Here is a 70955-nt window from a genome sequence, read left to right on the forward strand (position 1 = left end):
AAAACGAAGCCCTCGGCTCCGCCTCCTATATAAAGGGGGAGTCGAGGGACGAAGAGATCATCGAATCATTGTTACAAACCCTAGTTTTCATAATCGTCGAGTACTTTTCGGCTGAAACCTTCGAGATCTACTTGCCCTCTACTTCTAACTAAACCCTAGCCTACAATCCATAGGCATTGACAAGTCGATACCTTGTCACCGGAACAGAGACTTATGTCCCCCGAATTGGAGTTTCGCGATGGCGGCGGCTCTGGGAGGTTTTCTCCGGTTTCGTCAATCGGTCCCGAGGATTTAGGTCAGGAGGCTTCAAATAGGCGAAGAGGCGGAGTCGGAGGGGCCACGGGGGACCCACACACTAGGGGGGCGCGCCCCCCCCTTGGCCGCACCACCCTGTGGGGTGGGGCCCCCTGGCTCCCCTCTGGCCCCTCTTCGGTGCTCTGGAAGCTTCCGGGCAAAATAAGATATTGGGCGTTGATTTCGTCCGATTCCGAGAATATTTCCTTTGTAGGATTTCTGAAACCAAAAACAGCAGAAAACAGCAACTGTCCCTTCGGCATCTCGTCAATAGGTTAGTTCCGGAAAACGCATAAAAATGATATAAAGTGTGAACAAAACATGTAGGTATTGTCATAAAACAAGCATGGAACATCAGAAATTATAGATACGTTGGAGACGTATGAGTGACGATCATAGGGCCAACGGTCATGTGCCAGTCCCCAATGTCAACCCTCTTGTCCCATCGTTGTAATCACGGAAGAATCTCATTATCATGTTAGGGCTCGTCGCTACTATAGAAGCGTTGTATGAGCTCATCATGGGCTCGCCATTGTGACAGAGGGAACAGTGGTCAGCGTGGCCACAGAGTCAAGTACAAAATGGCAAGTTCTGTCGAAGATGTCCTGGGCGACAAGATGGAGCTCCTGGCATGGCCCAGGTGAAGACTTTGGCACCATGGAAACTGGCTTTATCCCATGCTAGGGTTTCTGACATGTAACCTGCCCCCTCGTATATAAGGAGGTGCAGGATCTCTTTAGCTAATGATCGATCCTTCATTATTCCGTCTCGTACGCATAGAGCCTCATAGCTTCTTCCTCCTCTTGCTACACAACTCAAGGAGCACCATTGTTGTCGGGTTTCCACCTCGAAATATATACATCTAGATAAGAAGGAGTAGGGGTTTTACCTCCTCACGAGGGCCCTGAACGGCTGAACCTAGTTAGATCATTGTGTTCCATGTGTGCTTGTCAGTGCATCTTCCCTCCCCGGATCCTTCGGCGTACATCCGGCCCAACTTAAGCCTACCCAAGGCATTTGCTGTGACACCGCCACAACAGTTGGTGCCTACCATGGGGCCAGCAGCGACATAGCCTGGAGTACTTGATGGCTGCGAAATACGCCATTTTTCTGTTGGGTCTCGCACCAGAAAATAAAAAATTCTAACTATACGCAAACCCTAATGCACCCAAGATCTATCCATGTAGTAATGCAGCAACGGATGTGATATCGGAAATGTACCCTCGTAGACAGATAGCGGTTAAACCGCTAGAACATAGACGATGTAGTTGAATAGGCGACGCCGACCTCAGGGTCGTGAAGAACTCCTCTCCCCGACGTCAAGTACCACATGTGCAGTATCTCGTAGTTTCGCACACGTACGGTGCTCAACGACACTCCCGACTCCGTTCCAGCGAAGTTGCAGGAGTAGATCTTCTGGATTCGGATCTCGGCAGTGCTCTCGTGTACCAGTTGGAGTTGTCGCCGCCCTATGCAGTTCTTCGGGGAACTGCACCGAGTCGGAAACTAGAGAAAGATATTTTTGTAATTAATTGTGTATTTAATTGACCCCAACTAGCCACTATATATAGGGGCAAGGGGGTACTAGGTTTCATAAGGGGGCAAGGTGGGACTAAAAATGAGGTAAACATGAGGGAGGAGGGCCAGCCGGCTGCCACGCCCGCGCGCGCCAGCGCCTCCCCCGCCCTGGCTCGGTCAGCCGCACGGGTGGGCAGGCCCACTTGGCCAGGCTGGTCACCCCCACCCTTTTTATTTTTATTTTCCCTTTCCTTTTTTTTATTTGGCTCCTTCCAGAATGGGGATGCCCTTTTAATTAAAATAAAACATATTTTTGTATAATTAAATATATTTCAATATATTGATTAATCCAATCAAATATTAAACATATCCTTAATTTTCTATTAGTCCAAGACACCTCCTGAACTTCTGTGAACCTCTTTTGGATTTCATCGGAACCCTATTCCAGATATATCTCTCCACTCTGATGAATCCAAAACCATCCGTAGTTTAGTTGAACCCTTAAGTGTGTTACCATACGGTTCGTGAATAACATAGCAATGAACCGGCGACTAGGTCACCGACCATATGATCACTAGGGGGTCCGGAGAACCATTATAATCACTATGAAATCCACGAAGAAATGATCATAGTTTGAATCTATGCAAAATAGTCTTACTCCTTTGTTCATTCGATACTGGCACTTGCCCGAGATATCATCATCGGTATCACAATACCTAGTTCAGTCTCGTTACCGACAAGACTATTTCACTCGTTCACATGCGATTATATCCACATGACCTAGTCATTAGCTTCGCAGCTTTCATGGATACAATCTCACTGAGTGAGCCCTTATAAATTGTCTTCCCATCATGTGGACGGAACATTTTTTAACCTCCATACCGTATGATCGTGTTACAATACTACAAAGGAGACTAATGTTTTGTTTTCTGAGATCCTTGACCCCAAGGCCTCCTTTAATTTTGGATCGACAAATTCTCGACCACTTGACCATGTGATACTTCCTTTTCTTTTTCTTACCAGCCCAGAAGAAGCTTCTTCTATGTTTATCCAACTTTTCTATAAAGGTTTTGTTTAAAAGGAACATAGACATATAGAAATATGGAATCCCCGAGACTGGAATCCAGAAGGATTAAGCGACCTCCCGAGGTTGCGGAGTCCCCAATCCAGGAATCAAGTTTTTTAAGCATCTTAGCATCGAGGACATCCCAATCATTTTTTTTAACTTTGCAAAGGTTACCGGCATACCCAAATATTTCATAGGTAACTGGCCAACTTGACAGTTAAAGAGGTCAGAATAAAATCTCGTGGTCTCATTGTCAGCATTGATGGTAAAAATCTCACTTTTCAAAAAAAATATTTTGAGTCCAGACATGAGTTCAAACAAGTAAAGCAATAGTTTCCGTTCACAGCTTTTTCAGGATCATGAGTTAAGCATAGCACCGTATCATCCGCGTATTGAAGGATACCGACCCCTTTATCCACCAAATCAGGAGCCAAACCACAGATCAGGTCGTTATGTTGTGCTTGTAACACCATCTTAGTCAGGGACTCACCCACCATATTAAACAAGAAAGGAGCCAACGGATCTCCCTGTCTAACCCCCTTAGCACTTTGGAAATATGGACCCATCTTATCGTTGATTTTGACACTTACCGTCCCATTATGAAGCGACTGTCGAATCCACGAACACCAAAGGGGACAGAAACCTCTAGCTTCATGAAAACTTAAAAGAAAATCCCAATTCACTTTGTCGTAGGCTTTTTCAAAATCAAGTTTCAAAATCACGCCAACTTGCTTTTTAATATGGACATGATGCATAACTTCATGCAAATAAAACACACCATCCATCAGGTGTCTATTTTTATGAAAGCATTCTGTTGAATACTAAAAAGCTTGGATGCATATGGATCAAGCCTGATGGTTAAAGTTTTTGTAATCAACTTATAAATGCATCTAAGTAAGCAAATGGGCCTATATTGCTGAATTTTATTCGCATCCGCCATCTTTGGCAGTAAGGTTATAACCCCGTAATTGAACCGCTGCAAGTTCAGGCTACCATTGTGAAAATTATGAAAAAGGTTCATCACATCATTTTTTACTACTTCCCAACAATGTTGATAGAACTCAGTGGGAATCTCATCCGATCCAGGAGCACGGTTACTTTTCATAGAAAAGAGAGCATTTCTAACCTCCTCTGTAGTAAATGGTCTGGTTAGATTTATATTATCATTCTCGTTCAGAATTTCATCATCACTCCATAGGTTCTACGAAAGACTAAACATATTAGCAGGAGCAGGTCCAAAGAGCTCTTTATAATAAGATGTGGCATGTTTCAACAAATTATCAGTACCCTCCACCAGAACCCCATTATCATCAAGGGAATGGACAACATTTTTTCTTTTTCTCCCATTCGCAATTCTGTGGAAATAGGATGTGTTTTGTCACCATGTAAGAGCCATCTCGCATGAGATCTTTGGTGCCAATACGATTCCTCTTCCGCATATACATTATACAACTCTACCAAAATAGCCGTTCTCCTCACAACCTCATCAGGTAAAATGGTATTGTTCTCCTCTTTACCTTCTAACATCCCGAGCTCATTTAATACCTCCACTTTTCTTTTTTTCATATGGCCGAAGACATTTGAACCCCAGCCTTTAAAATATTTTTTAAACCTTTTCAACTTGATATTCAACACATCAATAGGATCAGAGCTGTTAACCTGTTGCTTCCAAATCGATTCAACTTTAGGAAGAAACTCATCATTTTTTAACCAGATAGTATCAAATTTGAAACTCCTTTTCTTTACAGGGAGAATCGTATCACCAGTATCTAACACAAGGGGATTATGATCAGATTGGTCTCTCACCAATCTTTTCACCGAGACCAAGGGGAACAACAACTCCCAATCAGGAGACATCAAAATCCTATCAAGTTTCTCCAAGGTAGGATTCTTTTGTTTATTCGACCAAGTATACAACCCTCCCGTCATGTGAATCTCCCTCAAGCAAAGCGTATGAATAATGGAATTGAAAGTATCGGAGTAATGTGATAACACAAAAGGTTTATTTTTCTCCGCAAACGTACGCAAAATATTAAAATCCCCTCCAACAAAATAAGGGCAATCAACAGAATTACAGAAAAGAGATAACTCAGCAAGGAACTCATCCTTCTTATTATCATGAGCAGGTCCATATACCACAATAGCCGCCCATCTACATTTTTTTTATTTTATCCCAAAGGAACATCAAAATCATAAACTCCCCCAGCTTTACTGTTTGTACCTCAAGCACCTCATATCTCACACCACAAAGGATACCTCCAGATTTTCCAATAGAAGGAATCCACTTCCAAAAAAAATTATTACCATATTTGGCTGTTAGCTGATGAAAACAAGAATTCAACATTGATGAACACTCAGTAGGCCAACTTCGAAGTAACTTACTATAGTTAGTTGTTCGTTATTGTAATGCTCTGACAATTTTTTGATGACCAGGGAATGGTTTCCGCAGTTTGACCATGATATCTCTATTACGACCATACCAGTCGCAGATTCTACTTCTATTTTGTTCCCCTATAGTGCTTAGATCTGAACTTCATAGCTAGGCAATGTTCACAGTTACCACTGCTGATATCTGCATCATCGAATACAGGTTTTTCCAGATGACATGCTAGATTTTCCAGATGCAAATGTTCGTTACATTTGTGAGTTTCTGAGCTTTTAGAATTCTTTTGTTTCGGATAAAAATTATAGAGGACAATATATGCAGAAATTGTATTGATACTTTTTTTAGCCTGCACAACAAGAACGAAATCAGACCCTATCCCTTTTAATAGGCAATGAAATTGGATTAAGGTCCCTGCCTATCTGAAGTGACGGGATCCAGTTCATGTCTAACCACTATCCATGACTCTCGGGAGATAAATCTTTTTTTTTTTGAAATAACTCGGGAGATAAATCAATTCATTGTAGGCATAGATTAAGTCTGCTTTAATCCAGCAACTCCCGCAACTTGGAGAGTTACTTTCTGTCTTGCGCCTGCATCATTCAAGACTTGTTGAAGAAAAGTTATCTTGCATGAAATGCCCTTCTATGAATGCAGAGTCTCAGGTTTGCTATAACTTCAACACCAAGACTCCCTAGATTTATTTCTCCTAGCAGGTAACTTATTTTTTGAAGGATCCCAGCAGGCAACTTGTACTGTTATGGGCTCAGTATACCCGAGTTTTCGAGTCCACTTACCAGAAACATATTTCTCACATATGCGAAGGTACAAATTTAACTAATGATGAGCTTGCTCTTTTGGATCCCTGTTGTTTGTTCAACATGGGAACCGGAAACTGAAGAAAAATCCATTTTCCTGCCACTACAGAAAGTAAAGACAAACAGGAGGACGTCTAAGGAGATATTCAGAGGCCAAGAAGTTCCTGAAGTGGTTCCGAAGAGAAGATAACTATTTCTTCGCTCACGGCATCTTAAAGTTACGGAATATCTTCGCTAAATGTTTTGAAAAAAAAACATTTATCATGTGCTGCCTGCCTCATCATATCTCTGTCCTGAAGACTCATGTTGAATCTCCCACGTGTTTGGAAAACATTGAGAAGTTGTGCCTTCTTTTTTTTTTGCTTCAATGTCATTAATTCCTATTCATAAGCCAATAAATTCTAGAATTTACATTGCTGTGAATAAATAATTAAATTCCTCCTCATGCGTGTTTGCCAACTTCCATGGAAAGTGTAGGAAGCATTATTGACTTCTCATGGGAGGCTGATATTACCTTTTGACGTAATATGGACCGTGTCGTTTGTTTTATAAAATTTGGTTATAATTAACAAGACGTACTTGAAAAGTATGGTAATACATTTCATCTCCAAGAACACATGAGCACTCAATATTTCTATAGTTATTAGCATACTTATTATACTGTATATGGACACATTTTTTCTTGGCTCACTTTTTAAAGTAAACATTTATCTGGACACACTGTTGCGTGCATGCTGTGGACTTCACCTGCAGCTCTTCTCCTGCCCAACTATTCATATTATTAGTTTGTAATTGCATGATCACTTTCTGTTAACCTGAATACCCAACAATATCATAGGGAATAAACTTATAACCAGCATACAAAGGTATCAAAATTAGACGATTTAATATGCGGAGCAAACATGATTTCTTTTTTTGTCTAAGAAAATTTACGCTCTGACTATTGTTTTGTTAAATTTCGCCTCCTAGATTTGCTGCAAAGTGTACTGGGCATAGAAATTTCCATGAAAACATATGGGCACATCACAATATTTTTGGTTGTTCATTGAAGGAAAAATTGCATAAAAAGAGCACCAAGACAAAGTAGCATGAAACGGTGTCCATATTGGCAGATCTTAACTTCTACAAGCTTCATACTTAGTGCAGAATAGATTTGACCCAAGTCAAGATGAACAAGACATAAACAGTGACATCTAAGTTTCTCATGGCATCAGAGCTGGTGCAAGATTTCGGTTCCTATCAGTTTTCCAAGAGGACAACAGGAAGTGTCCAAAATGTGTATCATCTTTCAAAATGTACAGTACCATCAAGTTTAATTATTTGGATCATGGTTGCAATTTTCGAAATGCAAGTGTGTTTTTCTAAGTAATCAAATGCGCAGACCTTTTTTTTGTCTCTGTTGTGTGGATGATTAATCACAACAATTACACTTTATGTTTACATTGACATATGTTCGTAAACTTTTTGTTTCTTTTGTTCACTTGGAGTAGTTTTTGGCAAATCTTATGGATTGCTGATGAAAAAAAAAAGGAAAATTCCAAACTGAACACCCGCACTATCATATATGTATGTGTATTTAAAAACAATTGTATTTATTTATAGAGATGTGTGTTGCAGGTGCACACTAACTATGATATCCCATGCATGAAGAGGTGAACCATTTTCAGAGAACTAGATAATGTTGTTCAATACCACGTCTTTTCATTGTTAATTCAAAGTAGGATTGCATTGCAATTTCCTTTTCAATCAACTAGCAATGTGGCCCTCGCAAATGCTAGGGCATTATCTTTATTAATTTTAGAAAGTTTGGCATTGTATTTATTGTATTGTAGGAAATGTATTAATTTATTCTGGATAAATAATCTTTGATTTTTTTCCCCTTCCTTCACACCTTATGCCATTGTAATAATAAATGTGAAGAAACATGTTATATGTTAGTATTGCAGTCTTCTAGGCTTAACCTGTCGACACAGCTATCTTAACAAAATAATCGTCCAGAACATAGATTTAGAATATCCATGTGGGGTGCTACTTTCAGTCCATATTTCACGTAAGCTTTAAGAAGTCGCTCCGATGCACATGATCAATTATGGTGAAATGTACTTTATGTAGATGTGATGCATTCTTGCTATTGAAATTTGTGTTCTTTGAATTTTAACGTTGTAATGTATAATCATGTGGTTTGTTATTATTCCTGTGGCATATGCTTATATTTCCTAGGGATTTTTATTTCACTTTTTATAAGCATATTTTAGCTACCTAGAAGTTGAAAATAAGCATATTTTAACGATTTTTTCACAGCGTCTTCGTTATCTGTTTTTGTAGGATTTGAGTAGGTTTTTGCCTACCAATTTATCTTGCACTAATTTTTGAAATTAAGTTCTCATCACACTCTAATCTATCAAAAATAATATTTTATTGGTACTAATTAATTTCAGGAGAATTCGAGTATGCATGACACTAAAATCTCCTATATACATTTTAATTTTGAGAATAAAAAATACTGATAAAAGTTAATTGTGCTAGACAAAGTAAATTCTATAGATACTGAACTCAGACCAGTTGATGTGTTGCTAGAATTTATGGAATTCTTCAAATGGATGTGCTGCACTTTTTGTAGGACCCAGCCTGACACGGCAGGCAGAACAAGATTTACATGTAACATCTGGACATAACCAATGAATCGATGAGCGACCGGCACTCCATCAAGCGATTCTCCCGGTGTGATGTTGGTCATTGCCGATCTCTTTGTACACGAGTAATTTTAAACGTTATAATTGAAATCATTGATTTGTATTTTTTTGTTTGTGTTGATTAACTTGGCGCCTCAAAAAACACTTTTTTATATTGTTTTTAGTATATAGCAATGCATCATTTAAATTTAGACAAATTTGAAACATCCATTATTCAATGGAGGGTAATAGATTTGACTGTGCACACATGCATATATCTATACACTTATATACGTTTAAACTTCACTATATTATAAGATCAAGCTATAGAAAACATAATTCTACTAAATCACGCTTTCAACTTCTAGCTAGCTATAAGCCTGTACGTGTACATCTTTTTTTTATGGTAATCTATACTTGTATCCCTTCTTATTCTGTTAATTTTTTTGTTTCCTAAACAGACCCGCGTAGCTAGCGTGAGCGTACTTTCCTTTTTGTGATTGGAGTCTTGTATCTGAACAGATATGCTCCGGCAAAAAATCAATTAGGAGATTCCACCTTGTTTAAAAGACTACTATGGACCAGAGGAAAAAAAAAGCTATAGATATGGTTTTATTTTTATATTGAATGTGTCAAACGAAGATACAGCCGATTACGTAATTAATAATCATTCCTTAAATCACAACCATTTAATTTATATCTAACTGCTAATATAATTTAGATGATGTGGCTTAACTTGGTAGCTCTATTAATCATCCATATTTTGCTTTTAATATATAATAGATAGATTGTACTATATTTTTGTGCTTTCTGGATTTTAACAGACGCGTAGTGTATGTAAATCTTAAGTTGCACGCTTACATTGGTGGGCCATGAGGCCTATCTCGGTGGCTCGGTGAAAAAATATATATACATAAACATCAACTCGGTTGAAAGTAAATAAAATTTCAAAGGTATATGCTATTATATTTTAGAGACGTGCGTTGCACGCGCACGCTTACAGTTATAGAAAGACCAGAAATATGAAAATGGAAATCTAGCAAGGGACAAATGGGTCGTGATAGTTGCCTTTATCCAGTCCTTTCCGATCGTGCAACCCAATACGATATATATTGTGTAATATTTCATCCGTCTAAAAAAAATATGTCTCAACTTTGAATAAATTTGGATATATCTAGATACTAAAATGCATCTAGATACATCTAAGTTTTTAAAAGTTGAGACATTCTTTTATGGACGGAGGGAGTATGTTCGATAAGTTAGGTGCCAAAACCACATGATATCCAATATTTAAGCATTGGCTTGTTTGTCAATGCTCAACTCCAGTACGAATCTGTTTCTAGGAAAATTGTTGTGATGTAAACTTGGGATTGGCTTGTATATATGGGTGATCTGAAAGATTGCAGACAAGTTTCTGCGTTAACCCCATGGTGATCACGACGTGCCAACGCTCCACAGGAACATCAATCATTCACCTTCACGGGCCAATCAATGAAGGCGTACGCTATCTCTATTTCTCTACATACGTGTGCGTGTATATATCCAAATGTCCCTGGCGCACCATTGTCTTCTCCAAAAGGGCAAACAACAATGGCGTCCCTTGACCCCTCTCTGGAACTCAAGCATGTCCTCCTATTCTCAGTACCACTACTCATAGCTCCTCTGGTAATATTGTTGTACTTCCAAGCTGTTCGCAACAAGAAGAACGCCATCCGTCTGCCCCCGAGCCCCCTGAGGCTACCCATCATAGGGCATCTACACCTGATGGTGAAAGAGCCCCACCGGTCACTGCAGAAGTTGGCCCGCAGCCTGGGCCCAGTCGTCTACCTGCAGCTCGGCGACATCGCCGCCGTCGTGGTTTCCTCGCCGGAGGCGGCTACGGAGGTGCTCAAGACACATGATGTCCATTGCTGCAGCCGACCCTCCTCCCCAGGCAAGTTCTATTACCCCGAGTGTAGAGTATGTGTAGATAACACACTACATCGGTTCTTATTAGAAATAATTTTAAGTGAAAACAAAAAATTCGAAATGTTTGTGAAATATAATTTGAACCAGGAAAATTATGTACTCCAGGTGCAAATTTAATTACCTACGGGCAACAAGACATCGCATTCTCGCCATACAACGAAAGCTGGCGTGAGAGGCGCAAGTTGTTCGTTTCAGAACTCGTAAGCAGCAAACGCGTCCAGTCCTTCTCGCACGCGCTAGAAGCTCAAGTTGGCAACCTTATCCAATCACTCTCGCAGTCTCCACCGTCCAAACCCATCAACCTGAACGAGACCCTCTTCACGCTCATCGACGGCTTCATCGGCACCGTGGCTTTCGGTCGCATGAGCGGTGCCAAGCTCATGAAATACGCCAAGTTCCAGCAGGTTTTCAGCGAAGCCATGGTCGCCCTCTCCGCCTTCTCCGCGCAAGACTTCTTCCCTGCGTCGCCGATGAGCCGGTGGTTCGATAAGCTAGTCGGGTTAGAGGCGCGGTACCGGAGGATATTCCTAGAGCTGGATGCATACTTCGAGATGGTGATCAGCCAACATATGGACCCGGGAAGGGTGAAGCCTGAGACGGATGACCTTGTGGATGTGCTGATCAATCTCTGGAAGGGACAAGCACTCACAAAAGACCCCCTCAAGGCTCTCATCATGGTACTAAAACAAATTGTTTTATGTGATATACTGGCTGCATAGAGCTTCAAAATAACAATAACATGGTTATATAATATATATGCTTTTATGTAGGATGCGTTTATAGGTGGCACAACCACAAGCTCGGTGACATTGTTGTGGGCGATGTCTGAGCTAATCAAGAACCCGGCAGTGATGAAGAAGGCCCAGACAGAGATAAGGAATATGGTTGCCGACAAACAAACACTGCAGGTCGACAACCTCTCTAAGCTCAAGTACCTGAAAATGGTCGTCAAGGAAACGCTGCGATTACATCCACCAGCCCCGCTGCTCGTTCCAAGGGAGACGATGGACCATGTAAAAGTCCTCGGCTATGATATCCCACCCAAGACAAGGATCTTCGTCAACGTGTGGGCTATAGGGAGGGACCCTGTCCGTTGGGAAAAACCTGAGGAGTTTTACCCCGAGAGGTTTGACGACATTTCCATTGATTTTCATGGATCACACTATGAGCTCCTGCCTTTTGGTGCGGGGCGGCGGATCTGCCCAGCTATCCACATGGGCACGACAATCGTAGAGTTCACGCTTGCTAGTTTGCTGCATTCATTTGATTGGGAATTACCTCAAGGCATGACAAGCCAAGATGTGAGCATGGAAGGGACCGGAAGACAAGTTTATTGCAGGAAGACTCCTCTTTACCTTGTTCCATCCTGCAAGAAGCAGACCCACTTTCCATAGGAGGTGTCTACTGGCTAGATTGGTGACGGCGCGCGTAGAAAAACTCAGCCAAAAAAGTGTTCAGATGGACGGCTAGAATCGACTCGGCAGCGAGATCAGATGGCTGGAACCACATATGGCCAGATAAAGCTCAGTATCCCCTAGCTATATATCTTTTAGATTAGTCTTCCCAATTATGTTTTTTTTTTTACTTTAGCAAGTAACTAAGTGGAAGTTTTCTACGATGGCGACAACTGCGCATCGTAGATACAGATTGATTCTTCAACACTTTAAGCTATTACTATCTTTGAGTTATGTTAAAAGTGATATGTTTGTATTAGTATGTGTGGGCTAGGTGTGTCGTTGTTGTACATAGACCGGGTGTCAACTCGATTCCTTGTATCAGGTTAATGCAACATCTAAGTCAATAAATACTACTCGCAATGTTGTGTGAGGGGTTCACGACCTACCTACCCATAACTGACACAAAATTTCATATATGGCATGTTGTGCCACTCTCTTAAGACTGGCATGCAAATCCTCGACAAATGTTTCACCAGAGGAACCGATAGGAGGAGAAAGGAAAAGTGGTTGGTTGGACCGACCTCACGTACGTAGAACACAAGAACATTGGACTCTGGATTCCAAAACTCAAGAAACGAGCAGGACACTAGCCATGAAAAGAACCTCAGCACAGAGGACTCCGGAAGACGTGGGTCCACTCATGTGAGCCTCACAAGGCAAAATGCCCCAAGCTAAGCCCGCCATATGGATGGCAAGCACTCAACATGCTAATTTTTGTAAAGGAGGTAAGAACCAAAAACGTAACATGTGGGACCTATAACTTCTCACATTTTTCTTTCAAATAAATAGAACATCATCTGCTCAAGGAGAGAAAAGGTGGATTCATTTATACTCTCCCACTTTCCTTCTCGGGAACTCTCTCTCAATTTTGATGTACCTTTTGAATAAGTTATTTGTAGTAGTATGCCAATAGTTTTTTTTTAACTCATGGATGTACAAACAATTTTTCTCACGTGAAAATGTTTTCAATTTTATGACCTTTTTTACGTTTTAATATGTTTCGCAGAAAATTATTTTTAATAGTATATATATTTTGTGGAAAAATTTGCTACCCGTTAATGGTTATGCTATATGAGGCCCATCCCTAAAATCATCAGGGACGCAACATGAACAGCCCTAACTTGGATTAGGTAGCAAAGCCCTTTTTATTCAGCCCACTAGTCCACACGTGCAGACTGCCACCGAGGAGCAGTACCAGCCCATCGGGGGAGGTGCTATACACCGATCGGGTCGGTGCGGAGGGGGGTGATATACACCGACCTGGTCGGTGCGGTGCACCCACCGCACACCCTCCCCAGCCTGTGGGCCGGCCCAGTAAAGTTTTGTTTTTCATTTATGTTTTTTTTTTTGCGTTCGATTTTAAATTCGTTCAAAATTTGGAAACCGTCCATAGTTCAAAAATTGTTCAGAATTAAAAATTTGTTCAAATTTCGAAATTCGTTCAAATTTTAAAAATCGTTCGAAATTTTAAATTTGTTCAAATTTCAAAATTCTTCCAAAATTTGAAAATTCGTTCAAGATGAAAAATTTGTTCAAATTTAAAAATCGTTCAAAATTTAAAATTTGTTCAAATTTCAAAATTCGTTCAAGATTAAAAATTCGTTCAAATTTTATCATACTTGAACATTTTTTAAATTTGATAATTTTCGAAAAAAAAAATTTAACAGAAAAAAACGAGAGAACAAAAAAGAAACACTGAAAAAGAAAACAAAAAACAAAAAAAAAACCAAAAAGAAAAAAAACAGAAAACAGAAAAGGAAAGGAAAAGAAAAATAAGAAAAAACAGTAAAAATCGCCTTAATCAAGCGGCCCACACACCGCACGGGGGTGTGCTGGCCTTGATGCGAGCACCGACCTGGTCGGCATATAGGAATTCCCCGGTGCGGATGGGGTGCCGCACACCCCCCCGACCCGGCGGTTGTATAGTGGGCCGCGGCCCATCAGGTAATTTTCTTACTCTTTTTCGTTTCTATTTATATATTTTCGTTTTTAAAAAAGCAGAAATATTTTTAAAATCCTTTTGTTTTGAAATCCGAATGTTTTAATTTTTATGAATTTTTTTAAAAATATTGTTTTCAAAAAATATATTTTTTGAAAAATTCAGAAATTAAACATTTTTAAAATTTGAACATTTTTTGAATTTTCTTTAAAATTTAAATTTTTTACGAACATGAACATATTTTAAATTTGAACATTTTTAGAATATGAACATTTTTCGAAGATGAACATTTTTCGAATGTGAACAATTTTTTAACTTTGAACAATTTTTAGATTTGAACATTTTTCAAATTTAAACATTTTTTATTTTGAACAATTTTAAAGTTTGAACAGTTTTTAGAATTGAACATTTTTAAAATTTCAACGTTTTAGAAATTTGCAAAAAAATGAAAATGAAAAAGAAACAAAAAACAGGAAAAAGAAACAAAAACGAAAGCGAAAGCGAAAAAATAAACAAAAAACGAAAAAAGAAGAAAAAGGCCGAAATGGGCCGGCCCTATACCCGACCAGGGGTGTGCGGCACAGCGTACACACCGACCTGGTCGGAGTATAGGATTTGCCGCCCATCGGGGTGCCTCTATTCCGCGCTCGATGTGGGACAGAAAATCGATCCGCCCGCGTCAACGCTTTTGTTGGGCTGATCCATTTATCTCGTTCGCCTCCTGGCTGCTTCAGGTTTTTTCTCTAGATTTTTCTTGGGTTACAGCTTTGTAAAATATTTAAATTGAAAAAATCATATTTGAAAAATTCAAATCTATTTTTTATATTTAAAAAGTTCAGATTCAAAAGTTATTCAAAACCAAAAAATTCAAAACTTGAATAAAAACAAATTTGAAAGAAAAAAATAAGAAAAACGAAATGCCCACTAAACCGAAAGAAACCATAAGAAAAATCGAAAAAGTTGGAGAACCTAAAGAAAAACCGGAAATAAAAATGACTAGACCTACCGTTGTATGGATCGGCCTACATATCATCCTGCTTCAGGGCGGGACCAAATCACTCTCGCACTCGCACTGAGCGGAAAACGGGGATTGCCAACCCATCGATAGGCCTCCTGCCTGGCACACTACGATATGTTGTTGTTGCTGATGTCGTTTCGTAGGCGCATGGCATAAACCCCCACCGGAGTCGAGCGGAGCGCCGCACCACACCTCTTTTGTTCTGCCCTTTTACAGCCTGACCCAAAGTCCGAACACCGCAACTGCAGCACATGACATAGTCGGCTGCTTGCTGATCATATCATCCTCGTGAGTTTTGAAGTTTTCTTCTTTGGAATAACTCATTTCCCAACAATTGAGAATAGATGGTGTTTTGTGTGCTAACTCATTTATTAGAGCACACCTTGAAAAAGAGGATCATAGAGTTAAATAAATACTCCCTCCAACCCATAATATGTGTTGCTCATAGGAGTGAATAGACTTATGGATCGGAGGTACCTAAATTCTAATTTTCTCAACGTTCTCGATATATTGGTGCGCCTACTACTCAAACAAATAATTGTACTTTCGTGCCTATATTTTTGTAGTGCAAAAAAGGAGGAAAAACTCAGCATACCATGTGGGAAATCCTGGCTCTGGTATTGCATCGCCGTCGCGTTCAAACAGTGCAATGCAACGGCAAATCGATCTAAGTAGTCCCCCATTTATCACTAGCAGCTTTGAGGCGTTGTAGTTGGACCGCGGTGGCGGATTCATTAGTACCCGGTACGAAAGCTCTGCGTCAGCAACCGAATCATCTGCATTCAATCGTCGGCAACTTGGTATACTAGTAGTATTAATGAACTTCATGTATGTGTGTCTTCTGGAATCGAAGTTTGCCCGTAGATTCACAATGTACAACCATCGGTATTCTTGCTCGGTAGGTTCACAATTTACAACATCAGCAATCTTCGTCACAATGGATCCATAGGTTTGCATTCCACAATTGAACACTAACTCCGTCCACGGCTATAATTGTACATTTAGAGCATCCAGTCGCGTCCCTAAACCATCCCCAAGTAACGTCGCATTGAGCGTTCCAAGGACGTGTTTCGTTCGTGCCGCGTTTAGGGACGACGCTCCACAGTCGCGTCTCCAAACACCACCCCCAAACATTAATTTTTTATTTATTTTCTTGCATTTTTATTTCAATAAAGAGAAGAAGTATTCTATAAACTAATACATAATTTGGAAGTGGTTTACATGAAGATATAGTTTGGAACATGGCATTGTTTAAACCATGGTTGAGACAAATATAAAACATTGCAAAAAAGCTAAACCTAACTAGGCTGGGCATCGAAGGTTTCGTGTGTTCCCTGCTAAGAAAGAACACTCGAGAGCACACCCAGTCACCCAAACTAGAAACTCCAGCTGGTGAGGGTGCCCCTATTGGTTCTTCCGAGGAAGAACAACCAGAAACCTTTGTGCATTTTTTCGCTGCGAAGAAACAACACTCTTCAGTCGTCATCCTCCTCGGCGCTGTCGTCGTGGTAGTTCTGGCGGCAACGCGTCTCGTCGAACACTTTGACGCTCATGTCCCTATCGCCGAAGTAGGAGAACACGAGCACGAAGCCGGCTTCGAGGCGGTGTTAGCGCGCGAACTTCTACCAGCCGACGTGCAGGTACATCTTGCCACGCGCGTCGTAGATCACGTCGACGATCCACAGGCAGCAGCGGCAGCCATCCTCCCGCAGATGCAGCGAGCCCGGGCGCTCGTCGTCGGCGACGAAGTCGGTGAAGTCGTTCGGCAGCCTCTGGATGCCGTGTGGGTCGCCCTTGAGGATGACGATGAACTCGAATAGCACGGGCCCCTCCTCGTCCTGCCTGTCCGACGATGAGGACGACGACGACGCCGCAGGCGACTGCGAGCGTGTAGCTCTGCCGCGACCACGACCACGACCACGGCCGCGAGCTCGGCCTCCGCCTCTACCAGCCGTGGCGTCGACTCTTGAGATGGTGGCGGCTGGGGTTGGGAAGATAGGCGCTAGGATTTGTGTGTGAGAGGGACAATGAGAGGCAGCCCTTTTTTATAGGCCGGAGGGAGGCGGGGGAGCGGTGGCGCTCATTAACGCCGGCACGCAGAGCTAGGCGCGATGAGACCTTCGCTACGCCTCTGCGGGAACTGCACCGTTGCAGCGCGCCAATAACTTTCGTCGCGAGGTAGACGACGGTTAGGTTAAAATTCAATGTGCCGCTGACGGGTCGGCCCCGCCACTCCCCGCCTGCCTTTTCGGTGCGTCCGGCGTCCCCGGTGCGTCCCTTGTGGGGCGGGGACGGGCTCGGGGCGCCGGACACCGTATCGGGCGCGCCGGACAAAAAGCAGCTTTGGGAGACGCGAATGGGTACATTTTTTTGTCCGGCGCCCCAAATCGCTTTACGGGATGGTTTGGGAACGCGACTGGAGATGCTCTTAGCTTTTGTTTTACGTCAGATTTTTTGAAATGTGAACAACATCATAAAAAAGAGTAGCAACATTCACAACACTAAATTAGTATCACTAAATTTATTTTGAGTATTAATTTAATGCGATATGTTTTGCTATTTTTAAATAATTTTATCATTTATTATTTTTATTTAAGATAAAAGTTAGACGTACATGTATTCAGGCATAGACACTACAATAACGTATGGCTGTACCTGGTGGATATTTTTGGATGGCATAAGATAAAAATTACTGGAATTATTTTTTACCTACTAGATAGGATTTCTAGGCAAATTAAACAATGTGATGTCAAGAGCTAGTGAAACATTACATATGAACACATCCAAATTATTAGGAATAAAAGCAAGAATAAATAATTAAAGAACATGCATGACCCCGCCAGTGCTTTTACCTTTACATTATTGAGCTAATAATACCACGAGAACCACTCCATCTAATGCACACCATCCCTTACAATCATATCCTTTGGATTGATGAAGTCTAGCATCAAGATTGGAGTAACAATATGCATCTAAAATTATATTATAGACAATTATAGAAAAGGATTGCACTGTATAAATTATCTCATAAAACAAGGGTCCACCATCAAAGATATAAATAAATGAAAATAATCAAGTAGGGTATCTCATATGATCTAATCTCTACTACTTAAAAAGACTAAACTGGTTCCTTATTCTGCCATCCACCGATACGTCAAACTTTGGTCGTTCCCCCTTCGATGGTTCCGCCCCGCACGGGCCAACTAGACCAGGCCCATCACAACGCAATACACATCCCGTCGCCTCCTTCCCGAGAAATCCTCATCCCGTCGCCTCCCTCTCGTCGCCCTCCGCTCCGCCGCGCCCTCGCCGCCGTCGTCCGTCGACAGCCACCACGTCCTCGCTCCACCACGTCCTCGCTCGCGTCGCCTGCTCCGACGCTCGCTCACCAGCCTACTTCCTTCCCCTCGCCTCTCCGCCTTCCATCATCCGCACAATCATAACCCAACGAGGAGGAAAGGGATCCCCTTTTCTGCAAAGCGCTCAAATTTGCCGGCTCGGGCGGCGGTGCTCCGCCGCTCCTCTTCCTTTCATATGACTACGGCCTGTGTCGCCGCGCCGCTCTCCCGTGGGCACCAGAGTCGCCGCTTGGAGGAGGGTCGGGCCGTCCTAGGTCCCCAGATGTGGTCGCCGGGGAGGAAAAGCGGCGCACCTCCCGACGCCCGCGACACCACAAGTCTGTGATGGCACAGCGCGCCCACGGCTGGGTGTTCGACATCGACGAGACGCTGCTCTCGAACCTCGCCTATTACGTGCAGCACGGATAAGGGTAATTTCAAACCCTCGATTTTGGAAATTACAGCGAGGAACCTTGATTCGTGAATTAAGGTTGGCCGCGCGTGTGTGTCGTTCGAGTCAGATGGCCACTGTGAGTTTAAGAATGGAGTAAGAGAAGGGAAGCGCTCCACTTCTCATCAGAACGACCCATCTGGGCTATTCCGTTTCGTGGATTGCATAGGGCATGCAGTCGTTTTCTTTTTTTTTCAATTACTCAGTTCTATTGCTGCTATTTTTGAGTCTACTATTTTTTTGTTCTTTGTGTAGACTCCTAGACGGTGATTCAGGCATCGACCTTCATCTCACCGGAAAAGAAGTGGTGGCAGCCAATTGACACGCTAAAACAATGATCATCCACTTGACCCGTTTTTTGTATTTTGAGTGGCTGCAAATAGTCTATATTTCTTTTCCTTGCAACGTTTTGTATTCATATATCGGTTCATAGAGTGGTGCATTCGTTCATGTTAGTTTAGACTAATTGATGTAGCTCATCTTATCTGCAGGCAATATATTCGTGAGAGAAGCTGGAATTCCTTTGTGATGATGAAACGAACTTCTCAGATTCAGTTTCTCTAGCTTTATTCACCAACATAAAAAGCCTTAAGCATTGTGAATTGCGATTATAGTTTGCTGTACATGGGATTGCGGGGTTTTTCTAGACATTATATCTTCTTAATTTATACCAATTTGATAATGGAGAGGGATTACTTCTTGCTGGTAAATTGGATTGGCTGTTTTTGGATAGATCTAATCTTGACAGCACTTCCTGTGATGAATCTAGGTAATTATTCTTCAAGTTGTTCATTTTCTTCCCGGTCATGTATGAATCAAGCTTTTCTTGTGTGTTCACAGTAGTTTTGTGGGGTGGAAGAAAATAATGTATACTTATTCTCAGTTACCTCTTGAACACATGCTTACTTAACATTTGCTTACTTACTATGTCATGAGTTCTATTTCCAATAACATGAATGAGACATGCATTTTTTTACACCTGTCAGAGGTTGACCAATTCCTGTGTATCCTTTTTCTCTTGCAAGTAACAAAAGCTTGTTTGATAGGACTGTGCATTCCTGAGAAAGAACTTCCGGTTTAGGGACCTATCGATTTAGTGTTCGCTCCATTCTTATTTCTATAGACCATCCTTGCCGTTGTCTTGTCCTTTACGCCCAGATGTACCGCCGTCCCCGTCAATTTGCATTCATCTGGGCCAGGAGGACGTGGACTGCCCTTCCCAATGCTGATGTCGTCCGCTCCCCAGCCTACAGGAAGCGCTATTGAATTGCGACTCAATCCGGGCGACTTTCCATGCTGATCCATAGAGGTTAATTTCATGTTCATAATCTTGCATGTCCTCAATTACTTCTCTCTTTTTTGTGCGCATTGTCCTCAATTACTTCTCAATCACGTGAATCACATGCAGACCGTTTTCATATATTTCTACACACATCTCCAACCTACATTTGAGGAGAACATACAGATGGTCATATTATTTTGTTCAACTATGATACAAGTTTCTTCACTTGTCAATTTTTTTCTTTGAATAATGTTGATTTCCAGAAAGCATAGTTGTCTATGGCTCGCTCCTACAACTGTACATTTGGTAGGATTTTCTTTGCCTACATGACGTGTGATGATTTGTTGTGTCAATTTTTTGCAGATAGGGAGATGATGTGGGTTGCCGTTTTGGAACCAGAGCCTAAGCAAGAGCATTGCAAGGCGATATGGGAGCTCAGAAAGTCGCCATAAAACTACCGTTTAAGACCAGGTTGAAAGTTTGTTTGTGTAAGGCGTGTTCGTTGTCATGTGTACGTGGAGTGGTTGAGTGGGGAGCGTGGTTATAAGTCGAGAGAGTTGTAGCTGATCTTTTTATCGCTGATGGATGAACTAAACTGAAATCATCTGATCAGGTTTACTGCAACTCGCATGATGCAGCGTGGCGGTGGCGCGGAGGACCAAGCGGGAAGTGAACCATCAGCCTTTGAGTTACCTGTCACCCTTGGCATCGAGAAGATGATACCCAAGCCGTCTTACACCACAGGTATACCAATGCTCTTATGGTGGCTAGATTTTGACATGTGTATGATTTTTGATGGGCCTATTTATGGTTCAGCACAATGTTTTGAGAAGGTTGCAGTTTTCAAACTAAGAGTTTAGTCAGCGATTCTAAGTAGTGAGGTTTTGGTGATTCTTCAAACATACTTGCCATCTCCAGTTTCTAGGTGGCTGACTAAAATTAGTGCATTTAAAGGTCAATGCAAGAATATGTTCGCCATATACAAACGAGGCAGCTATGTGGCAGTCTAAATACACTGGGTTCTAGACGAAAACCATGTAACTTTTCTGCTGTAATAGTATGAGAGCATATGCATATCTACTGAAAAAAGCAAAAGCTACCTTTCTGTAATATCAAATTTGACCAAAATAAGATAAAATACCAGCAACAGATTTTAGTTCATAAACCGGGACGATAACACCTTCCCTAGCAAAACATTGGACACAGTTGATGATATAATCGATGCCAGTAAGCTTGTAATTTAGTTCATACGTCGCGACAATAATTTAGTTCGGGTGTTGAGAGCCAGAGACCTTCGCTAGGCTGGGGAAGAAAAACACCTGTGATGTCCCTTTCAGTGTTGGGACACCATGCTGCAGGTTGGTGCAGAATGCAACAGTTTGTTGTCAAACCCTTTGTATGTTGTCAAACCCTTTGTACCATACCGTACATGATTAGTTGATTTAAACATAGCTTTGCAATGTATAAGCTCCATGTGATAACTGATATATATGTGCTTATTTGATCAGGTATTCAACACAAGTTGCATGCTTCATGATACACACTTAATAGTTTGTAGCCTGGAGGCTCTTGTGAGGAAGTACAACAACACCCGAGCAAGATCTCGACCTACTTCATGTCAACAATGGTGAAGATGGGAAACTTGTGGCTGTCGTCCGCGATGCACATACAGATCAGGTTGATAGGTAGGAAGCTATATCCGTTGTGATTACCACTAACATTGTTAATAAAGTGGAACCAATCTTTGTTATTATTTCTCAGAATGCTTTCTCCTGAAACACCTTGCAGATAACGAATTGTGTGAATATACATACAAAAAATATCGTTGCTTGATCCTGATAAAGTCACACTTAATATACAATGCTGCTGGCGCTGGCGCATGTGCAGGAGCTATGAGGCTGACTCTCCGACTACTTCCGCCCGTGGAGCTGCTGGGTGCAGTTATTTCTCGACCGCCTGATTGACATCTACGGCAGCTAAGACCTACAAGGTAAGCCTCAGCTTTTCCACCGGCGCTTGCGCAAGGTGTTCAGTGATATGCCTTTGAGCTCACAGTGGACAGTCTCTTCACCTTTTCTTGAGCAGGCAGCTAGAATTCTGGGAAGGCCCCATTTCGCGCCGTGGTTTCGTTACTTTAGTAGACCTTAAAAAGGTTGGTTAGATTTCAAATATTGATCTGACATTGAAGCTTCCAGGTTTATGGTGTATGCCATAACAAGGTGTCTCGTGCTTTAGTAGGGCTCCACAAGTTCAGACTCTTAATGATCTTTGCATATCATGTATTTAGAATAGCATTCTGTCCCGGGCTTTGGTTGTTTATTTGTTTCCTCTAAAACTGTAGAGTTTCAGTTCATAATCCTGAAATTCGCATGCCCTGCGTTTATCACTACGCAATCTGGTTAATATTTTAAAGAACCTCAAATTTCAGAAATATGGCACGGAAGTTCACATGTGATTAATTAGGAACGGTTAGCTCCTAGGGGTAGCTACTGTTTGTGAGTAACTTTTTTTTCTTTTATAAACTGCATGCTTCTTGTGAAAAAATATGTTCAAATTGTGGATGGTTGTCTGTAGCAGAGCATAGCACATGCACATAAGTAAAGCCCAATAGGATAGATATATATCATTTATTTGTCGTTTACATGACTGAAGGTTAGATATAGGAAAGCTCCTACTTCCTAAGTAAAATCCAAAGTTATTTTAGAAAAGACAGAATATGTGGTGTTGACATAATGCAAAATGTAAATAATTCATAGTCATAGTAAGAACAACTTTCCTGTCAGGTGACAACAAAACCTAAACCGAGACTATGCGCGTGCCAGAAGGTTTTCAGCTAGAGAGTTTGGTGAGACATGGAATGGGAGCAGCAGAAGTCGATGGACGAAAGATAAAGGATGGCAAAGACGCTCAGAGGACAATTGTCGAGGCACAACCGGTATTGAAGGGGCAAGTAGCAGGTGCAATCATTTGTCCTAGGACATCTTGTTTTTTCTTGTAGGAAGGTTAATAATAGCCTTTTAATTTAGTTGTTGGAATCATAATCCTCTTCCAGATAGTTTGTTCCACAATTTAAGCATGGGATATGGTTATTTAAATAACTAGCTACATCAAGCATCTAAACATGAATCTGCAGTTACACACTTACAGTTTATTATCTTCTATAAAAATTGTCTTTGCTCTTATCACTTTATGATCACATGGATTGGCATGTGAGATTTGTTTCTACATTACATCAATTTTTAGAATTTTATACATATGTTCGTCTAACATCACTAGGTTTTGTGAAGTAGCTGACTGTAGTCCAGTAAGATATATATATTCATATGTACAAGAATTGAGGGTATTACTTTACTAGCTAAATTTTGGAGCTCCTTTGTTGTTTATTCTAGCAACTGAATGATAAAATGATCTATTTATATATTTGGAGTGATGTCGAGGAGCTCCTTAGTCGGCATGGCTTGATTTTCTCTGTTTTTGCACATATGGTACCTTGATGTGAAATTGTTTGCTTCATGAATCTTTTGATCTGAAGTGGTAGCGTTATTATATAGAGTTTGTTATATTGCAGGGATTGAGTTATTTAAAATTAGTATTATATCAAGGTATACAGCCGCTGAACATGTGGGGTGTGCTTTTACCATGTAGCTTCATAAATTGTAGGCATATCGTGGTTCTGCTGAAATGATCATACCTTTGTATCATATTCCAAATTGTAACTTACTATTACGCTGGATGATGGTTCAAATTGGAACTTGCAGTCTTACTGTGGGGATCTTCAAAATGCGTTGTCACAGTAATTCTATCAGATCCTTATGTTAAGTCAACCTAAGAAAGTCCACCGAATAGCTTCATGAATTTTCCCTTGCATCTTCTAGGCATAACATGGGTTCTATAGAAATAATCGTAGCTTTGTCGAATATTTTAAGTTTTCCTTGTTATTATGGTGGATGGTTGTTTAAATTCTCCCGCGGGTGTTTTTCCAAGTGCATTGTTTCGATATTTATATCTGATCCATCTGTTAAGTCATTCTGGGAATCGGCAAGCCATCAATAGGTTCTCTGCCCTATATTTTTCAGATGAAATTTGTATGCTGCATATTTTTCTTGGTAATTGCTATTGGATGGGTAGGTATCTTGCTAGCTTAGGTTAAATCATATTCATTACTGATATTTTTGGAAATTTTAGGATAGCTGCAATTCACTCATATGTGTTGGCTCTCCTCTCACACTTACTTTGTCACAAGAATGATTTAAGTAATCAACATTCAAAGTTTAAGATTCTTCTTTTTTGTCTCATCGATTTGTTTTCTTGTTAATTCCAAGTCATGATTACCTTTTAATTTCACATATGTTGTCCATAAAATAAACTGCTATCTCATATATGTTGTTTGCTAGCAAAACTTATCAGGTTCTGGTTACCATGGTGGCTTGGTGTAGATATTGGAAGCTAGAACGTAATTTGCAATGTCAGACAAAGCTAGAGACCAATGAAGCGTGTATCAAAAGATGAACATGACACAAAAGAGAGCCTTGATCGATGTTGGTTAGCCTGATCAATCTATAAGTGTTATGAAAATATACAATCACCGATCTTATATATTCTTTGTTCCATCATATAATACTAGCATCAGATTGCTTGTGCGCTGATGCCAGAGTTATCACAATCTAGAATGGAAGAAATCACAACGATTTTTCTGTTTATTTTCTCAAGCAATAGCCTCATGTGTACATTTGTTTCGAGTTAGTGTCACTAAGTTGTTTCTTTATTTTATTTTTTCTTACAGGTAAGTGCAAGTTTTGGGACCTTCTTAGCTAAACCCAACTCCGGGTTGTGCATTCAAGAGCAACTTAGGTTCTTGGAGCTTCCGTACAATACTTGTCCATTTATTATTTGCTGACTTAGGATCATGTTATGTAATTTGTGATTTCCAAGCTTCAATATTCATCTTGTTTTATTTTTACTTATTATTGCGCAGTTTATAAAGTTAAATTTGGCTTCCGAATTCTATTTCCAGAAATTTAGTTAGGACATGAATGGGAGAATTTTCCAAGAGGGAGAGAGATCTGAATATGCAGTGGTGTAGCAAAATGGGTGAAGGTTGTTGCTCATTTAGTGGATGACAGTTAAAAAATTGAAGTTTGGGGAAGGGTTCTCCACACCGGCAGCCTGCTCTCTACAAATCGAAACTGTGATGTCAAAAGAGTTTTATATATTTATGTAGTTATTTAAATTGTTGACTCTAATAGTTGAATTTATATTATCACAGTGTGTTGCATGAAATTTTAGGAGTTGGCAACGATATTATCCTCCAGTTTTCTTGGTTTCCATGGTCATCCTCTTTTTAAGCTACACGGAGGTTTTACCCAAGCCATTATTGAAGATTTGTTAAGCCCCATTTTATATGGTTGACATAGAAGGCTACGATCTAGAGTTGTCTTCGGATATTTACTAAAGTGTTGTTAGGACTAATCAAAAAGAAGTATTCCTTTAGCTATACCCGTGTTTGCAGCACACACTTTTGTGGGACAATAATACGTCCAAAAGGAGAGGTTCTTGAGTTGACATTTATGATGGTCCAGAATACATATGTGGGACTTACCACGGAAGAGTAATAAGAAGACCTAGAACTTGGAACCACGCAGATACATAACAATGTTATCTTGTCATTGCATTTGATATTACTATGCTGTAGTACGTTATGATATCATTGATTTGTTTTGAATTTTCATAGTGAGTTGTGAATTATATATATGCATTGAGAAATAAAATTTGAGGACCCGTAGCAACGCACGGGCAATTGTACTAGTATAGAAATAAAAGCACAAACATATATTTCATCAACCTACAACCAGAAGCCCATATTACAGGGGTGGAGCACGCCCACACCATGGATGGTGGAGATGGAGATGCGACCAAGGCGATTTCAGTGACACTCCCCTCCAATCTTGTATCACGCCTCCTCGGCCATGAAAAACATTGAGGGGGCAGAGTAGCCAGTTAAGGTCTAGAGAAATCCTCGCTGAAAGGGCAAAGGCGGGCTTACATGGGCCCACACAACATGTTGGCGCGTCGGGGGCTAATGGGGCATCAAGCCCCCCTCGTAGTCCGCCCATAGATCCTCTCGTGTGCGTCCAATTTTGTGGTGATCTTCATATTAATTTGACTAAAAATCCATTCTTATTACCTGATTTGTTTCGCTTCTGGAAGGAAGATTACATAAAAGAGTTTTATTTTGCCTTGTGAGGTTGAATAGCAAGATAAAATAGGACAGGGTGAATCTAATAAAAAAACAAATAAAATAAACTTCAAAATGCATACACATGTTTTAAATGCATCACGTGGATACATAATGCTAGAGTGAACTTGATGCGTTGGTGGAGGTCGATTGGGTGGTAGTGGCAAGGGGTTCTCCGTAGTAGCCCATTAGAGTGTCCTCGGAGGCATGACCTTCTGGATTGGTGGGCGAGAATGGCCACACCGATAGGGATGCCATTCTTTTCTCTATGTTATCTCCGTCTCATGCTTTATATATACTACATATATGTTTATAGGATATCTTTCGGTCAAAATATTTGTAGATTCGACTAGCATAGAAATGTTTAATTGCCATTGAAGTTCATAAAATAGTCATTCACATTTTATCACTATTTTGATTCAGTTTTATCAAAACAATAGTTTGATTAAAAGCATTATATACTTTTTCCATTTATTGATGGTCAAAGTGTCACGTTGGAGACATGAGACAATAACGTGACGCAGATGCAGCAGCAGCATCGGACGATGCGGCCTCTCTGGCAATATATCTATAGACTATTGCTCGCCGTTTGGTACAATACCTGATCAGCAGTGCTAGCATTGGCACATATTGATCTTGCCACATCAGCTGCTGATCCATTGTTTTGACTGGCCCCAAAGGGTGACCCTCGGCTCTCGTCGTATTAGCGCAGTGATAGTACATGCATTCGGGGTTTGAAGTTTGATGATTGCTCAGGATTGGCATAGTTGCATCATTACATGTCGGCATCCATATGGTCGGTCCCCGCCACGGTACAAGCCTAGTTCAGTCTTGTTTTGAATCTGAAGTAGGAATTAAATCCAAGCGCATCATTCAGTAACTTGAGCTCCTGGGACTGGGAACCGCGAAATACAGAGATCCGGACAAAGGCAATACTTGCGTACTACGCCCGATCCACGGGTACAGCCATTAGAGCACCTCCAGCCGTTTAAGCCCACATGGCGAAATTCGAACGAAAGCTAAGCCGGATTAAATGAAAATAGAGCATGGGGGCATTATTTTCCCAGTCACACCCCTAGCATTCGTCCAAGAGCGACGATAATTTGAAATAATCGTCTTCCCGCTACACAAAAGTATCGTCCAATAATTCAGCGATCGGATCAGCCACATACCAGCGATTTAAACAAAAACTAGAGGATAACATGGACATTGGCAGTTCATTCCCGCGCCTTGTCTACCGCGGAGTCGGGCGGCGATGCATCGTTGGCCGCCGGAGTCGCAGCGGCGAGAGTGGACGACGGAGGAGAGGACGAAGCACTCGATGGAGGGGGTCGGAGGATGTCTTGGTGATGACCGTCGTACCAAGCCCTCGTCTCCTTATCCATCTTGTTGCTGTTACCGCCGATCAGGAACGCCAGGTCGGTGTTCCTCTTTTTTCGCCGCGGAGGTTGCCTTCAGCAAGGCGATCCGGACGTCTTGGTTGGCGAACATCTCCTTCCACCTGACATCGTACTTGTCGTCCCTCCCGGCGGCGTGCGCCCTCACGTCGGCCCAACACTTGTCGAAGGACGCCTACAACCTTTCGGTGGGATGATCCGCCTTCTTCAGTTCTTTCAGTTTCTTCAGGACGAGATCAGGGCGGCCCGCCGACGCGGCAGGGGATGGAGCGTCGGGGTTGTACTTCTCGTCCTTGTTCTTCGCGAGGATCCGGCGTACATCCGCCCACTTCTTGCAATTCTCGATGGGGGAGAAGACGTTGAGGTACTTGAACGTTAGGCCGATGTACATGTCGAAAGCACGACGCATCTGCAAGACAGGCCGGCGAAACAAGATTAAACCTCGGCGATCCATGATCGAGGGATGGCACGGCGAGTCAGCTCACCTTTTGCTCGAAGTCGGCGCCGGTCTCCGGGGCGAGCTTCGATCTCCTCCTATATGCCGTGCCAGTTGCTGCATGCCGTCTAGATGATCCCCCAGTGGGTGCCCATGGCCTTGTCGCCGCGCACCAGCACCGTCTTATTGAAGTACGGATCAACGATCTTGCGTTCGTCGAACGCCAACTTGACCCGCTGCCAATATGTCTCATAGTTTTGATTGGCGCCGGTAATGCCGTTCATGGAGACGGTCTTCCAAGCTTCAACGAAGAACTCCTCTTCTTTGCCCGTCCATTTGATTCCTCGGCCGGCGGCGAGTTCTTCTTCCTTTTCTTCTTCCCCTTCCCCGTCGCCGTAGGATCAGGCACGTTCTTCTCCTCTACATCGGCATGTTCTTCTTCTTCTTCTTCTTCTTCTTCTTCGTCGTCGACGTCTTGGGTGCCGTCTCCGAACTCCACATTCTAATCGTCGGCGGCACCCCGCGACGCGATCGCTGCCATCGCTCTGGTCTCCTCTTGCATGAAGAATCCCGGGCTCGATGCGGCGTCCATGGAGCCCGACGTGATCATCTCGTGCATCACACCATCGTTCGGCGGCGGCATCCCGCCCGACGACGCGCCCACACCGTTCCCGGGGTTGGATCAGGAGAGCGGCCCTCGGCGCAGGGCAGGCGAGATGCCCTCGTACGCGCCCAGGTGGTCGCCATCGTAGACAGAGGTGTGGACTGGGCGTAGCTGTCGTGGAACATTGCAGGTGACGCCCGTGAGAAGGTCCAAGGCGAGCCAACTGTACCTTGGATTGGCCATGGACCGAGTCCGACTTTTACGTAAGAGAATCATATTTCTCATTTTTGTGTGTATATTATCAAATATCCATTCCTGATCCGAGTCCGTTCCGAATCTGCTTCATATCCAAAATCCGATATAATCCGCATTCGAATTCGCATCCAACTATTATCCGCTCTAATCCGAATCCGTAAAAAATATAATAAAGATATGAAAACGGCAATATCCGTTTACACCACACCTAATCATAGCTTGATAGGCAATGCAACCAGAGCAGATGGGTTTATTCCCTACGCAAGTACTAGTAGCACAGTAACTGCGATTCTCCGTCCGTGACGCGGCGTTCAACGTTTCAGACGAGGTAGCCTGGCTCCGCCACGAGCAGCGGGTTCACCCTTAAGTGACGACGTACATGGTCGCCGGGCAGTCACATGCATGGAGAGGCATCGCTGTTGTCTGCAGAGCGCAGCTGGTACGGTATGCATACGCTCGACCAGACAGAGCACGTAAATGCGAGAGCTAAATCTAACCATGGGCATGCAATGCAAATGCAATGCAGCACCGGATAGATGAGCCACACACAGAACACAGAGACACACACCGGGCCAGTCGCCGTCGGCCTCCGTCGGTGCCCCTCACAGTTGAGGTCGCTGTCCCAGCCCTGCACACAGATCCCATCTCCCTCTTCCCATTCCATTCGCCACGCCCCTCCCGCGCTGCGCTGCTCCACAGTTTCCTTCCCTTTCTCCACATACGCGCGCGCCTCTCCAACTAGCAGTCTAGCACTAGCTAGCTCGTCTCGCTGATGCCTATAACTCCCCTCCACGCCACGCGCCGCTCTTTCACCCTCACTCCGGGCTTCACTCGTTCATGAGCAGAGCCGCGTCGGCGAGGGCGACTACAGGCAATGAGGCTCTACATCACCGCGGCGGCGGCGGTGGCCGACGACGGCGGCCTGACCAAGCCGAATAAGGCGCCGCAGCAGGCGCGGCGCGGGTGCCGTTCGGTCGTGGTGACGGGGCTCCTGGCCGGCCTGCTGCTCTTCCGCGCCGCGCTCCTCGCCGTCGAGACCGGCGCCTCCCTCTGCCCCTCAGCCACCGGTAGCTAACCAACCAAGCCCGCCGTTTCTTTAAACACGTACGTACAGTCCATTCCCATGTTTAATCTTCATGCCATGATGCTTCTGCAGGGTGCCTGGGCTGGAGGGCGGGGCTCGGCGACTGGCTCTACGGCGGCGGCGGCGACGACCCGACGGAGGTGAGTGAGTTCCACCCAACTGGCTAGCTCCTCCTAGTGCGTGCGTTAGGCCCGTGTAGCCGGCCGTGCCGATCGTGTCGCGCGCGTCAAAACGTGTTAGTAGGAAAGGCTTACTAGGCCGCGTTTCTGCTCGAGAGTCTTGGCATCTTTTTTACCTCCGCGGGCAAAAAAATGGCGGGTGGATCCGCACGGAGATTCTCACGCGCTTCCGTCTGCTCGCTGCCACTGCCAGTAAACCGCCCCTCACGGGAATGGGAATGTTGCTGTGTCAGGGCCGCGCGCGCGAGGCCAGGTCGGCACCACGTCGCTGCGCCCCACCGGTACCACGTGGCCGTGCCCGTCCCGCTGGCAGGTGGGCTTGCTCGGCCTGATCCGGGCACTGTACTTTGGACTGCCGCACCTGCACCTTGGCGGTTGACGCACCAGTTGCAGTTGAGCTAGCTACAAGCAGTATTCAATGCTGCATGTTCTCCGGTATCCCGCGTCTTTTCACACAAAAAAAAAAAAAAACAAGCCAGAAAGATTTGTTTTTTTTTTTTCATTGAAAAGGAGTTTAAAAATTGGGTCTGACTATGAGGTTCCTGAGATTTTCTTAATTCTAGGTCAACTAAGAAAAATGCAGCTGCAACTGTAACGAGTTGTATTTTTCTGGCAAAAAAATTACAGCTAACTATTTACTTTGCACTGTGGTTGCAACTATTTTTTGAGGTAAACTGAGACCTAGCACAACAGTTAGAAATTATACATGGCTAAATGCCAAAGCGAACACCTCCTCCCCTCGTCAAGCTAGCTAGTTAGGTTTAACCGGTCTCTGACCATCCGAGTCATCCTAGACCAGGTCCGACCGAAATCAAACACAGTCGCTTCTTATCTTAGCTACAAAAAAAAAAAAGCACTGCTGAATGCCGATGATTTGTTTGTCAAAAGTTGAGCCACTGCGTAAAATGGTCATGGCTTGGCGGCTCCTTCTAGTCAAATCATACCTGAAAAACTGCCTAATTTGACGAGGAGGACGAATCACGCACAGTGGTACTAGATTCGTACGAGCCTGCCTGCCTGCATTATTCCGGCCTAGCGGGCCCAACCAGTTGGTGCCTTTGGGGTATTGCGCTGCCAGCCGCGCTACGGATACAAAAACCCTCGTCATTTTTTCTTCTCATGAAACAACACTCTTGTGAGGCGACTTGCTCGCTCGCTAGGATTCTCTCCATGCATGACGCGATGGTGGCCTGCAATCCAGGGTGGAAAATGCTCATCCACGACACCTTTTGCGTTTGGAGCTACGTGGATTTTCCTACTGGTTGGGACCTTGTGGTCCGTGAGCGTACAATCCATGTTTTCGTGTCTAAAACACCCACAACCATGCTCGTTACGGTCTTACTTACATTCCATCTTAATAAAATGTTGTTTTTCCAATTACATTTCTTCCCTTCAAAATTAATTGACTTAATTTTATCCACATACACAACACATGCATCTATATATACAAGTTTTTTTTTTTTTTGAAAAGAGACTAGACAAGTTTTAGACTGTATATACATATCTAGACAAAGCCGAGTGGATTGATTTGAAACCGATCGAGAGAGTATATATCAAGGCGATGATGTTTATTTGCTTATTTTGCGTTCCTCACTGGTTCAGGAAATAACGACTGCTAATCTAACGAATAAAATGATCAGGAGTTCATGAAGCAGTGGAGGAGAAGTCACAGGGAAGCCAGCCTGCTAGACCCCGTGTTGGTGGAAGCGGCGCCGGACTCCTTGAACAGCCTCATGGCGGAGATGGACACCATCCTGGCCACCTATGATCGGCTTGACATGGAAGTCGTCGTGGTCAAGATAATGGCCATGGTACGCATAAGTGCATCACACCTCTCTACCTCTGCGTTCTTGGTTGATCTTTAGCAATCTTGCATTATCATGCCTGCATGTTACTAGCACCTTAAGTTCAGCAAGTGCTTTCTGCGCCGAAAGACCCCATCATCATGGTCCCTATTCTGCACTCTCTGTCAATTAGATAATTGACAGAAATTACGGAGCTATGGTGTGCTTTTGCATGGTCATGGACATCCTTCGATTTTTCAAACGCGCAAAACCGGTTATTACGGTTCTGATATGTCTGTGCACCTGAAATGTTCAGACATCGAAATGCTTTTTTTTTTTTTTTGTATTGGTCCTACCTGCTGCTGCACGCATCTTTCTGAATTGTCTGAAATTTCATAACAATGGACTGCAAAGATGAATGAAGAACGATATTTTTTTTTTTTTTTGCGACTTATGGAGCAAAGCTCCCAACTTCAGTTAAGAAGTTGATAAACAGCGAAACAAACAGAGATTCTCCAGAAGTTCGAAGCTTCTCAGGCGCACATGCGCCCACACCAGGAACTATTCTCCTATCAACTATCCCAGAGTCTAAAAGCAACCTCCAGAATACACAAACATACCACCAACAGAAACTAGAGTTCCAGGTTAACCATGAAGTCTAAGAACCACTAACTAACAACAGCTAGATATCAGTTTTTATAACATTTCCAGAGCTTGGTCGATCCACAGCAACATGTTTCACTTTTCTGAATTTTTCTCACTCTATTCTTCTAGTCATTGGAGTCTAGCCTATACTGCCTTGGTAGAAATCAGTTGCCACCACCGGCCAGTAGTTGTTGGTAACATTGGAGTCTTCGCACCTTTTTCCTCTGCATAACAGCCCAGGATAGAAATAACTGAGAGGTGTCCAACACAAAACTATTAGGATCAACAGGATATACGTTCTCAAAGCAAACTTTGTTTCTAATACGCCATATACCCCACAAATCTGCAGCAATCCCAGAAGATGTAACCTGCCTTACCCCATTTCCTTTAAAAGATAAAAAACCAAATCACAAAGTTCATCTACTTTCCTAGTATGTGTCTTACAATCTAAAGCACAACAGATAACGCTCCATATATATCTTGCAATGCCACAATAGGGAAAACATATGTTCAATGGTTTATTTCTCGGAACAAACGAGATATCTTTCATCCCCTTTCCAGCCTCTATGTACTAAAGTTATCCTTTGTGAGAATACTGCCCTTAAAAGTTAGCCAAAGAGAAAGCTTAACAGGCAAAGCAATTATAATTTTTCAGAATTCCTTATAGGAACAATGAACTTGCTGTGTCTTAAGCATATTATACATGGATTTGACAGTAAATTTACCATCCTTTGTCAAAAGCCATCTACAATCATCTTCCAGCTCCGAAAGAGAAACATTCATACACTAGCCTGAATGAAGAATAATTGATCCACCAGTTGAAGTGTATATACTCGTTGATCTAACTTTGGCAATGATTTGAACCAGCTGCTGAAGATGGACCGGAAGGTTAAGTCATCAAGAATCCAGGCTCTGTTCAACCGCCAACTGGCTTCGCTCGGCATCCCCAAGAGCATACACTGCCTCGCCCTGCGGCTGGCCGAGGAGTTCTCGGTGAACGCCGAGGCCCGCTCCCCCGTGCCGCTGCCGCAGCACGCCCCTCGCCTGACCGACACCTCGCGCCTCCACGTCGCCCTCGTGACCGACAACATCCTCGCAGCCGCTGTTGCCGTGGCCTCAGCTGTCAGCAGCTCGGCCGACCCCTCGAGGCTGGTGTTCCACGTCGTCACCGACAAGAAGAGCTACGTCCCGATGCACTCGTGGTTCGCTCTGCACCCGGTTTCTCCGGCGGTCGTCGAGGTCAAGGGCCTCCACCAGTTTGACTGGCGCGATGGTGACGCCATTGCCTCTGTCATGAGGACGATTGACGAGGTCCAGAAGAGCTCGCTAGGTTACCACCAGCTGTACGATGGAGCGGCAGAGAGGGAGGTCAGAAGGCTCGAAGCATCAAAGCCAAGCACGTTTTCACCACTGAACTATCTGAAGATCCATCTCCCAGAGGTAAATCTTAGAGGAGAAATCCATGTAGTATTTACTCGGACTTGGCCACAGTTGATTTATTCATCTGATGCGTTTGTTTGTGCAGTTCTTCCCAGAGCTCCGGAGGATTATACTACTCGACGACGATGTCGTGGTGCACAAGGATTTGGCCGGTCTATGGGAGCAGGACCTGGACGGGAACATCATGGGCGCGGTTGGCGCGCACTGTCCCGCTGCAGATGGTGGGATCTGCATCGAAAGCGCTCTCGATGAACACCTTAACTTCTCTGACCCTGCACTGTCGTCGCTGGGCCTCGACGGTTTGCACTGCGCATGGTCTTGGGGTGCCAACATCATCGACCTTGATGTTTGGCGAAGAACAAACGTTACAGAAACGTATCAGCTATGGCTACAAAAGGCAAGTCCTTCGATCTTCCTCTGAACTTCTAACCACAGACTTCATAGTACTGTCAAGCGACAACAACTGTTAATTTCTTGTGTTGTCGTGGTTGCAGAACCGGGAGTCAGAGTTCAGGCTGTGGAAGATGGCATCGCTGCCGCCGGCACTGATAGCATTCAACAGCCAGGTTCAAGCCATAGAGCCGTTGTGGCACCTGCCGGGCCTCGGCTGGCGCATGCCAGACCCTGACCTGATGCAGTTTTCCGCTGTTCTGCATTTCAGCGGGCCGCGGAAGCCGTGGCTGGAGATTGCGTTCCCGGAGCTACGGAAATTGTGGCTCGGGCACTTGAACGTGTCAGACAGCTTCCTACGAGGCTGCGGCATAGTCGAATGACAGTAACTGGAACAGGAAGAATTAAGCTGGAAAGGAGAGAAGTACAGTATAATCAGGTCCAAGAACTGGGTGCAGGGCTAGGTTTATGAGGAGAGGGAAGTAGGTGCTGCCTTCAGTCTCTCCTCAACGTGGCTGGCTTTGCTGGTTCAATGCCACTGAGTGGAACTACTCATGGTGTATATATAGCTGAGATATTTTTTCTTTAGTTACAAAACAAAAGTTGGAAATTTGTAATCAGTGGCCAGAAGATAACTTTTCTTGGCTCCACATGATAAACTGACTGTATGGAACATTGGTTGATTTAATTGGGTCCATCTAAATGTGGAGAAACGTAACGTTCAATTTTAAGTTCACTTTTTTATACCTCAAATTTAGAAAGAAGAAAATCTCAAATGAATCAGGAATAACAAGACCTGCATTCAGTTACAATTTTGCTAATCCTAAGTCACCTGAGTTTTAGAAATTTGAGTGTTGCGGAGATGCGCATGCTACGATGGATGTGCGGCCATACAAGAAAGGGCCGGATTAGGAACAAGGTTATTCACGATAGGCTAGAGATAGCACCGATCGACAAGAAGCTTGTCCAACACCGACTAAGGTGGTTTGGGCATGTCCAACGAAGGTAGAGGACGATAGGCTAGGTTTGGGCGATAGATTAGAAGTGGTAGAGGACGATCAAAATTGACTTGGGCGGAGGTAGTAGAGAGACTCGAGGGATTAGAATGTACCTAAAGTCTTGGCTCTTGACAAGACTGCATGGAGATCAGCGATCCATGTGCCGGAATCTTAGTTTACTCTCTTTTTTCATCTACTTCTTGCTTTTTGGCTTCCTTTTACATTTGCTGGGTTTCATATCTAGCCTACCCCATCTTGTTTGGGAAAAAGGCTTTAATGTTGTTGTTGTTGTTGTCTAAGTCACCTGAGTTTTGTGGTGTCCAAGTCTATCTCTGAAAACTCCTACTTTAACTTGGTAAGAAAATGGAGCTTGCACTTTTTCATGAACTCTAGAAAGGTGTTCCTACGAAAGTGCAAGCCGGTACAGTGAAGTTGTACTTTCTAAAAGTCAACGTAGATGATGCGTCCATTTAACATTGTCTCAGTCTTACATTAGAAATTTCTAAATTTTAGGGCAAAGTTTTCTATATGGAATGGATGTACTGAGTCTAAGCAACAACCTTGCATATGAGGTGGACAAAAGAAATACCCATAAAGCATACGTGTTTCTCATTTTTAGCTGGGGTGTCTCTGGGTGTCATACACTAAGTATACCAAAGAAAACAATTCAGAGCCCTAGTGTCCGATTTGCACCCCTGTGGATATATGTAGGTGCATGGTACAAAGGAAGGCCGGGATACAAAATAGCAGTTGAGATGATTACTATGGGAAATTTCATGTAGTTTTCAGTTTACAAGTTTTAGTTTCCAGGTATCAGATGACATGTATTGATTTACTTAAACAACAGATTAATAAATTCAAGTCGAATCATTACGAGAAAAGGCATCATCTCGTTGCAGTGCAGTGCCATCATCTGTGGCCGTCTGCGGTGAAGTCGGAGTTGCTTGCTAAAGGAGGAGTGGCGACGATGATACTTGTAGCCTTGTAGGTATGCATTCGTTGTGATCCAGGTCGGCTGCGTGTCATGGGCGGGCAAATAATATTCGCAATGGGTATTCGAAGTAAAAATAAATAAAATCCAATGCACTATTCTGGTGTGGAGGTGGAGCTCACCGGAAGAAGAATAGCTTTGATTTTGAGGTCCAGATTCAACTTCAACACATTACTTTTCTGGTGAGGAGGTGGAACCAGAGTTCTTTTTCTTCGAAGCTCTCTGCCACAATGACTTCAGATCACCACTGCACATCTTCATCTCTCTGCAGTGTTCTCAGTTTCTCACCACAAATTCAGTACAGCTGCAAACTAGATCAATCAATAAATAAATAGTATAACTGGAACTTGGAAGAGCAATTGCTGATTTGCTAGTTCAGAGATTGGAAAAGAAACCAGCGAGGATTAAGATTTTAGAACCCTACCGTGAGATGATTTGGGGACTCCGTATCGCTGGGATCTGCACTTTGCAGCCCAATGCCACCGCCGGTCGCCGGGTTCGGGGCCCCTGCCACCTGCACGGCCTCCGGACTCCGGTGCTCCCGCCGATCGCTGGCCCCTGGCCCCTACCGATGGCGTCGCTGCGCCGGCCGGGCCGGCTTGAGCCAGCCTAGAAGACTGAGGCCTCGGGGGATTATACGGGAGACTGCTCCATGACGGCCGGTTAGGGATTTTTTTGGTTTTTGTTTTTCTTAATTACTCCGTTCGTATTGGTGCTTGCGTGTATTTATATATCATCAATTTAACCAATATATAATACTAGTAGCTATGCACGCGCACGCGCGTCTCAACTAATCAATTCTACAATCTTTCAGAAAAAACACATAATATTTTGAATACTGCAATTTCGTATGACTTTTAGCCAACATGATACATTGCTGAACTTCAATTTTTAACTGTCATCCATTAAATGAGCAGCAAACTTCACCCAATTTCAATTTGCTACACCACTGTATATTGAGATCTCTCTCACTGTTGGAAAAACTCGGAGTTCTCCCAGTCCATGGCAATAAGCCTTCTGCAGCCCTTGAGAAAATAAGCAGAAAGTTCGTTGTTCTTTCTGGTCGCAGCACAGCTCCTAGTTTGGGAGCGTCTAGTCTTAACCAAATTTCTGGAAAATAGAATAAACCACACAATAATACTTAAAACAAAAATGAAATTAAGATAAATATTGAAGCTTGGAAATCACAAACTGCATAACAAAAGCAAAAGCTAGCAAATAATAAATAGACAAGTATTACACGGGAGTTCCAAGAACCTGAGTTGCTCCAGAATGCACTCCACGGAGTTGGGTTTTAGCCAAGAACGTCCCAAAATTTGCACTTACCTGTAAGAAAAATAAAATAAAGAAACAACTTAGTTTCTGCTAACTCATGCACACAGGAGGCTATCGCTTGAGAAAATAAGCAGAAAGTTCGTTGTGCTTTCTTCCATTCTAGATTGTAAAAACTCTGGCATCATCCAATACATGGACAAGTTGCACAAGCAATCTGGTGCTGGTATTATATGATGGAACAAAGAATATATAAGATCGGTGATTGTATATTTTCATAACGCTTATAGATTGATCGGTGATTGTATATTTTCATAACACTTATATAAGAGCATGTTACATGTTGTCAGTTGCTATTTTAGCTTCCAATATCTGCACCAAGCCACCATATTAACCATAATCTGATAAGTTTTGCTAGCAAACAACATATATGAGATAGCAATATAGCGGTTTATTTTTGTGGACAGCATATGTGAAATTAAAAGGTAATCATGAGATGCAATTTCCAAGAGAACAAATCGATGAGACAAAAAGATGAATCTTAAACTTTGAATGTTGATTATTTAAACCATTCTTGTGACAAAGTGTGAGAGGAGAGCCAACACATATGGCTGAATTGCAGCTACCGTAAAATTTCCAAAAATATCAGTTAGCTCATGAAGTACAAAGATGCTCTTAATTAGACTGTACATGTTCAGTAAATTCTTGGCATCAATAAATCAAATCATACAAATTGCATAGCTAAACCAGACAAGCAACATACACAATCATTCTCCAGAGCTTCCCTCTTTCAACTCTTATTACAAGCCCTGAACCCTCAAAAACTTCAATACTCCCTGCCAAAAAAGCAAAACAAAATTGTCACGGACAGAAATATAGTAGATCAAAATGATAGGTGCATGTAACCACTTGTTTGTAGGAGATCCAAATATCTTCTAGCGTGATAAAATTTGGATATTCCATAGATCCATGTTATGACACATAATGTATGAAACTGGACAAAGTAAATAAATGGGACATCTCATTAGTGTGATGGAGCTTCAAATCAGATATTAAACACACCGTAAATATGACTGAAGTTGAGATTTTGCTGAATCCAAATTTTCATGGCCTTGCGGATAACCAGTGCGGTGAGGTTGAAATCTAATTGAAAAGCGTCTAATGTCACCAAATGATAACATCCTCAAAATCTCCAAATGCTTACACAGTTTTGGTGACAAAGTAAAATTTTATCTGAAAACTAAACAATAACCAGGTAACAATCTTTCGGAAACATAATGAATTAAGTGCTGATTTAAGAGTCTTGTCAAAGCAGCCAATGGAAGCATATTACTGGAAAAAAACACATTATTGTTCAGAAAAATGAGTAAAAATTCAATGCTTCCAACACTATGTCTACCAAGAGATTAAGCTGAACTCCAATGGTAGGTCGACAACATTTTCCATGAGACAGAACTGAGGCGAAGGGGACGAATCGAGTACCTTGAAGGAAGTGATGATGCAGAAAAATCGAATTGCTTGGCGGCGCTTAATCCGGGTGTGCCCCATTAGGTGTGGATCAGAATTCAGATATGTTTTCACACGTTTCATTATTATAAATATGCACACAACATTTTCACCAGTCATTGTGCAGTGAGTTCCATTATTGTTCAAACACAAAGAAGCACCCAGAATTCTATACCACAAAAGTTGTGACAAATAGTATACTTCAAAAATTTGTCTTCCTTTTGGCCGTTAGTCCACACATTTTTGTCCCATTGAAGCAGTCCTTTTTACCGATAGTATGAATCATTTTTAGCATTCCACATCGTAAAAATCAGAAGTACCTAAGCCAGGAGAAAATCTGTCCAGGTTTGTTTACTGGCAGTATGAAGCCATGATGGAAAACAGAACTGATGCAGCTGCCATAACAAACAACTCCTGAAACAAACATGACAAAAATATTTAATCCAGCGCAAGAAAGGATTAGAAAAATGTGAAAGAAGCAACGACATAAAGTGCGTTCGACTTGAAATACATTATATAGGTAGACCGTAAATGCATCCGACATGGACTATTTGGCTCTATGAGACATATACGCTTACGACGCCTCTACTACTATATGCATCTTAGTGTTGTCCATCAATGGACCAGAAAATATGAACTCACAAAGTAAGGAATATACCTATCCACATCAGCCAATGGACTCACGGAATAATGAAAATATGAATATGAAATCAGCTAATAGTCAAGTGCTGGCGAAGTTGCATACTCTATACCTATCCACATTCCATGTTTGATGATTAATGAATATCCAATCGCTCTGAAAGTGGAGACTCAAAATATTCAGATTTCAGATAATAAAAGACATCTATGCGCGATTACTTCAAGTCAGTATTCTGAAACGTGATTAACCTGCAGTGAATTAGCAATTGAAGTCCTTCCTCATCTATACCTGAAACATGATTACCTGTAAGGTCTCGTCGAGCACCTTGAAGGAAGTGATGATGCAGAAAAATCGAATTACTTGGCGGCGTTGAATCCGGGCGTGCCCCATTAGCAACGGCGAGGGTCCTTGTCGGCGCCAGATCGAGAGGAAAGCAGCAGTGTCAGCAGCGGCTGCAGGCAGGGAGGTTGGGCGGTTGACCACCGGGAACCTTAGGATGGGAGGGGCGCGAGGATTAGTGGCGGACTCAACGCTTGATCGTGTGGGGGCAGCAGCGCCTCCGCCTCCGATAGCGGCGGCGAGCGAGGACGGCGGGCGAGGCTTCCGGTTGGTGCAGGAAGCACCGCGGGCTAGGGACGCGCCGGTACAGGGAGGTCCGGGAGCGCTTCGATGCGTGGGAAGGAGCGTACCAAGACTGGGTGCCGGAGGAAGCACGGAAGGTATGCGTGCCGTGATTTTGGGGATGGGGCGTTGTCGAAGTGGACTCCGGTTGAGGAAGAAAGGGTGGGGGAGAACGGAGCATCCATGTCCCTTAGATCAAGTCAAGCGAATGGCTGAGATTTTATTTTCCAACCCAACTTCGTGCCTTTATAAGTAGTAGAGATAAATTGCACAACACAAAAAATTTATATTATATATAATTACGTTGAACAAATTTATGACCTAAATATATGTGCATGACCACTGAACCGAGATAAACGGAGTAATAAAAATTATATAAAAACTACAACTAATTATAAAAATTAATGTCACATAAATAATCACATTAAAACAACGAGGTACTTGGCTGTTGCAGGATATCGACACTCCCCCGAGCTTTTGAAGGTGCTCCTATGCCCTAGTGCAGGGTCAACGGGTCACAATAGTTGGGATGTTATAGGCCTATAGTCAACTATAGTCAATGAGTATATTTATTAATTGTTGGATAAATCGTGTTTACTTACTTGTAAGTGTGTATCGATGCCATTGTGACTAATGCTTAGGTTTTCGGCATTTCTATACTTGTAGGACTTGGACTGATGGGTTTCACCGATGGTCGTGATATAAAATACGTGGAACACCAAATTGATGGTATACCCCTATTTGAAAAAAAAAGAGGTATACCTAGCCACAAAACATTGGAGGGCCCCGAAGATCCCTAGTGCCACCCCCCACTCGAACACACTCGGCATGTCTCTTTGTTGCAAAGTGACCACCTCACGGGACAAAAGAAAAAATGAACATTTTTTTTTGAGACACACATTATTTTTTACTATATTAATCATTTTTAGCTCAATTATTTCTACATTTTCTAGAATTCAATTATTTTTTAGTTGGGTAAAGCTTGGTCTCACACACACCCTTGGGCTGACATGGGCTGGTGTCACTGTGGCCCGTGAATGGAAATGGGTCAGCAGCCCAATCTCACACACAGTCATCGTCACGGAAGAACCGAAGGGAATCGAAATCACCTCGCATCGCCGTCCCCGTCGTGGCATCGCTTCCCCGCCGCCGCGACACGAGGCGGCCAACACCGTTCATCCACCATCCCTTCCACGCCTGCTAGAGTTTCCGTAGCACCGAAGCTCCCGATCAATCTAGGTCCTCCGACCCGTCGATCCCCGCAGCTACCCAGATCTCTCCGCCTGCTGGACCACCGCGCCCGTTGCCTCAGACACGCACGTATTGTCCCGAAACCGGAGCAGTGAGCTTTAGCCATGTCGAGACTACGAGCGCTGTGGCAAGCTTCCGTGAACGCCACCAAGCGAGGTAGCTCCCTGCTAAACCCCCAATCTTGTTATATCCTTTTTGGTTCATTTCATTTAGTGCTCCTCACAGTTGTCTTGCCCATGATAATCTTGAACTGCTTGTGCCCTGTGAAATGTTAACTGGAAGAGGTCAGTCTAGGAATGGATCCCATTCTTGCAAGCCATAAGCTTTAAGAATTCGCAAAAAAAAAGTCATAAGCTTGAAGGACTTTCCTTGCTCGAGTAAAAATGTCTAAATATTAGTGCGATAAGTTATTCCCTGCCAATGAATTCACTGAGAATACTCCCACGGGTATCAATCCAATATTAGTTCAGAACTAGCAGAGTATAATCAGCATTTCAATTTCATTCCAAACATACACCAGTGTGATATGATAAGGGAATTCATGACATTTCTCTATAAAAGGGGAAATTGGTCCAAGTTTTCCTTCTCTAATTAGAACTTCCAAAACTTTGACGGAATTTTGAGACTACTTCCAAAATAAGTGTCTACATTATTTTGGGCCTATATTTTAATATTCTCCCTATATGTACCAAATTGGCAGCCGTTGTATGGAATTCAGAAGATTTATTTCCACCAAGTGAAAGATTCATCTTCAATTTTAATTCAAAAGATGAAGTGAAGAAGTGGCACTTGTACTCGGATTCAGAGTATGGAGGTAATGTAGCACTTTGTTTTTTCTCCTTCTGTAAATATGCGTTGTCAGTGTCACCTGTTTCTCTCAATTGCTGATATGACACAGTAGATCTATTTTGTGCTTTTGTGATACTCATGGAAGATCGCTGTACTCAGCATTTCTGCCCGGGACCAAGATTATTCTTTTACTTTTATTTTCTGAATATTAAAAACTGGCCAGTCGCTTTTTAGTTGATTATGTTAGGCAGTCCTTGATGCTCTTATGTTTCGAACGAAAATGTTTAAAGTTGAAGAAATGCTCTCTTCTTTTGGAGAACATCATAATATGATTTGCTATTGAGGTTTGGTACTGTGGTACTAATAATCTTCCTCATGTATTGTATAATCATTCAAAAGGATATGTGCTGCAGTATATGTTCCTCATGTAGTGTATAGTCCTTCCGAAGGATATGTGCTACAGTATATGGCATTACAGTTTATTTCATTTTTGCTCACCACAGAGGGTTATAACTAATACAATGTATTATACTAGTTTAATTTTTTTCATACTGAGCCAAATGGGTATCTACCTGCCTCTCTAACAATATTAGAAATACATATAGTGGCATGTTATCTGTTATTAGTTGAACCTCCTTCTGAATACTCTGCATTCCAAACAGGCAACCACCAATGGTTCCTTTTTTTTCCCCTTTATTCATGAACCAAACACTGAGAATGTGTAGTGATAGCCTATTAGCTTATGATCTTCTTACATCTGATTGAGTTTTGATAGCCTATTATCTCTACCACAGATGATTTATCTTTTTGACGTCCGTATTAAATTTATAGATCATTGCTTTACACTTTTTCTAAATTGGTAGTCGGAACTACTATCAAGCTTCGTATTTGCATCTATGAGATAATATGATTGAACAGACTTGTTATCCAGGTTTATCATCTGCATCATTGGAGATTACTGATGGTGTTTCTGGTGGGGATACTTCAGCAGCTGGTACCATGTCTTTGTCATGCTTAATTTTCCCAGCTTGGGCGAACCTTTGAAGTAAAGCTCACATTATGATTTAAAATTTTCCAGTACAGAAAAGATAAAAGTGTTATTGTGCAATTTCAGCTAAGTACAATTTATGAGAAGAAATAATCTTACGTGCTGTCTAAAAGAAGGGAATACCTTCTAGTGTTTTTCCATGCCATTTGTCTGTACCAGCCTATTCATTAGGGAATATCAGTTGCGGTCTTTTCTATTTAGTTTATTGCAATTGAATATAAAGCATACAGTCCATTTATTTATGGCTTCTATAGACTGTATTCCTGAATAGTCAGATTAATTTTAGGCTTGACAGTTTTGTAACTAATTAACCAACTTGTGCATTCGGGAAGGTGTCTTTTCTGGCAATCTCTCCTTGGATATGTCTGAAGGATCACCATGGAGGATCAGGCGTAGTGGTTTCTGCGGAATGCGATCAAAGAAGGTATAGTGCTCTGTCTGCAGTGATGGATGTAGTTGGTGTTAGAGTATCTATAGACTAGTTGGTGGAGAATCACAATTCAACTAAAATAATGCTTTCAAATTTGAAAAAAAATGGCCACTTACTATAAAAAATGTCTTTAAATAGCCACCATAATGATGAGCATTACCCTCAGGGGCTGTGCTTCCCTTAGCTCGCCTTGTATTGTTCTTTCTTGGTTGGTCAATTTATATCCAGTGTCTTAGGCTTCGGTCAAAGCTTAGTTTAGATTTCCTTTGATGTCCGCGAAATAACAAGCATTTCTAATTTTTGAGCATTGTCAGTGTGTAGATAATATTTTGCAGCTTCTGCTGACTTCATGTGAGTCCTTGTTTCAGTTTGATGGTTTTATCGATCTTGATTCATATGATACAATAGCAATGAAGGTCAGAGGGGATGGAAGATGCTACATATCTACTGTATGTATCTGACTAAATTAAAATGAATATTTGATGTCCGGTTGATATACTGTTCCATAATCTGAATTTTGTATTCAGATATACACCGAGAACTGGGTAAATTCACCTGGACAAGAGGAAGATAACTCATGGCAGGCTTTTGTGTACGCACCTCGGGATAATTGGCGAATCTTGAAGGTAACCTTTTCTAGTCACAAATGGCAATATACATTTGTTCAGATGATTAAACACCACTATTCGTTTCATCCAGATCCCTCTTGATAGTTATTTACCTACATGGAAAGGAAATGTGATCGAAGCAAAGTTGGAAATGAATCCTTCTCGCGTCGTGGGAATGTCCCTTTCTTTAAATGCAGAAGGTGGCGTTCCGGGTGCTAAGACTGGGCCAGGCGATTTTAGATTAGAGGTTGATTGGATCAAGGCGATGAGGACGCTGTGATTTCCGCAGTTGGTTCATTTGGATTTCACAGGGATTTTCTGGGCCAAAAATTCCTCAAGCTGTGTTACCTTAGACAATATTTTCTACTCCTGCATCCCTTGTAAGCTGCATGAAATGTTTCAGTTTGTATCAGGCTTGGAAAGTTTAGCGCCAGGGAATAAAGATTTTCCTTCACTTGTTGAAGACCATGAACAGCAAATGTTACACGGCTCTTTTCGATGAGTTTGTCCACCTGAAGATATGCTGCTTTTCGTGCTTGCGTCTGGGCAATGGATATTCCGCGTGAACTGTTGATAGTTCCCGTGACCTATTGGATATTTCCAGTCGACATGCCTGTGCTTTTTTATTTTTTGAGCTTGGGAGTTGGGGATTTGGATTATTCTGAATTTATCACATTCTCTTTTTTTGCGAATTAGGAACTTTGATTAAACAGAGGGGTTACAAACTTACAATCCTTCATAAGGATATCTTGTTCTAAGTTGCACGTTTTGGTTAGTACTTCAAACTAGTATTACAAACTTGGAGTATGAGATTTAGAGCATTTTGAATTGTCTACCTGCTAAATTGCACGTTTTACTCGGCACTTCAAATTGTGAGATTTGCCTGTTTGGTCAAGCACACATTTTTGCCCACTATAAAATGGTAAAAATCTGGTGCCCACAGGCAATAGCAACGGGAACTTGTCCAGACAATAGCATTTTCATTTGAAGAAGCACATACAAACATTGCTAGTTCCATGATGCTGAAAATCCTAAACTCAGCAGTGGCTGGCCACATGAAGCGCAAGCCACGAAGAAATTTCCTTCAACAAGTGGAAGACTAATTTGATTTTAACCAAGGGGGAAGATGATAAGAACAAAATTGTTTGACCAACGTGGCCGAGAAGACGAGTGGCGACTAGTCTGGCACATATGCACAAACGACTGGTCATCCTCCTCGTCATCCTTCGATGAAGCCGGTCATCCGTAGCACGGAGTGGCGCAGGTGGCTGAGGTCCCGGCGCGCCCTCCCGGGCCCCGACCGCAGCGAGAACGCAACCGCCGCCTCCCCGTCCGACAGCCTCCGCGACACCATCAGGTGCGGCGGCACCATGGCGCCGCAGCAGCCGTCGTCGGCCTCCTCTTCTTCCTCATCGTCGTCGTCGGCCAGGTCAGCACCGGCACGTCCACGGGGCAGTCGCCCGGCCCTGGGAATGTCCACGGGCCGAGAGCAGTAGCCCCCTGAAGACAGCAGGTGTCTCCTGGAGACTGCCGGAGCCAGAGACGAGGACGAGAAACCGAGCGCGCTCGCTGGAGCCGGAGCGCCGTGGCGCGCCTCTGGCCACAGCACCTCGCGCTCGGACAGCTCCTCCACCACCGTCGCCATGCTGCGCAGCCTAGTACTCGACCGCGCACGTATTTCACTCGAGGTCGAGGACTTGGATTGGAAGCTCGTTGTAGATCTTTTTTTGGTTTAGCGTGATATATTAATCAAGGTCAAACAAAGGCTGATCCACCGGGCCTACATAAAAATAGCGTGACTCGTCATGTTACTTTGTCATGATTAATATATCAACCTACCTTGCCAATATGCATGTTCAAAAAGAGCATTCGAGCATGATGAATTGATGAGGTACTACTCCCTTCAATCCATAATACTTGTCGCTAAAATAAGTGTATACAGACATATTGTAGACGTGGACGAGCGAGAGGGATAGACTAGGTCTTTTGGGTGCCGGTGTGGTGCCATGATGGATGTGTTAGTCCGTCTCTCGGACGTGTATTACTGTGGTTGTACCTCTCTCTTTCCAAGCTTAATGAAATGACTCGCGGATTTTGTGCGGGTTCTCGAAAAAAAAGACACATTTTAGTGTGTATAGTCACCGGAAATCCAATTCAGCTAACGGATGCATATGAAACCATTGTTTAAAAACATATTTTAAAATATAAAAAAATCATAAAACGAATTCGCACGTATAACCAAATATTTTATGTTCACTCACAAGTTTTTGGAAAGAAATAACATTTTGTGTGTCATGTAAAAAGATAAATTTTGATGCTGCAACATGACTATATCCACAATATGTTTTTTGTCTTTTTTGCATAGGTAACATAAATTTTCTCATTTCCCGAAATCTTTTATGAGAACATAGAATGTTCGGATGTATAATTTTCCGGAATTTTTAATACTTTAAAATTTGTTTTTTATGTATTATGTATAATAAGTTCATAGGCATCCGCGACCTAAAACATCAAGTCTCTTATGTTTACTCATTTCAGCGACAAGTATTATGATACAGAGGGAGTAGCATTTTTCTCGCTGCTTGACAATTGACATGAAGCTGTAATTTTTTGGTTGTACAAGCAAGGGGTTTAATTATACTCCCTTTCATTACATGATTTTTGTCGTGATTGTAGTATAAATAATACCACAACAAGAGTTAAAAACGGATGGAGTATCTGTTTTTCCATCTCCGAATCATTAGTACGATCATTGGTGGGAGGTGGACGAAGGTGCCACGCACACACGCCTGCAGTTTAGATAGAGAATATACGTGTTGAATATTAGGTGTGCTCAAGTTCTTTGAAAGTTTCCCCCGCAAAAAAAAAAGTTCTTTGAAAGTTCTACTACCATTATCTAAAGCACCCCGCAGTTCTGACGAGACTCTGATTACATAACAGTGAAATCTCAATTTAAAAGTGTAGCAAGATTACGCCAGGCTTGATCCAGATTAATTAACACTCGGCTCAATACAGGACGTTTGATCGGACGCGGACCGGCGTCACACGCGTCCCCAGCTCCCCTGCCAATCTGCCATTCCTGTACTGTTTGGTCCTCACCTGGGAAGCACACGGAATCCGGAGCGCTATCAGTTTCAGCTCACGTAGTACGTCTAATTCCATTAGTTAATCATCATTTGGGGGTGGCAATAGCAACGCGTTTCTCTTGCGATAACGTGTGTGCAGACCGGTCGCGATCGTACGTACCTTATGAATGCGATCATTTCTTTCATTGCCTTGGAGCCTCCGTTTCGGATAAATATTGGACGCGGTGGCCGAAACACCAAAGCTAAGCTGAAGGCTGAGAAGCACCCACGTACGTGTCGCTGGACGCGTGTTTGATTTCAGGGAAAGAAATCCAAAACCTGGAGAGCGAGTAATGAATAGAGGGATGAACTTCAGGGTACAGTAGTTTAGAGTCCACAGATTAGTCGGTTGATACAAGTGCAAATGTTTATGTGTGTACTAATATTTTCATGTTTACCTTATTAGGTCCGATGTTTCTGTTAGATTATTAGGCAATTTCCGTGTGAGTTTAATTACCGAAAGCAACATTACAGATGCACAAGCATACTTAACCACACACATCAGACTAAGCACATGCATCAGATCTGAATATGGAACAAGTAGCAGTGCAAGGTAGGAGAGGAAAAACACGTACATCGCGACCGGGAAGGTCGCACCAGCAGCAGCACCACCACCACCATGGGAGTTGTTGATGTCGCCCATGGTGTAGTCGAAGTCGTCGATGAAGCAGATGAACCGGCGAAGATGAACACGAACAGCAGCGAGCAGTCGTGCCGAGACTCTCCCCAAAAACCTTATCGCCAGTCTCCCGGTGCAGGATCTCAACGGACGGAGTTTCGGAGGCCTGCTCTCCCGGACGGCTGTGCACGCAGTCGCCGGGATGGGGAAGACTAGAGAGTAGCGCATCAAAAGGAACTTCGCGAGAGAGATCTAAGAGCACTATTCTCCAGATCTGATCGGTCTCCTTGTATAGCCTGGGAGGAAGCCGACCCGACCGCGTTGACACGCGTAGGAAGCCAGGGACACGCGGCGAGCATGCACATGCAGGTCGACACGTACCCAACACAGTTGGTGCACCAAGCAAAAATTTAGGCTTCCTTAAGTGTGTCTCGAACTCGAACTCGAATCACGAAACGCGACGTGCGTGACGTGTCGTGTCGAGCCGAGGCGGGGCGGGCGGAAGAGGAGGAGTGCGCGAGGGCTCATTCTATTCTCACTCACTTGGAATGAATAGAACAGCAGCCCTTATATACCACTCCAACTCTCTCCCAACTAGCAATGTGGGACTAAACTTTGTCCCCCAAGGCTGTCCCAAGCTGCCAACGTGATGGGCCTTGAGATTGTAGACCACATGGGCTGCCTTGTTGGGCTGCAGCCCATCTACATTCAACAATCCCCCACCAGATCTCATATGCACATCAGATGACACATTAGTTCCATTCACTGTTTAATATACCTACACTTCGGTGGAGACTGTTAAGTTGAACTTCCACTTAGGCAAGGTGCTACGCTTGACTACAACTGAACAATGGACTATGCCTTGAATTGTCAGTCTTTGTGCAGCAAGTTTCGCTCAATGCCGACACCGTACTAGGCTACCTTAGCCTTCCCCTCGGTTGGAGCTTATAAGTCATACTCCTCGGCCTTTCATGAGCTTACTAGAGATTCACCCAGATCTCCCACACTATGACCAGTAGTGTCACTCATATAGGTGTGTTCTTCAAAAGATCGCCCTGTAGGACGGCGTCTTCGCTCATCAAGAGCCGCTCAGAACACATTAAGACATTGTCAACCTGCATTACAGTAGCTATGAGAGAATTACATCTGCAGCGGAGTGGGAGTATTAAATTTTCTCTCAACTCAGTTGCTCCGGTTTGTTTTCCCAGGTCCTACTTCACGGAATTTCCGATTACATAGGTTGGGTTACCCCCTCGGCAACTCAAGTGGGTCTCAAACCCATCTCCATTGATGCAAGGTCTATCATATTTCTTGATAGTCCTTTTGTGAAAGGATCTGCCAGATTTTTAGCACTTTGGACATAATCCAATGCTATCACTCCGGAGTTCTTCAGTTTTCTGACAGACTTCAGTCTTCTCTTGATATGTTTGGAACTTTTCATATTATCCTTAGAACTTTTCACTTTGATAATCACAGTTTGATAATCACAGTTCATGAGGATGGTCGGTATTGGTTTTTCAACCATAGGCAAGTCCATCAAGAGCTCACGAAGCCATTCCGCTTCAACAGTAGCTGTATCTAATGATGTGCTTCCATAGTTGACCTCGTTAAGATGGTCTGCTTGCAAGACTTCCAGGAAACAGCGCCACCACCAAGAGTGAAAACATATCCACTTGTGGCCTTCATTTTAGCATCAGAAATCCAATTGGAATCACTATACCCTTCAAGTCCTCTTGGATACCCGGTATAATGAATTCCATAACTCATGGTTCCCTTTAGATAGCGCATTACTCTTTCAAGAGCATGCCAATGATCATTTCCCGGGTTGGCCACAAACCGGCTAAGTTTGCACACAACAAACGAGATATCAGGCCTCGTAGCGCAAGCTAAATACATGAGTGAACCAATGATTTGAGAGTATCTCAATTGATCTTTAGTTGCCTTTTCATTCTTTCGAAGCAAGACACTAGGATCATAAGGTGTGAGAGAAGATTTGCAATCATCATAGCCAAATCTGCTCAACACCTTCTCAACATAATGAGATTGCACAAGTGTAATCCCATTATTCTCATCTCTCAATAGCTTGATGTTCAATATAACATCAGCTTCTCCAAGATCTTTCATCTCGAAACACTGAGACAAGAAGGTTTTTACCTCCTCAATCACTTTGAGACTTGTCCCAAGAATTAGTATGTCATCCACATACAAGCATAGGACAACGCCCTCACCCCCACCATGGCGGTAGTACACACATTTGTCAGCTTCATTAACAACAAAGCCCACAGATGTCAAAGTTCTTTCAAACTTCTCATGCCATTGTTTGGGTGCTTGTTTGAGGCCATACAAAGATTTCTTTAATTTACACACCTTTCTTTCTTGACCTTGCAGTACGAAACCATCAGGCTGTTCCATGTAAATTTCCTCGTCCAACTATCCATTAAGGAAAGCCGTCTTAACGTCCATTTGATGAACGAGAAGACCGTGTGAGGCAGCCAATGACAGTAGTACTCGAATGGTGGTCAATCTCGCCACAGGTGAGTAGGTATCGAAGAAATCTTCGCCTTACTTTTGGGTATAGCCTTTGGCGACAAGCCGAGCTTTGTACTTCTCAATAGTACCATCAGCTCAAAGCTTCTTCTTAAATACCCATTTACATCCTACAGGTTTGCACCCATAAGGACGCTCAGTTAACTCCCACGTTCCATTAGCCAAGATGGAATCCATCTCGCTTTGAACCGCTTCCTTCCAGTAGTCCGCATCAGGAGATGCGAGAGCTTCTAAAATGGTAGTGGGAGTATCATCCACAAGATACACAATGAAATCATTACCAAAATACTTTGCAGTTCTTTGTCTCTTACTCCTTGTGGGAGCTTCATTGTCATCTTCATCAGAATTTGAACTCTCATCATCAGATTCCTCATCAGACTCCATAGGAGTTTTATGTATTGGATCAGATTCCCAACTAGACATGCCATGCATATCTCTCATAGGGAATATATCCTCAAAGAATGTAGCATCTCTTGATTCAAAGATGGTGCCAACATTCATGTCGTCCACTCCAGATTTTACCAAAAGAAATCTATAAGCAATGCTATGGGCAGCATAGCCAAGAAAGACACAATCCACGGTTTTTGGTCCAAGCTTTCGCTTTTTGGTGATTGGCAAATTCACTTTAGCCAAACAACCCCAAGTTCGTAGGTAGGAGAGTGTTGGTCTTTTCTTTTCCCATTCCTCATAAGGGGTAATCTCTTTATTCTTGGTTGGAACACGATTTAGGACATGACACGAAGTCAATATAGCCTCCCCCCACCATTCCTTGGACAAACCCGAAACATCTAACATGGCGTTAACCAAATCTGTTAGAGTACGGTTTTTCCTTTCCGCAATCCCATTGGATTGTGGGGAATTGGGAGGATTCCTCTCATGAATTATACCATGTTCCGCACAGAATAAATTGAACTCATTAGAAAAGTACTCTCCAGCATGATCGGACCGAACCCTTTTTATCTTTCTTTCAAGTTGGTTCTCAACTTCAGCCTTATAGATTTTAAAGAAATCAAGAGCCTCATCTTTAGTTTTCAGGAGATACACGTAACAGTACCTAGTGGAATCATCAATCAAAGTCATGAAATATTTCTTTCCACCTCTTGTCAACTCACCATTCATATCACATAGATCTGAATGCACGAGCTCTAGTGGTGCCAAGTTTCTTTCCTTCGCATGCTTGTGAGGCTTGCGAGGCTGCTTTGCTTGTACACAAGCATGGCACTTAGAGCCTTTGACCAAGGTGAATTTCGGAATTAAACTCATATCAGCAAGCCGCGTCATACAACCGAAATTAACATGACAAAGTCGTGAATGCCAAACATTAGTTTCATTAACACTAGTGCTTACATGGTTCACAATATTATCACAGAAGTCTTCTAGAGAGAAGCGAAATATTCCCTCACATTCATATCCCTTTCCAACAAAAGTTCCATACTTAGACAGTACAACTTTATTGGACTCAAACACCAACTTAAACCCATCTTTCATAAGACGGGAGCCACTAACGAGGTTCTTCTTGATAGAAGGGACATGCAGCACGTTCCTCAGTTGCCCGATCTTTCCCGAAGTAAACTTCAGATCTACCGTGCCAACACCACGAACAGTAGCATGTAACCCATTCCCCATCATTACTGAGGAACCTCGGGCCTGATAAGAGGTAAACATGGAGATGTCAGCACACACATGAACATTGGAGCCTGTATCAACCCACCATTCCGTGGGCTGAAACACCGAAAGAACAGTAAGTAATATATTACCATACCCTGTAGTTCCTTCCTCTGTGTTGCCAATGACCATGCTGACAGAATTTGAGTTCTGTCCAGCCTGACATTTCTTTCCTTTGCGTTGTGGACAACGATTAGCCCAATGGCCTGTCTCGCCACACACCCAGCAAGGATCTTTCTTCTCCGTTTTCCCCTTCTTCTTGAAGTTGGTAGTCTGGGAGACTCCCTTGTTCTTTCCCTTGGACTTGTGGGCATTTTTCTGTACCATATTGGCAGCAGAACGTCCCTCGGTTCCTCCAGTGTGTTTGTCTTTTGCCCTCGCCTTCTCCTCAACATCCGGAGAGCCCATGATATTTTCAATAGAGAACTCATGCCTCTGATGTTTCAGAGAAGTGGCAAAGTTTCTCCATGAAGGGGGAAGCTTAGCGATAATGCATCCCTCGACAAACTTATCCGGTAGCACACACTTGAGGAACTCGAGTTCCTTTGCCATGATCTGTATCTCATGAGCCTGTTCTACCACAGATCGGTTCTCAACCATTCTGTAGTCATTGAACTGCTCCATAGCATACAGTTCACCTCCGGCATCGGCAGCACCAAACTTAGCGTCCAGTGCATCCCACAGTTCCTTCCCATTTCGGATGTGCAGATAAGCATCAACCAACTTGTCTCCAAGCACACTTAGAACTGCATCCACAAAGATTACGGTGGCATCCCCGAACGCTTTATCCTCATCAGGAGTAAGTGGACCTCTGGGAGTACCTTCCGCAACTCGGTGCATGCCCATAGAAGTGAGCCACAAGAGGGTCTTATTCTGCCATCACTTGAAATGAGAACCCGTAAACGGGCTCGGTTTGAGCGCAGCAGCAAAACCAGACGGTGAAAATTGCCTAAGCATATAAGGTTTTTGGATTGTTAGATTATTAGGCAATTTCCGTGTGAGTTTAATTACCGAAAGCAACATTACAGATGCACAAGCATACTTAACCACACACATCAGACTAAGCACATGCATCAGATCTGAACATGGAACAAGTAGCAGTGCAAGGTAGGAGAGGAAAAACACGTACATCGCGACCGGGAAGGTCGCACCAGCAGCAGCACCACCACCACCATGGGAGTTGTTGATGTCGCCCATGGTGTAGTCGAAGTCGTCGATGAAGCAGACGAACCGGTGAAGATGAACACGAACAGCAGCGAGCAGTCGCGCCGAGACTCCCTGTGCAGGATCTCAACGGACGGAGTTTCGGAGGCCTGCTCTCCCGGACGGCTGTGCACGCAGTCGCCGGGATGGGGAAGACTAGAGAGTAGCGCAACAAAAGGAACTTCGTGAGAGAGATCTAAGAGCACTATTCTCGAGATCTGATCGGTCTCCTTGTATAGCCTGGGAGGAAGCCGACCCGACCGCGTTGACACACGTAGGAAGCCAGAGACACGCGGCGAGCATGCACATGCAGGTCGACACGTACCCAACATAGTTGGTGCACCAAGCAAAAATTTAGGCTTCCTTGAGTGTGTCTCGAACTCGAACTCGAGTCACGAAACGCGACGTGCGTGACGTGACGTGACGTGCCGAACCGAGGCGGGGCGGGCGGAGGAGGAGGAGTGCGCGAGGGCTCCTTCTATTTTCACTCACTTGGAATGACTAGAACAGCAGCCCTTATATACCACACCAACTCTCTCCCAACTAGCAATGTGGGACTAAACTTTGTCCCCCAAGGCTGTCCCAAGCTGCCAACGTGATGAGCCTGAGATTTCAGGAATTGTAGACCACATGGGCTGCCTTATTGGGCTGCAGCCCATCTACATTCAACAGTTTCTTGATGAGGAATGGGTTATATGCTACGTATTGTGTGTATGTTGGCATGGTAGATCTGAAGTTTACTTGTGGTAAGATTGTGCATAAAACCTGAGATTATTCTCAAGGCACTACTGATGTCTACGTTCCCCCTCCTTTCCTGTAGACAGTGTTAGGCCTCCAAGAGCAGAGGTTTGTAGAACAGCAGCAAGTTTTCCCTTAAGTGGATACCCAAGGTTTATCGAACTCAGGGAGGAAGAGGTCAAAGATATCCCTCTCATGCAACCCTGCAACCACAAAGCAAGAAGTCTCTTGTGTCCCCAACACACCTAATAGGTGCACTAGTTCGGCGAAGAGATAGTGAAATACAGGTGGTATGAATATATATGAGCAGTAGCAACGGTGCCAGAAAAGTGCTTGATGGTGTGTAGTTGATGGTGGTAGAATTGCAGCAGTAGTAATGCAAAGAAACAAAGAAACAAGCAGCGGTGATAGCAGTATTTAGGAACAAGGCCTAGGGATTACACTTTCACTAGTGGACACTCTCAACATTGATCACATAACAGAACAGATAAATGCATACTCTACACTTTTGTTGGATGATGAACGCATTGCGTAGGATTACACGAACCCTCAATGCCGGAGTTAACAAGCTCCACAATTTGTTCATATTTAGTAACCTTATAGTGTAAGATAGATCAACAGACTAAACCAAGTACTAACATAGCATGCACACTTTCACCTTCATGCATATGTAGGAGGAATAGATCACATCAATACCATCATAGTAATAATTAACTCCACAATCTACAAGAGATCATGATCATAGCCTACGACAAGAACCACACGGTGCACACACTAATCACCTTTACACACGTGCAGGAGGAATAGAACTACTTTAATAACATCACTAGAGTAGCACATAGATAAATTGTGATACAAAACTCATATGAATCTCAATCATGTAAAGCAGCTCATGAGATTATTGTATTGAGGTACATGGGAGAGAGATGAACCACATAGCTACGGCGAAGCCCTCAGCCTCGGGGGTGAATTACTCCCTCCTCATCATGGGGGCAGCGATGGCGGTGAAGATGGCGGTGAAGACGGCGGTGGAGATGGCTCCGGGGGCAATTCCCCGTCCGGCGGTGCCGGAACAGAGAGTTCGTCCCCGAATTGGAGTTTCGCGATGGCGGCGGCGCCCCTGGAGTCTTTCTGGGGTTTCGTCAATTGGTGTCGAGGTTTTAGGTCACGACGGCTTAAATAGGAGAAGAATCGGAGTCGGAGGGGGCCTGGGCTGGCCACACCATAGGGGGGCGCGCCCCCCCCTTGGGCCGCGCCACCCTAGGGTGTGGGGCCCCCCTGGCACTCCTCCGACTCTCCTTCGGTGTTGGAGCCTTCCGGAAAAATAGGAGGTTTGGCGTTGATTTCGTCCAATTCCGAGAATATTGCCCGAACAGCCTTTACGGAACCAAAAACAGCGAAAACAGCAATGGCCTCTCGGCATCTCGTCAATAGGTTAGTTCCGGAAAACGCATAAAAATGATATAAAGTGTGAACAAAACATGTTGGTATTGTCATAAAACAAGCATGGAACATCGGAAATTATAGATACGTTGGAGACGTATCAGCATCCCCAAGCTTAGTTCCTACTCGTCCTCGAGTAGGTAAACGATAAAAGATAATTTCTGAGGTGACATGCTACCAACATAATCTTAATCATACCATTGTAAAGCATATGAGATGAATGCAGCGATTCGAAACAATGTAAATGCAATGAGTAAACAATTGAATCATATAGCAAAGACTTTTCATGAATAGTACTTTCGAGACAAGCATCAACAAGTCTTGCATAAGGATTACTCATAAAGCAATAAATTCTTAGTAAAGGTATTGAAGCAACACAATGGAAGATTAAGTTTCAGCGGTTGCTTTCAACTTGTAACATGTATATCTCATAGATAGTTGTCAATGCAGAGCAATATAACAAATGCAATAAGCAAGTATGTAAGAATCAATGCACACAGTTCACACAAATGTTTGCTTCTTGAGGTGGAGAGAAATAGGTGAACTGACTCAACAATAAAAGTAAAAGAATGGTCCTTCAAAGAGGAAAGCATCGATTGCTATATTTGTGCTAGAGCTTTGGTTTTGAAAACATATAGAGAGCATAAAAAGTAAAGTTTTGAGAGGTGTTTGTTGTTGTCAACGAATGGTAATGGGTACACTAACTACCTCGCCAACCGGACTTCCAAGAGCGGCTCCCATGAATTATTTTATTTTTGGGTGGCACTCCTTCCAACCTTTCTTTCACAAACCATGGCTAACCGAATCCTCGGGTGCCTGCCAACAATCTCATACCATGAAGGAGTGCCTTTTTATTTTAGTTTTATTATGATGACACTCCTCCCAACCTTTGCTTACACAAGCCATGGCTAACCGAATCCTTCGGGTGCCGTCCAACAATCACATACCATGGAGGAGTGTCTATTTTTGTTAATTAATTTGGGACTGGGAATCCCATTGCCAGCTCTTTTTGCAAAATTATTAGATAAGCGGATGTGCCACTAGTCCATATGAGAGTCCGTCAAAAGTAAATGACAAGGTTGAAAGCTAAACACCACATACTTCCTCATGAGCTATAAAACATTGACACAAATCAGAGGTGATAAATTTTGAATTGTTTAAAGGTAGCACTCAAGCAATTTACTTTGGAATGGCAGGAAATACCACATAGTAGGTAGGTATGGTGGACACAAATGGCATAGTATTGTTTGGCTCAGGATTTGGATGCATGAGAAGTATTCCCTCTCGATACAAGGTTTAGGCTAGCAAGGTTGTTTGAAGCAAACACAAGGATGAACCGGTGCAGCAAAACTCACATAAAAGACATATTGAAAACATTATAAGACTCTACACCGTCTTCCTTGTTGTTCAAACTCAGTACTAGAAATTATCTAGACCTTAGAGAAACCAAATATGCAAACCAAATGTTAACATGCTCTATGTATTTCTTCATTAATGGGTGCAAAGCATATGATGCAAGAGCTTAATCATGAGCACAACAATTGCCAAGTATCACATTACCCAAGACATTTATAGCAATTACTACATGTATCATTTTCCAATTCCAACCATATAACAATTTAACGAAGAGGAAACTTCGCCATGAATATCATGAGCTAAGAACACATGTGTTCATATGCAACAGCGGAGCGTGTATCTCTCCCATAAAGTGAATGCTAGGATCCATTTTATTCAAACAAAACAAAAACAAAAACAAACCGACGCTCCAAGAAAAAGCACATAAGATGTGATGGAATAAAAATATAGTTTCAGGGGAAGGAACCTGATAATTTGTCGATGAAGAAGGGGATGCCTTGGGCATCCCCAAGCTTAGACGCTTGAGTCTTCTTGATATATGCAGGGGTGAACCACCGGGGCATCCCCAAGCTTAGAGCTTTCACTCCTCTTGATCATAGTATATCATCCTCCTCTCTTGACCCTTGAAAACTTCCTTCACACCAAACTTCTCATAAACTTCATTAGAGGGGTTAGTACATAATCAAAAACTCACATGTTCAGAGGTGACACAATCATTCTTAACACTTCTGGACATTGCTCAAAGCTACTGGAGTTTAATGGAACGAAGAAATCCATCCCACATAGCAAAAGAGGCAATGCGAAATAAAAGGCAGAATCTGTCAAAACAGAACAGTTCGTATTGACGAATTTTAAAATGGCACCAGACTTGCTCAAATGAAAATGCTCAAATTGAATGAAAGTTGCGTACATATCTGAGGATCATGCACGTAAATTGACTTAATTTTCTGAGTTACCTACAGGGAGGTGGACCCAGATTCGTGACAGCAAAGAAATCTGGAACTGTGCAGTAATCCAAATCTAGTACTTACTTTTCTATCAACGGCTTAACTTGGCACAACAAAACACAAAACTAAGATAAGGAGAGGTTGCTACAGTAGTAAACAATTTCCAAGACACAAATATAAAACAAAGTACTGTAGCAAAATAACACATGGGTTATCTCCCAAGAAGTTCTTTCTTTATAGCCATTAAGATGGGCTCAGCAGTTTTAATAATCCATTCGTGGGAAATAGTATTTGAAGCAAAAGAGAGCTTCAAGAGGCAAATTCAAAACAAATTTAAGTCTAACATGCTTCCTATGAAGAGGAATCTTGTACACAAATGAATTCATGAAGAACAAAGTGACAAGCATAAGAGGATAAAACACGAGTAACTTCAAGATTCTCAACATAAAGAGGGGAAACTTAATATTATTAAGATGCATATAACCATATTTCCCTCTCTCGTAATAACTTTCAGTAGCATCATTGATGAAATCCACAATATACCCATCACTTAAAACATTCTTATCATGGTTCATATGCATAGAAGTATCATTAAATTTGGCATAAGAAGAGTTATTCTCATTAATAGTAATTGGAGCAAGATTATTATCCAGAATTTGAACATGGTAAACAGGTTGCCTATTAAGGGGATTGTTTTTGGTAATCCAATCATGACTATGACAAGTTTCATAAGGATAATTAGAACCTATATCATAGCATTCTTTATAATAATCATTAGAGACCGGAGGCATAGTGTCATCATAAGAAATAGAATAGTTATCCTTCACAATCGGTTTATCTGTGTCCACACCATTATTGTTATTAGAAGGAGATGTATCAAGAACATAATGACCAGTAGCTAAAGGATTTGCAAACACCTCTTCCCCAAGCTTAGAGCTTTCTATATCATTATGGGAGGAAGCATGGATAGCACTGACACTATGGCAATTATTATCATCATCATTTTCAGAATTAATTTCCCAGAGATTTGCAATATCAAAAGTGGTGTGCTCATTCAAATCATGATTGCTAATGTATGTAAAGGGCATAGAAAGATCATCATATTCAGATTCATTATCACAATAATCATTAGGAGCAACATACTTACGGTTACCTATTGTTATCTCATATACGCGGGGATATGATGTTACCTCTTTCTTTTTATTCCCCTTCTTCTTCTTCTTCTTCTTCGTTCCCTTCTTCTTCTTCTCTTCCTTCTCCTCGTTCCCTTCTTTAGGTGGAAGAGGCTTGAAGGGTGGCTTGTCCGCATAACCTGATTTACTTTCGTAAACAATAGAAGAAACTTGGGAGAATCCCTCCTTTTCATTAATTAGTTGAAAACACACAGCAGTCCTATCATATTTTGGCAAGGTGTCATCTTCTAAGATATTTTGTATGTAAGTATTTGTATGGCTATTATCAATGCAATAAGAAAAACACCCATGCAGGACATCATCAATATCAAGATCACTCATATGTAACAAAGAGATTTTTCTCGACAATTCTTCACACCCCAAAAATAAAGTAAGTTCATCATGCTGATTAGGAGTAATTTCATCATCACAATACAAATTTGCAGCACTCATTGGGTTCAATATATCACTGGAGGAGCATTGAAAATTAAAATGACCCACTTCATGGCAAACTTCACAAATAAAAGGATAGAGGGCACAAACTTTTTTACCAAGATCATCTAGAGCCCTAAACCACTTTCTAGTTTTTTCATTAGCATGATGGATACAATATTCATCTTTGATTTGATTAATTCCACAAGGTCTATGTATTCCACAAAAATTAACATGCTTATAGGAAATAGCATTCTTAGGAGTTTGAGCATGCTTATTGCAATAATTAACAACAATTTCATTCTTCATGTAAGCCTCTTTAAAAGGTTCATGATACTTATCAAAATTGTTTTTAGGTAATTCAAAATGAGAAGCAAAGGCTTTATAAAGATTCGCAGCAACTTGAGAGTCAAGACCATAAGTAGCACTCACATTTCGAAATTTATCGGTATCCATAAAAGCTTCAATGCATTCATAATCATAATTTATACCTGACTCTTTACCTTTGTCGTTCTCCCATCCTTCAGCGTTGTCCTCAATCCGATCAAGGAGATCCCACCTAGCTTCAATCTCCTTGCTTGTGAAAGATCCCTCCGAACAGGCATCCAGATAGTCCTTGTGTTGTCCTGAAAGTCTCGCATAAAAATTGTTAACAATAACATTACGGGGGAGCTCATGAATGGGACATTTGAGCATTAGAGATTTCAATCTCCCCCACGCTTGAGAAATACTCTCTCCATCACGAGGATAAAAGTTATAAATATAATTCCTATCAATATGCACTTCATGCGGAGGATAAAATTTAGAATAAAAGAGAGATGCAATTTCCTCCCAACCAAGAGAATGTCTATTCTCCAACAATTTATACCAATGCGCCGCTTTACTGCACAAATAAACAGAGAATAGCTTCTTCCTCACTTCATCCATAGAGATACCTGCACACTTGAATAACCCACATAATTCGTGCAAAAACAAGAATGATCTCTAGGATGGACAGTTCCATCCCCCTTATAGTGGTTGTCCATAACACGTTCAATAATTTTCATGGGTATTTTATACGGAATACTTTCAGCAGGTGGATTTAAAATATCGAAGCATTATTAGAGTTATCACATATGGGAGATAAAGCATTATCGTAACAAATTTTCTCCCCTAAAGATGGGAAGCTAAAAAGACCACAAAAACTAGCTTCCCCAAGCTTAGACTTCTTCATATCATTAGCAGTAATTGCATTCATACTAATAACATCGCTACTAGCATGCAAATAAGGTTCCATAGGTTTTTTAATTTTCGCATCAAACAATTCTAAATCAGGAAAAAGACTAAAAAGCTCACCAATTTTTTTGTTGTTTTCCATTATGCCTAACTAGTGTAAACAAGAAACAAAAAGTTGCAATTGCAGGATCTAAAGGAAATAGCTTCGAGCACAAACACAATGGCGCCGTAAAAGTACTTTACCCGGAACCGGAGTATGAGTGCCTTTTACCTTTCCTCCCCGGCAACGGCGCCTTAAAAGTGCTTGATGTCTACGTTCCCCCTCCTTTCCTGTAGACGGTGTTGGGCCTCCAAGAGCAGAGGTTTGTAGAACAGCAGCAAGTTTTCCCTTAAGTGGATACCCAAGGTTTATCGAACTCGGGAGGAAGAGGTCAAAGATATCCCTCTGATCCAACCCTGCAACCACAAAGCAAGAAGTCTCTAGTGTCCCCAACCCACCTCATAGGTGCACTAGTTCGGCGAAGAGATAGTGAAATACAGGTGGTATGAATATATATGAGCAGAGCAACGGTGCCGAGAAAAGTGCTTGATGGTGTGTAGTTGATGGTGGTAGAATTGCAGCAGTAGTAACGCAAAGAAACAGTAAACAAGCAGCGGTGATAGCAGTATTTAGGAACAAGGCCTAGGGATTACACTTTCACTAGTGGACACTCTCAACATTGATCACATAACAGAACAGATAAATGCATACTCTACACTTTTGTTGGATGATGAACACATTGCGTAGGATTACACGAACCCTCAATGCCGGAGTTAACAAGCTCCACAATTTGTTCATATTTAGTAACCTTATAGTGTAAGATAGATCAACAGACTAAACCAAGTACTAACATAGCATGCACACTTTCACCTTCATGCATATGTAGGAGGAATAGATCACATCAATACCATCATAGTAATAATTAACTCCACAATCTACAAGAGATCATGATCATAGCCTACGACAAGAACCACACGGTGCACACACTAATCACCTTTACACACGTGCAGGAGGAATAGAACTACTTTAATAACATCACTAGAGTAGCACATAGATAAATTGTGATACAAAACTCATATGAATCTCAATCATGTAAAGCAGCTCATGAGATTATTGTATTGAGGTACATGGGAGAGAGATGAACCACATAGCTACAGCGAAGCCCTCAGCCTCAGGGGTGAATTACTCCCTCCTCATCATGGGGGCAGCGATGGCGGTGAAGATGGCGGTGAAGACGGCGGTGGAGATGGCTTCGGGGGCAATTCCCCGTCCGGCAGGGTGCCGGAACAGAGAGTTCTGTCCCCCGAATTGGAGTTTCGCGATGGCGGCGGCGCCCCTGGAGTCTTTCTGGGGTTTCGTCAATTGGTGTCGAGGTTTTAGGTCACGACGGCTTAAATAGGAGAAGAATCGGAGTCGGAGGGGGCCTGGGCTGGCCACACCATAGGGGGGCGCGCCCCCCCCTTGGGCCGCGCCACCCTAGGGTGTGGGGCCCCCCTGGCACTCCTCCGACTCTCCTTCGGTGTTCTGGAGCCTTCCGGGAAAAATAGGAGGTTTGGCGTTGATTTCGTCCAATTCCGAGAATATTGCCCGAACAGCCTTTCTGGAACCAAAAACAGCAGAAAACAGCAACTGGCCTCTCGGCATCTCGTCAATAGGTTAGTTCCGGAAAACGCATAAAAATGATATAAAGTGTGAACAAAACATGTTGGTATTGTCATAAAACAAGCATGGAACATCGGAAATTATAGATACGTTGGAGACGTATCAACTACTTCAACCTCAATCCCATATAAAACATGAATTGGAGTCATTTGTAAAGAAGTGTGAAAATAACTGTTGTACGCGTACGCCACTCAGTCAATGACATAATTTCACTTCTTTGGATTTGTAGACACCATACACCTGGGATTATTCTCAAGGCACTTCTTCAACCTCTTTGGGACATAAATTTCGGGATGATTCACACTAAAGAACTTTAACTACACCCCTAAGAAATTGAATACTGACTGGCATAGTTGACTTCTAAACACCATGTCCCTATCAGTGACAATTGACAAGGGTATCCTATATGTGTACTTTTGAGAGTAGCTTTGCATCTTGTAGCTAATCAAGTAAGTCCTTAATCATAGGTATTAGGTACTTATTTGTATGGCGTCATTTAGCTGTATATCAATGAAGAGCCTCCAAACAAATCTTTTTTTCTTCCCTAATATGGTAGGAGAACAATACAAACTAACATAAAACCTGATAATATTTACCTTTAGCCATTTGTCAACTAATTCTTCCATGTCATTCTTCTGTCCATGGGATAGCCTATATGGCCTTATGTTAGTGGCTTTGTTAGTTGTTACAAGAATCAAAGGAATTTAATGATCTTCCTCTCCGGTTGTTGGAAGTTCACTAGGTTCCTCAAAAACATCCATGTGCCTTTCCAATAATTACTAGATTTGTCTCATACCCTAAAAGGGGATTTCCTTCTCTAAGTGGTTTTAGTGTCAATGAAAACATGATTAGAGGACTAACCACATGTTTAAGCATTAGGCATATCCAAATATTGCCCAATATGGTTGGATGCTTCACAAAGTGAAAATAGAAAAAGGGGCAGTTTCTAAAGTTTTTGTTTATTCGAATCACTTGGAGAATCGTACTATCAAGAGGGATTCTGCTTTAACGGGTATGGGTAGAATCAAATCACGGACACATCTTTTCTGCACCCACTAAACCTTCCGTAATAATGGAGCGAGAGGGATCTCCCTAAGATTTCATCTGGAGTCTGCATTTTCAGGACTGGAACTTCTGAGGCCCGGAAGTTCTTTCCCAACATCTGACCTAAAGTATCAGTCCCATTTGGTACGTTGTCAGAGGGGTGATATCCCTGCCAACGAGTGCGCACACACTAGATGGGCCAAAACTTCGGGTGCCCCGACACTTCCTACCCACGAAAACCTAGCTCCAATACCTCAATTTGGGGTGTCCATATAAATGCATCCTTCTTCCCCAAGGGCAAGCTGCCTATTTTATGTTTGTCCTTTATGGTTGCCAATGCCAAATACCTTCTAGGTCTCCCTCCCTAGTGCTCCAATCTTGTTGATACTTTAGGGCTTGGAAGTGGAGATCTAGATTGATTGATTCACCAAAGGAATTTGATTTCCCTTGATATATGTTGAGGATATTATTAATCTTGGGTGTTTGGGCACCCTAGACGGTAGATGTCACCGCGGAGCTCAATCTTGTCGGCGTTGAACTTCTCGGTATTCATGTGAGCCTTCAATTTAGCTATGGAGATTTCCCTAAATTTGTTTGTGAAGGTTTGGCTGCCGCCTCCAAAGGCACAACATAGTGGACCATGGGACCTCGCATTGTGTGAGGGCGCGAGGTAATTACGGTGGGTCATTGTGGCTAGTGGTCGGTATTGTGCCACCACATCACTCCACATCACCACCAGAAGTGTGAACTTTGGGATACATCGTCATCTTTGTTGTTTGGTTAACTCTAAATATTTACTTGTTCTAGCTCACATATTGCTTATCTTGTATGTTTTTTTTCGAGAGCACGCGCAAAACGTGCCTTATCTTTATAGAAGGGGAAAACATAATGTACAAGTGTTGATCAATCATAGTAGCAGTTGATTGTTCAGAAGTCTTTCTGCCGAAGTTAACAAAGCGATATCGGTGCATCTCGACCATCCTGGGCTCCGAAGTGCAGCACAAAGCCTGATCGGAGGCCTAATATCAGGATTTCGCGTGGCCGGAACACACCCTAACTTCCTCATAGGATCATACCATTTTTCGCTCTATTTTCTTTTCCTCTTGTGTTAGCCTTTATACTTTTTTTTTCCATTTGTACTGCATCACGAATGATGAAATTCTGCATAGACTTTTACTAAAAGCTGTTCAAAGCGCGTAAGAAGCAGGTCAATTTCTCACGTTCGAAGTAAAAAAAAGAAACACAATCTTACTCTAAATGTCTCTTCTCTTTTGTGGAAAAAAAATGCAAAGACCTGGGCTGAAGAGTATAGGATCTGTTATTGTGTCAAGCACGCCAATGGTTGTGTCGTTCTGGATATGAGAAACAATGGATGTTTCTGGTAAGTCAATAATTGATTGCTGAGTTGTTATATTGGCACGTTAGTTGTCGAGCGAGAACATGAGGCTGTGAGGACGAACAGGTGGGCTACAAACTCAAATAAATACTCTACTCATTTGCCAGTGTAAGCAAGAAACCCAAGAAGATTGCTGCTCACATTTCGATTGGCCACGGAAGGTCAGCCATGGAATAGTGTCTTTCATGGGATTGGTCCCAACTTGTGCTAGCTGCCAGCAAAATCTACAGACGAACACCTGTACTGCGTCAATTACATGCAGACACCTGTACTAACGTACACATCTGGACGAGTACGAGAGGTTGAGGGCATTCCTACGCATCATCGACGGAGAACAAGATAAGGCTATATACGACGTGTCCAATTGTATGCTAGGGTGGAAATAATCGTTTGCCGTTGCTTGCACTGATGTATATTCCTGTCCTCTTGTAGCTGTATATCTTACGGAGAGGCAGGTTTAATTTGAAATGTTCAGCGTAATCTTGTGCTACATATTCCTCCTTGAAGGATATGTTTGTACTCCACTTAATTATTCTAGGAGAATACTTTCCTTTTGCGTCCAAGCATACCGCTCCTGCATCAGAGGACGCGCACAAAGTTTTCCTTGGGAAGGAAGATATACCATAAAGTGAACAAGTACTCGTAGTGTTCAACTTCCCTGGAGTACTGAATTTGTATAAACTCATCCAAGTTAATCAAGAAGGGTAGTAACTGTGTGATATATACTCCATCGGATACTAAATAAGTGTCGCAGATTTGTGCATATTTACATTTATCTTGATGTATTTTAGTGCATAGATGCAACCAGGTTTACATAAATCTTCAACACTTAATTTGGAACTGAGGGAGTAGATGATCTACCCTCTGCACCCACACACACGTGTGAAAATAAAATGAATATTGCAAATAACAAATGCACGGATTAAGGCAGCCCAGTAGTAGTCTTTGAAATAAAACTTGTGACCACGCATACATGCATTCCGCCAAAGTATTCAGATCACACGAACTCGCTGTAACATTTCGATGTAAATCAGCAGGAGAAGTTTGTCTACCTTCACCTGCATTCACGCCAATTACTACACAAAATGGCCGGACTCGAATTTCCCCCAAGCGAAAAGAACATTGCCGACAAAACTTTCGGTTCTACTCGAGCATCGCCATCGCCCTGGGCCTCACCCTCCCCATGGGCACGTCGACGAGCATCAACATCGCCTTGTCCCTCTTGGCTCTCCGATCAACGATGACGTGCGGCGGCACGAAAACATGGCTGCCGATCGTCGTCAGGCTGCTGCCACCGGCGCCGGCAAGGCTCGCGCTGAGGTTGCTGAACCCGGCCTGCAGGGCCAGCGCTTTGGCACCAGCAGCAGCCCTGCCGGACTTCCCGGGGATGTCGATGGGGGAAGAAGCTTTCTGCCGGCTTGCCGGCGTGGTTGGACGACGGTGCTTGCCCTGTGTACTCGTCGTCGCCGTCGTCGTCCAGCAAGCGGAACATGTGGGCTAACTCCAGATCTTGTGCTGCTTCTGCTGGCCATAGTATGTCTGCTTCCTGAAATTCTTCCCCCTGCTCTTGGCGAAGCATCTTCTTCTGCTTGACTTGACTATATGCTAGCTAGCTTGGTGGTGTACTTAGGAGTGGATAAGTACCTATTAAGTAGTAGTAGTGCAAGATATTGTTGGGTAGGGTATAGATCTAGGACTGTGTGAGCTGAGTACCCATCTAATTAAATTTTCCTAGTATATATCTTAATGTTATCTTATCCTACATGGGTTTTCTGGAAGTTACCCGCCTGATTAGTCCACAGATACTGCTGTGTGAACTTTGAACGAGCCCATAGATAGATCCTGGTGCCGTGTGTGCACGCAGGTCGCAGCTACTGAATCAGCAGTGAGTCAGCGACGTGCAGCGATAAGAATTCAGAAATGACACTCGCATTTGCACTCGCATTTTGACCATTATCCATGCTGCACGTACACAAAGACAGACGGAGCCAGACACAGGGTACGTTTGCACCAAATTTCAAATTTTCAGCTCAATCTTCCAACCAATTCACAAATGTCATGACTATATCTTTGCGCACACATACAGTTCTTTTACACGCCAGCGGAGGCCTCGCTCTTCCGACAATTCACAAATGAGACCGACCAATCGAAGAAAATCCGTCGACCGACATTCCTAGGTTCGTAGCTAGCTATCTAACGAACTCCAAGAAACGAACTGAATCAACCCAAGGAGTCTGCAGGGCCGGTCGTGAGAGCAGCAGTGCCGGCCGGCATCGGCAGCCGCAGCCCGGCGCGCGCGCCAGTCATTAGCCCTCGATGAAGCCGGTCATGCGGAGGACGGAGTCGCGCGTCCGCGTGAGGTCCCGGCCCTTGAGCGTCCGCCCCTGCCCCGAGCACACCGAGAAGGCCGCCCTGCGCCGCGCCATCAGCACGTGCGGCGGCTCGACCTCGCCGCCACGCTCGCCGTCCTCCTCCTCTTCGCCGCCCCGGCGGCAGCTCGCTCCCCACTTGTCCACCGCGCCCGAGACCGACGGGATGTCGATCGGGCGCGTGAACGGACGCCTCTCCTGCGCCCACGCCGTGCATTTCGACGACGACGCCACGCTCTGGTTCGACATGGCCAGCCGATTGATCAGAAATCTAGGAGCTGTGAACAAGATGACCAATGAGAGCAAGCTTGTGATTGCGAGTGCGACAAGGTGTTCGTCCAAAACCTTCCTCTCCGCAGCTGGGCGTGGAGCGAGAGATTTATAGGGAGAGGGACGTGGTGGCCCGGCGGCTACGTCGCTGAGCTAAGCTAGGCTAGGCAGGTTACGTGCGGGGCTGCACCGCCACGCCCTCGCGTGACGGATAAGTATGCGGTTTGGGGGCTTTGGCGGGAAGGGGAAGGAATAATTCTTCCGTAATTCCGCCCGCGATTCACCTCCAATGCTAAGCAACAAATTCAGGCAAAATTATATTCCCAGGCTCTTCTTCAATTTTAAGATGTGACCGGCCGGTTGCCTTTGCACTCCACCTCCCGTCCTGATTTGATCTCTCGTTTTGGGTAGCGACCTTGCGCATGCGATCCATGGTGGTGCTTTTCGGCGAGACTGATCAAGTGATCATGCGTTTGTCGCAACGCCAAGAAACCTAATTAAGCAGTATAGCCGTCACTTGATTGGTTTGGTTTTGCTCACGTGGCACGCCCGCGTGTATACAAATGGCTGCGTGCTTGTGCACGTTTTGCGGATAGCACTGACGTATGGGGAAGGATCTGCACGCGTGGCGCACGCCAACAACGTTATGTTGCCCTCTTCTCCGCCATCACGAGCTCGTCTGTTTCAGTTGGCAGCAGCGCATCCATCTATCGTCAGACATGGCGATGAGCATCAGGGCATCCTAGTGGCCAAGGCATTTCGAACATGAAAGATGTTCGCTCTGGTTTATTTGGGTTGAGCCACAGATGCTAAATTGATTTGGTTACGTGGAATGTCCGTTTGAGTCGGCTTGAGGTAGGCCAGCGACCCAATGCATTTTTTCGCCCACCCAACCAAAATTCAGTTTTAAACCAAATTCACTAATTAGCCATAGAAACCGTAAAAGTAGTGGTCCAAGCTTGGCTAGTTTAGTTAATAAGGAGCAGCACATAGTACAAGCTGCGCAAGTTGCAAAATGGGCACAAGTTCAAATGAAATCAAGCAATGTATGATACATGGCCGGGGCTCTGCTCCCATATCGAAAAAAAAAACACGTGGGAAATCATGCGTCATGTTCTCGGATGATGGTTCGGTTCTTCTTGGACCATGTCCTTTGCTCTGGATCCATAATGATCGAGTCGGCAAACATGATCCGGTTCTCCTCCGCAAGCAATTTCGCCGCGGCCTCCATCCTTTGGACCTCCATGGCCTGCTTGGTGAGGTCGATGAAGGTGGCGGCGGTCGCCTCCTTCTTCCGGCGCTGCTTCTCATCCGTCTTGCTCAGGGCCTCTCATGTCTCGGCCATCATCTTCTTCCGAGTGTCACTCGACGTGAGGGCCGATGCCTCATGCTTCAGATCGGCCTTGGTGGATTTGTGGCCCCTTGGCCGACATGGAAGGGCACCGTCGGTGACCACTGCCACACCGGCTTCGCCATTCTTGAGGCTAACTAGGTAGGTCACGTTAGCATAGATTCCATTTTGGACTATTCTTCACCACATGCCAACAATGGACCATGTGGTAGCCCTTGCACCAGGCTGCCTTGAAGCACTCCAGGCCCGGGGTACCTTCACATACAAAATTTATTAGGAATGAAGCATGCATTTCCCTTAGCACGTCCACAACTCCGACGAGGCATGGGCGTGGCCGATGAGCGCCCCGCCCCCTCTTTAACATGAGCACGGGCTCAGCCATGGACGGTGATATCCTGAGCCGGGTGTTGGCTTAGCCTGCATCTCCAATGCCATCTTGTTGGCCACCCTGGTGGCGACTTCGGTAGCTTGATGGGCTTTCATCGCTCACACGATGATGCGCCGTTCCTTGCGTTTATTAGTATGTATTGCCCTCTCATCCAGCGTCTGCTCCTTCTTCGGCACCTTGGCCTTCCCCCACGACCGATGGCGGCGGTCTGTTTCGAGGTAGGATTTGGGGAGGGCTACAGTTGGGGCGGCTTCGTTGACATCCATGGCGCAGCATCCATCGTAGGCAAGGGCTTGGCGCTGGCAAAATACAAATTTTTTGGGTGGCCGTAGTGGGAGTCGCTTCTGTGCCACGGGCAGGTGGGCCATGTTCTTATACAAGGAGGGCACAAATCTAGCGCGAGTGGACTCGTTTGTTGTCTGCGCCTAGGTCGCGAATGCATAAGAGCGGACACCATAGTCAGTTTCGTCGGGTCTCTAGGCTAGAGGTTTACCGAAATTCTGACCGGCCAAACCAAAACGAACATTTTTGATTCATTTGTATCGGGCTGCTAGAGATGCCCACAGAATGTAATTTGCCGGAAAATATATCTACAATGGATTGCTACTTTGGTAGGTGGCAGCAGGTGCGACGATCTTCCTACATGGGGCACAAAATGATGATGAGGCAGACGTCTAGAGGACTAGGTTCGATGAACTTGCGGATGGCCCATCAAAGCATATCTAGCCGCTTCTCCCAAACCATCATCCAAAACGATTTGGGGTGTGCCGAACAATTGACTGCCCCAGCCACGTGCCCCCGAATGCTTATTTGTTCTAACGTGGCCTAATAGAGTGTGCAGCGCCCCACAGGGGTAGTTATAGGGGCACCATATGCAATTAAAAGCGATACGGGTACCCACCTACTAGTGACCAAAGCCGACGTTGTTGCCTCCCGCCTTTCTTTCATAGTGCGTCTTCCCTCCCGCCTCTCCTACCACTCCCACATGTGCGCAAATCGCCGGCCAATTTAACTGAATATTTCATGTGCGCTAGAATCTAGACCGACTCCTCACTGCCTAGCCATCCATTGGTAGCGCTGCTTGTTAACGGACTCGACCCCGAACGTGACAGCTACTCTGTGAGTTCACCGTGCAGGAAAAGTGTTAGGATGTTTTTCTAGTAGTA

The 70955-nt window shown here is 43.4% G+C and overlaps 5 protein-coding genes and 3 long non-coding RNA genes across 33 annotated transcripts; 5 read left to right on the forward strand and 3 right to left on the reverse strand.

The window, feature by feature from the left end:
- Positions 1–10294: 10294 nt before the first annotated feature.
- On the forward strand, positions 10295–12508 carry LOC127343658 (4-hydroxyphenylacetaldehyde oxime monooxygenase). Its single transcript, XM_051369823.2, has 3 exons — positions 10295–10684; positions 10825–11396; positions 11490–12508. Exons 1-3 carry the CDS (start codon positions 10342–10344, stop codon positions 12111–12113), a joined length of 1539 nt encoding a protein of 512 aa, XP_051225783.1. The 5' UTR covers positions 10295–10341; the 3' UTR covers positions 12114–12508.
- Positions 12509–18287: 5779 nt separating this feature from the next.
- Positions 18288–19817, forward strand: LOC127343661 (uncharacterized). The gene is made up of 2 exons (XR_007877383.2): positions 18288–18902; positions 19178–19817. It is a non-coding gene; the product is annotated as an uncharacterized lncRNA (long non-coding RNA).
- A 254-nt stretch (positions 19818–20071) lies between these two features.
- On the forward strand, positions 20072–25206 carry LOC127343660 (uncharacterized). Of its 14 annotated transcripts, none has more exons than XR_007877375.1 (9): positions 20072–20231; positions 20568–20675; positions 20818–20948; positions 21713–21889; positions 22092–22194; positions 22290–22356; positions 22988–23161; positions 24599–24742; positions 24988–25206. It is a non-coding gene; the product is annotated as an uncharacterized lncRNA (long non-coding RNA). The 14 variants fall into 14 exon arrangements; XR_007877377.1 differs by having other exon boundaries at positions 24641–24742; XR_007877378.1 differs by lacking the exon at positions 24599–24742 and having other exon boundaries at positions 20568–20715.
- A 4470-nt stretch (positions 25207–29676) lies between these two features.
- Positions 29677–35384, forward strand: LOC127343662 (probable galacturonosyltransferase 15). Its single transcript, XM_051369825.2, has 6 exons — positions 29677–30198; positions 30288–30355; positions 32035–32205; positions 33691–34263; positions 34349–34660; positions 34758–35384. Exons 1-6 carry the CDS (start codon positions 30006–30008, stop codon positions 35034–35036), a joined length of 1596 nt encoding a protein of 531 aa, XP_051225785.1. The 5' UTR covers positions 29677–30005; the 3' UTR covers positions 35037–35384.
- Positions 32681–40875, reverse strand: LOC127343665 (uncharacterized). 13 transcript variants are annotated; one of them, XR_007877394.2, is made up of 7 exons: positions 40309–40871; positions 40173–40216; positions 38678–39834; positions 37900–37968; positions 37067–37752; positions 36765–36946; positions 32681–33047 (listed from the first exon to the last, which is right to left on the reverse strand). It is a non-coding gene; the product is annotated as an uncharacterized lncRNA (long non-coding RNA). The 13 variants fall into 13 exon arrangements; XR_007877392.2 differs by having other exon boundaries at positions 38678–38750; positions 38977–40875; XR_007877386.2 differs by adding an exon at positions 36526–36666 and having other exon boundaries at positions 38678–40875.
- Positions 40876–41738: 863 nt separating this feature from the next.
- On the forward strand, positions 41739–45344 carry LOC127343663 (probable complex I intermediate-associated protein 30). The gene is made up of 7 exons (XM_051369826.2): positions 41739–42088; positions 42633–42746; positions 43653–43715; positions 44102–44193; positions 44568–44648; positions 44727–44825; positions 44899–45344. Exons 1-7 carry the CDS (start codon positions 42037–42039, stop codon positions 45085–45087), a joined length of 690 nt encoding a protein of 229 aa, XP_051225786.1. The 5' UTR covers positions 41739–42036; the 3' UTR covers positions 45088–45344.
- A 423-nt stretch (positions 45345–45767) lies between these two features.
- On the reverse strand, positions 45768–46537 carry LOC127343664 (uncharacterized). Its single transcript, XM_051369827.1, has one exon. It carries the CDS (start codon positions 46450–46452, stop codon positions 46027–46029), a length of 426 nt encoding a protein of 141 aa, XP_051225787.1. The 5' UTR covers positions 46453–46537; the 3' UTR covers positions 45768–46026.
- A 20878-nt stretch (positions 46538–67415) lies between these two features.
- On the reverse strand, positions 67416–68126 carry LOC127343667 (protein S40-1). The gene has a single exon (XM_051369828.2). The coding sequence runs from the start codon at positions 68027–68029 to the stop codon at positions 67718–67720; it is 312 nt and encodes a 103-aa protein (XP_051225788.1). The 5' UTR covers positions 68030–68126; the 3' UTR covers positions 67416–67717.
- Between the last annotated feature and the right edge of the window lie 2829 nt (positions 68127–70955).

The sequence above is a fragment of the Lolium perenne genome, chromosome 3 (assembly GCF_019359855.2).
Source record: "Lolium perenne isolate Kyuss_39 chromosome 3, Kyuss_2.0, whole genome shotgun sequence".
Lineage (NCBI taxonomy): Eukaryota > Viridiplantae > Streptophyta > Magnoliopsida > Poales > Poaceae > Lolium > Lolium perenne.

Coding starts and splice junctions, on each gene's coding strand:
- LOC127343664 (XM_051369827.1), bottom strand. CDS start 46,452: ATGGCGACGGTGGTGGAGGAGCTGTCCGAGCGCGAGGTGCTGTGGCCA.
- LOC127343667 (XM_051369828.2), bottom strand. CDS start 68,029: ATGTCGAACCAGAGCGTGGCGTCGTCGTCGAAATGCACGGCGTGGGCG.
- LOC127343658 (XM_051369823.2), top strand. CDS start 10,342: ATGGCGTCCCTTGACCCCTCTCTGGAACTCAAGCATGTCCTCCTATTC. Junction 10,685..10,824: donor CAGCCGACCCTCCTCCCCAG/GCAAGTTCTATT, acceptor TATGTACTCCAG/GTGCAAATTTAATTACCTAC. Junction 11,397..11,489: donor CCCTCAAGGCTCTCATCATG/GTACTAAAACAA, acceptor GCTTTTATGTAG/GATGCGTTTATAGGTGGCAC.
- LOC127343662 (XM_051369825.2), top strand. CDS start 30,006: ATGAGGCTCTACATCACCGCGGCGGCGGCGGTGGCCGACGACGGCGGC. Junction 34,264..34,348: donor TGAAGATCCATCTCCCAGAG/GTAAATCTTAGA, acceptor TTGTTTGTGCAG/TTCTTCCCAGAGCTCCGGAG. Junction 34,661..34,757: donor ATCAGCTATGGCTACAAAAG/GCAAGTCCTTCG, acceptor TCGTGGTTGCAG/AACCGGGAGTCAGAGTTCAG.
- LOC127343663 (XM_051369826.2), top strand. CDS start 42,037: ATGTCGAGACTACGAGCGCTGTGGCAAGCTTCCGTGAACGCCACCAAG. Junction 43,716..44,101: donor TGGGGATACTTCAGCAGCTG/GTACCATGTCTT, acceptor GCATTCGGGAAG/GTGTCTTTTCTGGCAATCTC. Junction 44,826..44,898: donor ATAATTGGCGAATCTTGAAG/GTAACCTTTTCT, acceptor CGTTTCATCCAG/ATCCCTCTTGATAGTTATTT.